Below are 71,608 nucleotides of genomic sequence, written 5' to 3'. Positions count from 1 at the left end.
GAAGGAAAGTGCGATGTTTATTGCAGGGTGCCAAGCAAGGAGTACAGGTGGCTAATGCTCAAAAGACCCAAACTCCTCAATGGCTTTCAGGGAAAGGTTTTTAAAGGTAGGGTGAGGGAGAGCGTTGTGTGGTACGTGATCAGCTCATGGACATTCTTCTGATTGGTTGGTGGTGAGGTAATCAGGAGTCAACATCATCGACCTTCTGGTTCCAACTGGTCTGGGGTTATGTGCTTGTGGTCAGCATGCAGTTAACTTCTTCCACCTGGTGGGCGTTTCAGTATCTGCAAAACAGCTCAAGGATATGGCTCAGAATATTATCAATAGCCCTTGAGGGGGAACTAAATGTCCTTGACTTTGTTCAATGGCTAAACTATTATTATTTTGTCCTGCTTGACTGTTTTCTTTGGTTTCTGCATTTTCTCACTTCTCTGATTAAATTTGTTCTTTGGAACTTGGGGAAGGTCTAGGAGGCTGAAGTTTTTCTACAAACAAGAGGCAGATGGAGAACAGGGTGTGGGGTGGGGGTGGGGAGGTCTGTCCCGGAAAGACCCTGTAGAGTCCTGCTCCATTATAATCCCCCCCTTTTCTTTGATACTCCTCAATCTGGAGGGGAAACAGGTGCAGGACAAGAAAGGGAGTAAAGTTTTGAATGGAGAGGTTAATCATAAGCTCGGCAGAGGAACTCAGTTTTAGGGGGACTCGCTTTCAATTGCTGCTCCTTTCCATCTCTGCTCTGCATTTTCCACCAGGGCCTTCCTTTCCTCCCACAGTGCCCTCTCTCCATCTCCCACTGCCCTTTCAGAGCCAGCTCAGACACCACACTTCTGAAGCCTTCCCTGGAAACAAACAGGATTGTTTGTTTCCCTCCTCTGGCTCGTGGGACCACGAGCTCCAGGGACCATGCATTTGGCTCCTGCCAGAGGCAGTCAATACATTTCTCTCCTCTTTCTCCGAGGGCCCAGGCCCATCCTCATCTCTGAGTGTGTCCCATCACAGGACTCTATTAAACTATCAGTAAGCATTGAATGAATCCATGGAGAAGATCCGTCACTGGCTCCTCCGCCTCTGTCTACCATCTTCTTTTCTTTAGAAGAGGCAGTTTGTTCATCTGGTTCTGTGTAGGAGGTTGGGGAGAGAGCCAGGAAAAAACATTCATAGCAAATCCTGCCCCCCACCCTCTGTCCCAGGATCTAGGAGGGCTGGAATCTCATCAGGGCTTGGGTCAAGGGTACCCAGGCAGGTTGACTGAGAATGACAGAGCTGTTTGCTGATCTGGGCAGGAGGAAGGGGGCAGAAATCCTCGCCAACAGGATCCGGGCTTGTGTGTGGGGGGGGGTGGGGTGAGGGAGGCAGTTTCCAGGTGAGGCCAAGGAGGTTCTACTCAGGTGTATTCCAGCTTATTCTGGCTTTCTAGGGCACAGACAGCGGGGTGAATGCAAGGAGCCAAGGTGCTGGGCAACTTCCATGGTGGCCCCCTTTGACCCCAGAACCATGTTTCCAAATGGATAAAGCTCAGGGACAGAGTTGATTCAACCACTATTCAAATTTCTTACAAGCTAATATCTATACTTCCTTCTCCTCAATCCAGGGGGAGGCCTTGGGTCCTGGGATAGGCGCTGGGTGGAGATTTAATGTGATGGGGCTTCATTGGCATCCCTGGAGTCTTTTTGTTTTGTTTTGTTTTTTTTATTTATTTATTTATTTATTTATTTATTTATCCATTCTTGGCTGTGTTGGGTCTTCGGTTCGTGCGAGGGCCTTCTCCAGCTGCGGCAAGCGGGGGCCACTCTTCATCGCGGTGCGGGGACCGCTCTTCATCGCGGTGCGCGGGCCTCTCTCCATCGCGGCCCCTCCCGTCGCGGGGCACAGGCTCCAGACGCGCAGGCTCAGCAATTGTGGCTCACGGGCCCAGCCGCTCCGCGGCATGTGGGATCCTCCCAGACCAGGGCTCGAACCCGTGTTCCCTGCATTAGCAGGCAGACTCTCAACCACTGCGCCACCAGGGAAGCCCTGTTTTGTTTTTAATTACAACACTTTATTGCAGCATCGGCAAAGGTCAGATTTCTGAAGCTGGTGAAGATCGGGCAGCATTTCCATGTGAAATGTTACAACTTTACAAGTTTTGTTTCTTATTTAATTCTACATGCAGAAACTGAAACATTGTAAAAGAAAAAATGCAAAATAGCTAGAAAAAAAAAGATGTAATCAAGTTATAGCATACAGATGTGCTCTTCAACTAAATTTACTATGCCTATTGGAAAGCAAACGAAAGACAACTATCCTAATAAATTAACAGATTGCCAGAAACAGACTAAGAATGCTCATTTCTACTTAGTGGGGGGAAAACAAAACAAAATAATAGAAAAACAAAAGCAAAATAAAAGCTCTACTGTTTCCATACTTTGTTTAGAGACAGAGGCTGTAAACCCATGAAGGTCAACAAAATCTCCGGATCCCCTTCTCACTGTCCTTCGTCCATCTTCTGTGACATCTGCCTGGCACGCTGTCTGTTTTCAATGATACTTACAATGGGCTCAACTATCCCTGTTCTTAGGCTGGTGTCAGACTCCCCTAAGCCATCTGGGTACATGCTTTGTACACTAATCGTCTTCACATTTTCTTTTTACCCTAATAGGCAATGTTACATTACTGACTCTGATGGATAAAACTGATTTTTCTCCCTCATCCCTTGTTCCTCTTGAAACAAATTCCTAAACAAAAGCCTTCCTGGTGGATTATCTGGTATCTGGATATCTTTCATCATTTTGTTGTCCTGCATGTAAGTTTTCACTAGAAGATTTTACTGCATCCCTGGAGTCTTGAAACTGGATGAACAGGCAGCATCCTGTTTAAAACTTAAACGATCTAAGGCCTTTTCTGAAGTACCACGGAGGGGTGGCTGGAGTCTGTGGTGCCTTGTGGAGGGCTGTGAGGGACGGACCGGACGCTGGGTGGATGCTTCTCCTTGGGACTGGAGAGCTGGGCCCTCACAGCTGGGAACCTGTCCTGGTGGCCTCTGTCCCTCCTTAGTCATCTGCACACACCCCCAAGGCTATAGCAAGCCGCCGCTCAGCCCAGCCTGGCAGCTGAATCTGTCTCCATCTCTTCATTTCGATGGCAGCCTGGAATTGTTATCCTTCACAGATCATCTCTTGGAAGCACACCAGCTCTTATTACATCTCCCAGCTTGCCTGGAGGCTGTTCAGCTAATCTGGCATCTTTGGCTGCTGGATTCGCTTCTGGCCTGGGTATTCTGACGCCACCTCTAGCACCAGTCGGGTGGGAAGATGGACAAAATAATTAAGCCCCATGAGTTGAAAGGAGAATTAATTCCCCTGTACAAACTTTTATTTCTTCTCTTTCTGGGTAACTTCAGATGTGTTAATCCAGGACTGTTCTTTTTTTCCTTTTGTAACAGGTCTAATTTATAGCAGCATTGTTTTGGGGTTTTTTAACAATATTTTTTTCATTAGAATGTAGTCCATGTGAACTTTATAACACTAAAGATATCTTCCTTGTTTATTATGAAAATGTTTTAACTATACGAAACCCAGTTTTGCAAAGAGAGGGATAAAAGATCACCCCTAATCTTACCACAAACCCACTGGATCCAGTTTCTGTGTTTTCCCTTCCAGTTTTTGTCTGGATGCGTATTTAATGATACATGAGTATGATCCCGATATACATTTACTTTTTAAAAACATTTATTTATTTTTGGCTGCGTTGGGTCTTCGTTGCTGCACGCGGCTTTCTCTAGTTGTGGTGAGCATGGGCTACTCTTCGTTGCGGTGCGCAGGCTTCTCATTGTGGTGGCTTCTCTTGTTGCAGAGCACGGGCTCTAGGCGTACAGGCTTCAGTAGTTGTGGCACGTGGGCTCAGTAGTTGTGGCTCGCAGGCTCTAGAGCACAGGATCAGTAGTTGTGGCACACGGGCTTAGGTGGTCCTCAGCATGTGGGATCATTCCGGACCAGGGCTCCAACCCACGTTCCCTGCATTGGCAGGCGGATTCTTAACCACTGCGCCACCAGGGAAGTCCAGCAATATACATTCACTTATTGAAAGAACCTAATCTGAGGGTGTATGTATTGCCCCATCTTGCTACTTATCCTTTCTTACCAACATTAACTCACAAAATAGCTTAAGTATCATAATTTATTTAATCAGCCTCCTCTGGCTGGAAATTTTCTGGGCTCTGTCAGTCCTTGGGGGCCAGGCAGAGAAAGTGGGCTAGCTTCAGAGCAGAGTTCAAATGACTCTAATGATCCCTTTTGTGCCGCCCCCCTTTCCTGGGCCTGACTCTTGCCAGTCTGTTCCTGCCATGCTCAGGTGCCCACAAAAAGGAGCTCCCCATCCACTGCTCTGCAGGAAAAAGGCATTTCCAGGGCACATTTTTGCAAAGTTTTTCATTCATGCAGGTGCTCACCCACTGGGCTCTGACCATTTGTATAGACATCTCCTCTACCAGACAAAAAACAAGGGAGCATGTTATGTTGGATCTTTTTTTTCTTTTTTTTTTTTTAAGATTTTCTTTTTTTTTGATGTGGACCATTTTTAAAGTCTTTATTGAATTTGTTACAATACTGCTTGTGTTTTATGTTTTGGTTTTTTGGCCTTGAGGCATGTGGGATCTTAGCTGCCCCACCAGAGATTGAACCTGCACCCACTGCCTTGGAAGCGGGAGTCTTAACCACTGGACTGCCAGGGAAGCCCATGGATCTTTATTATTAGTTCCTAAGAGGGTTCTTGGAATATAATAGATCTCAGCAGTTGTTTGCTGAGTGAATGAAAGGCAAAGGAATGGTTCACAGCTCACAGGGAAACATGTTGTGTCCAATCCCCGCCCCGCCCCCCCCCCCCCCCCCCCCCACCGCCCAGTTCTTTCCCCAGCCTGGGCTGTGGAATCTGACACATGGCTCTGCTTTACGGCTGAAGGCTTTGACTCAGGGCAAAGTGCCTCATTATTCAACAGCTTACTTCTCCCTCCTAGCTAGCCCCGGTACCTCTTAGAATCCTGGTCTGCGCTGTCCCCTCCCCATCCCCCAATTTCAACCGTAAAGTGATGATGACGATTTCATAGTGCAGGGTCCCCATCCCACCTCTACACCCAGATTTAGGTCCCCCTTTATTAAATGGGGTGGCCGTCTTGTCTCAGCTTGCCCAGGACTTTCCCAGTTTAGCCCTGAAAGCCCCCACTCAGACCCAAGTAAACGGGGGCGGGTTTTGTCCTAGTTACCCGCGTCCGGTCCTTAACAACGTCCTGTAGAGGGCGCTGGAGGCACAGCCCAGGAGACAGGTGGGTCGATGGATGGAGCATCTGTCTGCTCTCCCAGGTGGGAGGTAATACCACACAGACACCATCAGACAAAGGGTGCTGCCTCTGGCCAGAGTGCGTCAGAAAACAGCCTACTCCCTCCCCTCCCGGCAGGGCACGCCTGTGTCAGGGAACCGACCCTTGTTGGAGAAGAGGGAGTTACCTTGTCCACAAGCTCTGCTGCTCAGAGCCCTCTCCGTTTCTTGCTCCTGAGAAAGCAAATCATGAATACATCAATTGTGGTTCAGTTTCAGGCTATCAAGCTACCCAGTGTGTTCCAGCACTAATGGCCCTGATGGCAGGACACCCAGGTGGCACTGGCCTAGAACACCTTCACCACAGCAGGACAAACTGGCTTCCTTTCAAGCGTGTATATCAACTATTCACCTTCCCCTGGTTTATAGACATACCTTGGGAGATTAAGTGGGAAATCATAAAGTTTACTTTCAAAGTGAGTGGCCATAGTAAAAAAAAAAAACCTTGCTACAATTCTAGTGCGAGGGGAGACCTGTACAGATCCTACTTTGGGAATCAGCCTGGCTACAGCCATCTCACATCAGCTCTTCTGATAAGCACAGGTTTCCCGGTGCCTCATTCTCATCAGCCGCCTGCTTCTGTGCATAACGCCTATTGCTGATGTGTTGGATACAACTGGGTCGCAGAGTATTTAGGATAGATACCATCATGGTGGGATACTTAACCAGTTCTCTCACAGGCTCCCCCTTTGCTGTTAAGCTACATACTTTGGGTGATGATTATGTTTCATTAGTTATGCTGTAAGAACTGTTTTGTAAGGAGGGCCTGGCTGAAAATACCAACAAAATGATTTAAACACACAGAGCTGCTGTTTACGACTTGGAATGTCATTCGTGTGGATGTTTCCCTCTACACAAATATCTGGGAAATGACTCTAGGATACTGGTCTATACTGTTGTATAAAGAGAAGTTATTTGCTTCTAATCCTTTCTCCTTCTTAAAACATCATTTTAAGAACTGGAGGGGTTAGGTGCTTTTAAAGAGTTGCAGAAGGGAGGAGGCCAGTTGGCAGTTATTTGAGTTTGTATTTCACGGGTGGAATTTTATCTATTACCCATAGTAGTGGAGTCAGACAGATCTGGGTGGGAACCCTGTCTCCACCATAAATTAATTGTGTGATCTTGGACAAGTTATTTAACTTCTCTGAACCTCAGTTTCTCCATCTTTAAAATTAGGATGATAAAGTAGTATATCCTAGTATCCCTCATTAGACTGCTGTCAGGGATAAACGAGATGATGTGTCTGAAGCACCCAGCTCTGAGCCTGGCGCCTGGCAGGTGTTCAGCAATTTGAGTGGCTCCTTTTTTCTTAACTCCAAGCTGACTGCCTAGTCTGTTAACCCAATATTGCTCAGCTAGAATCATACTGCAGTCAATTAAGTTATGACTTTCTCTGTATTTAGACACACTCATCAAATGGATTTGGGTGTTTCCAAGTTTGCTCAGGTACTCTATCTTTTTTTTTCTTATCAATTAATTAATTTATTTATTTTTGGCTGCATTGGGTCTTCATTGCTGTGCACGGGCTTTCTCTAGTTGCAGCGAGCGGGGGCCACTCTTTGTCGCGGTGCGCGGGCTTCTCATTGCGGTGGTTTCTCTTGTTGTGGAGCACGGGCTCTAGAGCGCAGGCTCAGTAGTTGTGGCGCACGGGCTTAGTTGCTCTGCGGCATGTGGGATCTTCCCGGACCAGGGATGGAACCCATGTTCCCTGCATTGGCAGGCGGGTTCTTAACCACTGCACCACCAGGGAAGCCCCAGGTACTCTATCTTGAATTATCATCGTCATCATCATCATCATCAACACAACACCAGCTAACTTTTATTGAGTGTTTACTATGTACCTGGCATCGGGCAAAATACTTGAACCCAGAACTGCACGAAGTCTTGTGTTCTAAGCCACCCCTCCCCACTGCCTCTCTGCCATGGCTAAGTTCATCCTTTATAGGATGGATTTTAGGAGTCTGGCTAGGTTGGATTTTACAAGTTTTGCTTTTGAAGAGCATATCAAACTCTAGGTTCCTGGGTACTGGTTACAACTGGTTTTGGATTTCTGATGACACTGGCAATGATAAGACAACTAATGGTGCAGCCACTTGAGGTCTAAGTAAACTGGCATAATGGGAAACATGAAAAAGTACCACACGGTGAAGATGTCAAACTCTTGGCAATATCCAGTCCAACTGGGCTGGAATGGGTTTTTGACTCTCTTGAGGCTCTGCTCTCCCAGAAGAAGCTGCGAAGAACAATTCTCGTCCTGCTTCTGAGACAGTTGGGTCTTAGGTGAGTCATTCACTTCCCTTGGGCCTCAGTTTCCCCTTTTGGAAAATGAGGGGATTAAACCAAATTGCTCATTCTCAAAACTTTGATGTGCTAGATTCCTAGGCTCCGCCCTGGTAGACTTTAATTCAGTAGGCGTGTGTGGGACCCAGCAGCCTCCCTGGGGATATTCTAATCCCCATTAATTTCAGAAATGTCCACCTAGACTGTGACTGACATTTGATTTTAAAGGTAATATCCCAGGAAATGTGGAGTGTTTTTTGAGGAGGAGGAAGACCCATCGAAAGCACCCACACTGGAAGAGGCAAGCAAAGCTTAGAGAGTCAGGAACTCTGCATAACAGCCATCTGAGGTTGGTACTTGCTGAAATTCTGAAAGTCAACCAGGGAGGTCTTCTAGAAGGTTCCCCAAGGCTCACAGATTGACAGGAAACCACAACAGGGGTAAAATGCAAACATAACACACCCTATCAGACGTGAGGGCAGTTCTGTATACAGTACAATAACTCGTATCATGGAAAAGTTTATAACTCATTTGTTTTAAATCTGTGTCTGTGTTTTTTCATTTTGGTGGTATGGAGAGTTCTGGAGGAAAAGGGGGTGAGGATTCAAGTGGGAATAATTTTTACATGTACATCTCCCATTATAAGAATACTGATCTCGAAGTATATTCTTTTGTCTTGAGTCTTTTGCATTATTGATCCACAGTGATGAAATCCTTAGGACAAATCTTCAATTTCCATATCATTTACTACCTTGGTCTACAGCCTGAGGCTAGTTTTGTTCTCCAAGAAAAAAATATTTGTAGGAGTTGATTGAGCCCAAGATTGTAAATATAGATTTCACTGGTAAAGTGATCGACTCTCATATTGACTTCAGGGATTAGAAAATAAGACTCAAAAGTATGAAAACCACATGGACATATATAGTAAGTGCTCAACAAATGTTGGCTTTTATTATTATTAGGTGATCATGGGATTGACTTTCACTAATTTGCTCTTGAGTTATAAGCTGCTGTTGACCCAGGGATAGTTTCTAAGAAGACCAAGTTCCTGACACTCTAGGGAATATAAGGGAAATACAGCTTCCCTTTAGTGCAGTCTACCCCAAAGAGCTTTATCCAGACTACTATGTGGGATCCTTCAGGTGATTTTAGATGGTGTGTAGACCTTTTAAATATTGTTCTTTAAAATACTATGTATTTAAGAATAAACATAACTGGTAAAAATATCTGTGTTTGAATATATTTTTATGACAAAAGACAATGGTTTCGCATTTATGCTGATATAAAGTTTCCTTTTAAAATAAATTATTAAAATGGAATAAGTAAGTTGATTCAGAGAAAGCTGTTAAGTAATCATAGTACAGGTGGTACCCAGAAATGGTACAAATTGTGGCAGTGGTATGCAAATGATTGCGCCTTGAGAAGTGCTGTGTGATGAACCGAATCTGCCTGCTCCCATTTTGCTACATGTGAAAATATTAACACTCATTTGATAGGGTTTGCATATACCACACAGTTATAAAACTTTCGTACTGGATAAGACCATGAGATCGTCACAGAACCACCTTCCTTGTTATATAGTTAGGTGGATTCTGAGGTCTAGAGATGCTGTGCCTTGATTAAGTGCAGTACGTTCTGGAGGAACTGGGATTTCACCCTGTTAGAGAAAACATTCATACTTTCTGGTGGTCTAGACCTCAAGAGCAGAAAAGGGGTAGTCTTTTACCCCCAGTCTATCAAGAGAGACATTGGAAGAGAGAAATTGTGTTCTATGGCAGGATCTCAAGGGGCACCTGTCTTGAAATACTCAGAGGTCTTTTTGTATAACTGAATCCCTGAGTTGTCCACCTGAAACTAACATGATATTATAAATCAACTATACTTCAATAAAAAATAAATAAAACAACAAAAAAAAACCAAAAAGGGAAATAAGAACAAAAAAGAAATCAACCTATCAGCATGAAGAGATGCCTGAAACAGAGTGTTATCACATGCATCCGCTTCATTTTTCTTTCTCTTTTTTTTTGCACATTTATTTTCTCTTTGCTTCAGATTATTCATTGAAACCAGTGCTACCTCTCAAACACAATTGTCCACAGAAGTGTTGCTAATCATTTGAAAAGACTCAGGAAAAAAAATGTCATAAGTCATCTAGACTCAACTAACTACTTAAGCAATCCATAGGATCATATGCTTATTCAGTTATTTAGGGAGAAAAAAAAAGAAATATTCAGAGATCTTTTATTTGGAAGAGGATTATATTTATTCTATTTGACTTCAAGGTGTAGAAGCAGAACCAGGAGGGTGAGATCACGGAAAGACAGATTTTAGCTGAATGAGAGGAAATACTTTTTGTTAATTCTAGGAGTGAGCTGTCTTAAGAGAGGATGGGCTCCCCAAGACTAGAGGTGTTGATTTTAGGTGACAACCCTAGGGGACATGGGGAAGGAAATGCTCTTATCCAAGGGCTGATGGGTACATGAGGTGGCTGACACAAGGTCCTTGCCACTTCTGAATGTCAAGGACTCTGAGGTGGCCTTTCCTGCCTTTCAAATGGCTCATTATAGGGGGTCATTATCTGCAGTTACTGTCTCAGTTCTATGTAAAAAGCAATCAAGTCATTTGGGAACTCCCCCCCCCCCCCCCCACCTTTTAACCCTCTTGAATACATGCAAAACAATTATATATTTTTGGTGCTAAATAGGAAAACATGTGAATATAAGTCAGCTATCTCAACTGTTTACTGGGATATATTTTAAAAAACAGGCTGTTAAATACTTGATAGTTTAGGATTTGCATGTTAATCAGGGTTTTGTTTAACAATAATCAGTAATTTTTAGAGAAGTGTATCGATCAATCTGGAAAGTCCAAAGTTCCACCATTTGACACTCAGAAAACTGCTATTAAGAGCTTATAACTTGGACTATAATAAAATGCAGAATTATTAGGTTGAACCAGGTGAAATTGTCATCTTGTAGATAAAAACCTTACATAGGCAATTTCATATAGTTCAACCTACTACTAAGATGTTTATAAACAGTTTTATGATTACTAAGACTTGTAGAGATTTTCGACTAAACCTAGAATTTCCCCTACCATATTGATCAAAGAAACATTATCACCACAAACCAGATGATAATCCAGTATGATTTCTTCTAAAAAGGCTCCGCGTTCCTTTCAGCTCGCTATTGCCCAGTGGATTTTTCATTTGTAAAGATGCTAAGCCCTCTGACGTGCAAATCATTAAGAAGGCAGTTGTTGCTCTTCCAGCAAGGTTTGCCTGGCGGTGAAAAACAGCCAGATAAACTCCTGCCCTTGTTGAAACCAGGCAGGGAGACCACGTGTGGTAGTGCTTGGGGGTGGAGGGGAATGATTTCTGAAGTGAGGATTTAACGCAGTATAATCCCAGCTTCATTGCCCGTTCACACGAGAAAACACAGCTTCAATTTAAATGCAGGCAACAGGAGTTTCACACTGTCAGCACCAATTGTTTAAAACCCCAAACTAGTCTCTGAATGGGAAGCATCAAAACTAAAAATTTGGAGGGATTTAAACTCCGGATTCTCTTTCAAATATAGTGAATCAAGTGTTATATCTTTTCCATAGGACGTTCATACTCTCATGTTAAAATGAGCTTGCTCCTAGTAACTTTTCCTGAAAGCTCTGCTTTACAAATACAAAATTTTCATGTACTGTAGGAGAGCCACATAAAAGACATGCTTGTTGACAAATGGGGAAAGATATGACATTTGAAAATTCTGTAAGAAAACTGGGGGACTGTCGGGGATTCTCCTCTCTTCCATTTGTTGTTAAATATTAATAAAAATGGGGCTTCCCTGGTGGCGCAGTGGTTGAGAATCTGCCTGCCAATGCAGGGGACACGGGTTCGAGCCTTGGTCTGGGAAGATCCCACATGCCGCGGAACAACTAGGCCCGTGAGCCACAATTACTGAGCCTGCGCGTCTGGAGCCTGTGCTCCGCAACAAGAGAGGCCGCGATAACGAGAGGCCCGCACACCGCGATGAAGAGTGGCCCCCACTTGCCGCAACTAGAGAAAGCCCTCGCACAGAAACGAAGACCCAACACAGCCATAAATAAAAAATAAATAAATAAACTCAAAGTTAAAAAAAAATTAATAAAAATGTAAGCTCTCAAACTTTACGCATTCATACTCAAAACAAATGCATTAAAAATCATGGCTATGTGGAGGAGTAAGGGGACTGAAAGTAGTTCAGTCTATTTTACGGTTGAAACAGGCTCAGAGAGTTTAACTGACATTCCCAATGCCTATAGGGATATGGAAAACAAAGACCTTGACTATATGCCACATACTCAAAGAAACTAGGAACAACTCAAACATTGGTGGTTTCTATGTTATCACTCTGACAAGAAGGTATTTTAATTCAATTTTCCCGCCCTGAGTTAAAAGCTGCCAAATCCCATCTTAAGTTTCGATCTGTTGCCGTAGCATCATATGGGCAGGCTTGGTCTAGATATACTTGTTTTCCCTGTGCCATCTCCCGCTCAGCAAAAGAACCACTTCCATCCTCTTAAGAGACTTCAGTACCAGGGTAATAACGTGACATTTTGATCTGGTACTGTTTTCCACCCATATTAACAACTTCTCTACCCAGTTTTGACAAGGTACTGAAAAGGATATCCAGTTTGTTGGGGAGGAGATGGCTGAAGTCCTGAGCCCTATGACGCCCTACACCCAGAACTGATCAATTAGTTTTTGACTCAGAAAGAAACATCCCATGTGTTTTTAAGAAAAACAGGTACCAAGGGGTGTTTCTGCCCCACTGTTTCCTTTCCTCCTCTCACTCTCAGGAAGCTGAACAGAGTGGAGTCATAGTCAATGCGTGCCGTGAGCTCAGTAGCAGGGAATTCACTATAAATTAAGTTTTGCCCACATAGAGAAGTTATCTACATGTAAGCACAGGGCTTACCTTTATTTATTCGGCCATATTTTTTTTCTCAATGTAAAAAAAGTTTCTCATATGTGTATGTAGAAACTTACCACTTTACTTTTGGAGTCAAAGACCATATATGTGACATGACTATAATGTGAGGAAACTAATTTTCACAAGTGTCTTGTACACATGAACTTACTACTTACAGCAGTTTACATAGTTGGGTGAGACAGGGCCTTATCTGAAAAGGCAAATGCATAACAGCTGTGAGAGGCCACTCCCTACTGACACTACATTATAATAACGAAGTTACAAGCTTGTGTTGCATAAAAATATTTAGTGCATTAAAAACACTGAGACTCTTTTTTCCATTTTTTTTATTACATTTGGACCTTTAAGAAACATATACCACCAGTTATACCACTATTCAATAAAAATCTATTCTAGTTTTTGGAATGCCTATGTGTCACAAACTATCTTGCTTCTGGTCTCTAAGACTTTACTAAGAGTTTATCAAAAAGGTAGGCTCTGATCTATGGGATCCTGAGCCTTGAGGTTTTAAATGTTTTGATTATTGTAAAACAATTTCCAGTGGATGAACTTAATTCCCAGCTGTTTTTCTTCTAGAATGGGCTTATCATTTTGAAGTTACATCCTCCACTGCAAGAATATTCAATTCCTTCAGCTTTGTGATCTATTCTGTCTTTGGAAAACTTGGTAAAAAAGTAATTTTTCCCCCCTGTACAATAGGGATGAATTCACCAGAACATATCCAATATTAATTATAACAAAAGGCAGTATAGATAAGTGTATATGTGTCATGTTCACTTTAATGACTATTTCATAAGCCAGTTAACTAACTATGAAGACTATTTCTGGATCAATACAATCCAAGTGTGGCTGTAGGTACACTAAACACCTTAACACAACTCTTGGTATCTGACATTGATTCAAAATAAAAAAGGGTAAGTGAACAAATACATAGTCACACGACTATGTTTTCAAGAAGCTACTCTCTGTGGAAGTAAACAGGAAAGGGGCCCTTCAGGAAGCTGTTGATGGGGACTGGGAAGGTTTAAAGCTATGGCTTTGGTAAGCACCCAAGTGAGCTGTCGGAAGGCATTTGTAAGAGTAGATTCTGCAGCATCAAAGGATAATTCTCTAAAAGAGGTGGGCATTTTCTCAATTAATTTAAATTCTGAGGCTTTCAACAGTTGAGGGCTAGAAACAAGATCCAAACAAAAGAACCATCTTCTTCCCGCTTAAGAAAGGTGACTGTGCCATTCAGCTCATGATGCTAAATGGTCCAAAAGCCTTTGGTGGTGTGATATGGACAAGAAAAAAATTAATACACAAACTACATAACACCATTAAAACTCAAAAAACATTTTTTCATTTAAAAAAGTATTTAGAACACATAAAACAAGGCAACATTTATTCTTTTTTTCCGTCTTCTGGTACGGGGTCTGTTGGTGCTTCCTCCACGGTTGCACTGTTGCTCTCTGAGCCAGTGTTACTATCACTGGTCCCTTCCTCTGCCAGACTGTCCACCCCCTCCTGCCCGCTCTCCTTGTCCTCAGGAGTAGACGTGCCTTCTTCACCATTCTGCTGGCTTTCCGTCGTTTCTTCAAGGCGTGTCTCCTCTGTAATCACACATTTGTCATTGTTAGTTCCAAGACAAACATTCCCTCTTCTAATTATGCTGCCAGTCCAGAGCTGCGGCATCCGAGGATAAGGCAGCCACTCACCACGTATGGCTATGAAGCACTTGATATGAGCGAGTGTGACCGAGCAACTTATAGCACGTTTAAAACAATTTGGGATTTGGAAACAATCTACTTTTTAACCGTAAATTTTGAAATCTAAATACAGATCAAGTATTTCTGCTGAAAATTTAGCTTCCAAATTTCGATGTGCTCTAAGTCTAAAAATACACATCGGATTTTGAAGACTTATTAAAATTAATTTCACTTAAAAAATTTCATTTAAAAAATGCTGGTAGTAGAAAATTTACACAGTGACATATTTCATTTCTATTGGACAGTGCTGTTGTGAAGTGCTTGGATTTAATGAGTGAGAAAGCAGGTATGGAAATGGTATAAGGCTGATATTTAAAGTACTTTGTTACAAGTCACGCTGGGCTGTTTTCTGTTATTGCTCTAATAGTCTTCAGAACAATTTTCTTCAGTTTTTTTTTCTTCAGCTAGAAGGATGAAATCTGAGTAAAGACCTAGGCATGCTCTATTCATAGATGACAAAACAGAGGCAAGGCTGAGTATTCTAGCTGCAAAATGAGCCAAAGAACCATGCTCTAATTCTCAAGCTCTTGTTTTAACCACAAAATGTGTTCACGCTCCAAATCTGTTAAGATAAAAAACATGTTCACACAAAACAGAGAAAGGTTCAGATAATAAAACTTAAAATCTGACTATCTGAAATGTTAATCTGCTGAATTACGTTCTGTAGAAGTATCTGGTAAAGATACTATATTCTACTTAATGTTTTCCAGATGTCAAATCAGAAGTTGCCGGTTGAGCACCAAGTATGACTATGGTCCCTCTCACTTCTTGTAATGATGGTCCAGGGAACCTTTGATTGTGTTTCCCATACTTTCAGCTCAGTTCTGTTTATTACACAGTGCACTGGGCAGGGTCAAAACAGTGCCAGAAAGTAGAGTGATCTCAAAATTTCAAGCAATAATCGATTTAATCGGTACTTCATGTAAGCTGTGTTACTGTTTGCCTTGAGGAATGCTTTTAATCAGGAAAATCAGTAGAACAGAAGTATGAATTGTTCCAGGACGGGGTCAACAAATGCTTTCTATAAAGGCTAGATAGTAAATATTTCAGGTTTTGTGGGCCAGGTAGTCTCAGTTGCAACTACTCAACTATACTGTTGTAGCCCCAAAGCAGCCACAGACAATACGTAAATAAACGGTTCCAACAAAACTTTATTTACAAAAGCCAGGTGGCAGGCAGGATTTGGCCTGCAGGTTTTATTTGCCTAACTCCGTTCTAGGACACCAGAGACGACACTGATCTTAAGAGCAATGACCACATCTTGTTTAAACAATTTTAGCAATAAAGGTTAAAATACTGAGTGCCAATATCATGTCAAGTGCAGTAATGATGATTTTATGTACATTTATCCTTGGGAACTCACTCTCAGAGGCAGGTGCTAGAATACTTGCAAATGAGGAAACTGAAATTAAATAACTTACCCAAAGTCACAGCGCTAGCAAGTGGTGAAGCAGTATTAGACCCAGATCTGTCTGACTCCCGGGCCAGTATCCTTAACCATTAAACCATTATACTTTATATTCCCAGGAAATGACATGACTCAATCTGGGCAAATAACCAAGACCTCAAACAGCAAGACTAAAAACAACACACCACTGCTGTTTTGTACCAATACCAACATTTTAAGTGGACTCTACTATAAGAGATTAAGATTTTGAAAGAAATGGGTAGGTCATATGGAGAGTAATTCAAGAGGCAAGATCAACAAAGTGACTTCTGAAAAGCACCGAGAAAGGAAAAGCAGAACTAAAGACAGCTGTAAAAACCCTCGACATTTACTTCGGTATCAACTGAAAGGTTACCTGTCTCCATCGGAATGCTCTCGTCTTCTTTCTTTTCTTCGGTCTTATTAGCTGCTGGCTCCTCCTCAGGAACAATACTGCTCTGGCTGCGCTCAGCTTGCTCTGCTGCCTCTTTCTCCCTTTCCTCCTGCCTTTTGCGAGCCTGTTCCTCGGCCTGTGCAATTTCAGCTGCAATTTTTTCCATATCCACTTCTACTTTCAAACCACACAACTAGCAGTCAGAAAACAGAACCCAAAAAACTCTCTTAGTAATGTTCTTTTCTTACAATCTCTGAACCAGAGAAATTGGTTTAAAAGTGGGTTTTCTTGGCTAAGAACTATATACATATATATGGCAGAAAAAAACATGGTTCCACGTCCTCTCTGAAGCTCTTGTGTCTACAGGAAAGTTGCCCTAGCACGCCACATAACATCAAGTATTACAGAACAGCTGGTGAGACAATGCTGAAAGTTCTGGATTATACTCAAAAGCTTCCATTTTATATCTCAGGCGGCCAAACACTAGATTTACTTGTTTTCATACAAAGTGCAAACTGTGAACTATAGCTAATGGAGACATTTGATGAATAAACTGCAATGAAATGAAAATAATTCACAACTGCATGAGAGTTTAAATTAAAACCTCAGAGGGTTCTAGAGTCTAAGGCCTAGTACATATGTGTGTACTATATGATATTTCAAACCTATTGCAACTCTGCCAGAAAATGGAAATTATTTCATAAAGCAAAGACCTTGCCAGTTATAGCAAAGTTAACCCTGTTTCAAAGTGAACAATGTTCCATAAAAACACTATTTTGGAAAAAAGAAAGAGGAAAAAAAAAAAAAGTAACAGACACAGTGATAAAAGTATAGTTAACACATTAAATTTATACCCTTTTAAGTTCATTGTTAAATGAATCTGTGCTTTCCAGGAATTTCCTCTTCTTTTCTTGGTGTCGCTCCTCTATTTGAAGAAGTTCAGCTTCTAGTTTTCGCTATAAAACATAAGATCAGGTTTTGTTACTACTGAATTATTTTCTCTAAAGCAAATGTCAAACAGAAAATATGTCTCAATTTTTTTAATGGTCCACACATTCTCATAGTGTGATAAATGTTTTGAATTTTTCATTTAAATTATTTATTACATAATGTATCTAGCTAAGATTTTAAAAATGTAAAATGCAGCATAGAGGGAGTGACTGATTAATAAGTATATGTTGGAGAATACTGTTTCAGGCCTCAGCAATTTTTTGGCAAAAAAATATTTAGTACATCAGTAAGAGCTGACAGGATGTCTCAAAATTCTTAACGGATATATGCTTTCTGTCAAGAGGCTCTACGTTACAGTTTTAATGACAAACTTATTAAATCTCTGGGAAAGGTCTACTCCCTCCAGCCTCTTCCCTGAATCAGGAACAGGTCAGACTGAACGTAAATATTTAACAGGCACACTGATGCATGGTATAGGATCAGGTCACCTGGCAGCTGTGGCATAATAAAATGTTCTGTGACTCTACCTGATGAACCATCAAGGACTGGACCTGCCGTTTGAGGACCTGCATTCTAGCTGTTGTGACAACAGACCGAACGTCTGGCACCACACTCTCGCTAAGGATTTCACTGATGAGGCGGTGGTTTCTCTGGAAACGGGCGGTAGCTGTATGCTTCATTGAAAAGCCATCATCATAATCTGGAACAAACAAAAGGACCTGGAAATTAGGTCACCAACTACCATCCTCAGGAAGAGTGCAACAACGTTAACACTTAGTTACCAAGGAGCCGTGGCCCTCACAGGTCTAACAAAATCTAAAATAAATCTTTAAGTTATGATGTGCATCTGGGAAGATTTGGCTGAAACACAAATGAAATACAACCGTGTGTCTTTGGCCTGGAAATCCACATGAAGGCTGCACTGACAGCAAAACAGATTTTGCCAAATGTCTCACTTTTGGGGTAGTAATTTAAGGCTTTTACAACTGATGATACATACATAGGAACTGGGTGGTGTCTTTGTCACTGTAGCACTTTAAAGTAAGGAAAATGCCCACTGCAGAGAAAACATTCTCTCTAGCAATATTCAGTTTCCCAGATGGGCATATGTATTTTATAAGATTAAAATACCACTAAAGCCTTAAAAACGTTTAATTCTAAATTTCACTTTTAATTTTTATCAATTTACACACATATATATTTGTTGCCAGTGTATCAAGGTATATTACATGCTGTTTTCATCCACTCAAGTGCATATACATATAGTATGGAGCTGGTTTACAAGCTTATTCTTAATAGCTATTACCTTTGCCCTATCACTACCAGTTTTTGACATACCTGCTAACAACCTGTGCTATTATTTACTTAATATTTTTATTTAAATCAACTAAAAAAAAAAAAAAAAGAGCTTCCTCTTAAGCAATACACATTAAAACAAAAGCTCCTCTCTGAACCACCTAACCATCTTAGTGTGCCGTCAGAGGTGGGGGACCACGCTTTAGGAAACTGCTACAAAGGCTCAAATTGTGTTGCTATGTCAGTTTAGCACATCCCTTAATTTTGGTGCTTAAGTAGTTCCTAAAACTCTTATTACCAGAAACACCACCGCTACGAACTGTTGTGCAAATTGCTTTTTGTTTCAAGTAATTTCTTCAGGATATACACTTCTGAAATTAAAATTACTGGAATAAAAGATACCATTAAAAAAAACTGTGACGTTTCTACTTCTTAAGGGAGCGTTTTTCATATTCACACTTAAGATTATATACATTTGTGCTAGGTTATCCATCTAGGTTACCTTTCTTTTTCTTCTTTCATGTATATGTCCCCAGTGTTGACCACTGGACTGGTAGGGGAAATAAAAGTCTTAAAAATCTGGGCCTGTCTTTCTTTGCACTTTAGCTGTCTGATTTTTTTGTTTTTTGGGGGGGTTGTAGGTTTATATTTTCTAATTCACCAGGTATTTACTTTATCTCATGAATATTCTCTTTCTAAAATGTCAGTTAAAAAAGACTTCACCGTCTTGTGTGGATAACTACGTATGTTTTGTAGGCCTTGTAGGTCTTCTTTGTAAAAGTGAGCAGCTGTTGTACCTGTGGATGTGCTGCCTTTCTCTTGGTTTTATGTACATTTCCACCCCCCAAGTCTTCCTCTTTCTACTCAGTTCTGAGGGATAAGGAACAAGGTCTAAAGTCATTCTTATCCTGGTATCTTAACTATTACCATCCTTTCTTACTAGCAGCTCTAATATCCTATTTTAAACTTAAAAAACATAATGGGCAGAAGTCTGAGAAACAGAGAAAAGGACTCTCTTCGAAGACTGTTCCTAAGTGAAGCTCTTTCAGTCCTTCTCAGTGCTCCTGCTGTTACCTTTCACCTGTGAAAACTTCAACTGATTTCTACTTACGTCTTCTATGTTGCTAGCCTTTGTTTCCGATTATTACTGACCCCCATCCTTCCAATTATTTGTAGACTGGATCTTCTATTTTTTTTAGTTCTGTATATTTTCTTGCACTAATTATCCAATTCGAGCAACTAAAGTTTGCCTACACTAGTGTGTCTTTAGCCCTGATGATTCTGCTTAACATGCTATATTGTTTCTATTCCCTATTCTATTTTCTATATTTATTATTATATTTTGTATTTATGAGAATATTTGTCAATATCCCAGTCCTTTCTTTTAAAAACTCATTTTTGTTTTTCTCTCCTTTTAAGTATATCAGTTTATTCATGTCTTTAGGTGGTATTATTGCTTCCTTTCTTAAAGGTCTCTTCTTTAAGGTCTTACAAGCTTTTTCTTTGTTACTACTACTTCTTTAAAATGGGATCTTAAATTATTTTCTAGATGTTTTTGTTGCTTGTAGCTAGAGCTTCCAACCTTTTCCACATCATAGCAGTACACGAAGAAAATATTATTTGTATAGCATGCTTGCTATGTGCATGAGTATACTCACAGCTGGAAGTGGCTAGCTCTGAAGCTCCTTGCAGCTTCAGACCCTGCATGGCTACAGAGAACCAACCAGAGGTATAAAAGCGTACCTACAAACTCTTCATGGAATGCCAACTAGGAAGCTCTGCTCTGTGTGCTGGGGCGTGCGCATGTATAAAGTTTGTAGGTGTGTACCCTCCTAAGTGTCATCATGAGTTGTATTTATAAATTCTAGCTGGATTTCTGAATTAACTAGAAAAGAAAGTTCATAATGCCTCTTCCCGCTCATTAACTTTCTCCCTTAAGAGCCTTTAACTCAGCCAATTTAGGGAAACAATAAGAAAGTAGAATATAACTTGAAGGCATTTAACTTTTTTTTTTTTTAATTTATTTATTTAATTTATTTATTTTTGGCTGTGTTGGGTCTTCGTTTCTGTGCGAGGGCTTTCTCTAGTTGCGGCGAGTGGGGGCCACTCTTCATCGTGGTGCGCGGGCCTCTCACTGTCGCGGGCTCTCTTGTTGCGGAGCACAGGCTCCAGACGCTCAGGCTCAGTAGTTGTGGCTCACGGGCCCAGTTGCCCCGCGGCATGTGGGATCTTCCCAGACCAGGGCTCAAACCCGTGTCCCCTGCATTGGCAGGCAGATTCTCAACCACTGCGCCACCAGGGAAGCCCCATTTAACTTTTTAAAAGCAGTTGAGGTAAAATTCTGATTGTGACTAAAAAACCTTCCATGCATTCTGAGTACAAAGATTTTGATAAACGATAGGTAGTTTTTGCTATCTTCTACACTAAAAAGGGTATTTCTTTATCTTTGGGAAATTCACATACAAATATTAATCAAAATAATTATTCAATTATTCAAAATATTAAAATGGCACTTAAATTATGCTTTGTTTTCCATTTAGAATAGGAAATAAAACTTACGAGATTTCTCATATTTTAATTCTCAGAGAAAGTATAAACAAAGCCCCACTATTTTTTTTTTTTTTTTTACCATCTGGATCTTCAGCAGGCTGAATGCTCATGTAAGGTTCTCCTTTCTCCATGCGAGACTGTCTCTGTCGACTTTCTTCCTCTAAAGCAGCTTCTGCACGACTTTTTGCATTTATGTAAGCAAGGTACGCGGGGGAATTATGATAGGCCTTCATAGATTCATTGTACTCTATCTGAAATGCAAATGTTTTCAGTTTTAGAATTGACATTTTGCAGGTTACAATGAATACTTACATTACCTCATTTGAATATCAAAAGACATGATAATTATCTCCTTTTTACAGACAAGGGATCTGAAGTCTTAGAGAAATTAAGTGACTTGACCCAGGCAGACAATGCCTCAGCTGTCTGATTAGATCTTATGTTTCTTTTATAAATAATAAGACAAGTGTTCATGAATTTTATATTATACCCATCCCTACAGTCCCATTCTACCTTTTCTGCTTCGTATTCGTTTAAATATTCTTGTTTTTCTTCATCAGTGAGATCTCGCCACATGCCACCAATAATCTTGCCAATCTCCCACAACTTTAGGTCAGGGTTGGAAGCCTTTACTTGGTCCCAGACCTTGAAAAGGACAAACAGTTGAGATTTCAGTACTGATGCCTAAAAATAAAGACCTTTAAAAATACTTTTTAATATAGAAACCTTCAATCATCAACAAAGGCAGAGGCAATAGTGTCAAATCCCCGTGTTCTCTTCAGCCTGCTGCAATAATTATCGAGTCCTCTGTCAGGTTACTTTAAGGCAGATCTCGGATATCTCCAATCACTGCAGACACTTATGATGAGCTAACTCAATAACACAGTCTTATGTCTTTCTAAAAATTCACGAGAGTTTAGAAGGAATGTGGTTACTCTGCATAATAAAATATACCATATTGTCAAATACATGTATAATAATTCTGACCAAAAATTTTAAAATTTCTGAATAGTGGTGAAAATCAATAAATGCTCTTGTCTTTAATAAAGATATCAGTTATACTTGTTATTTTAAGAGTAATGAAGGTTCATACCATATGACCCAGCAATCCCTCTACTGGGCATATACCCTGAGAAAACCATAATTAAAAGAGTCATGTACCACAATGTTCACAGCAGCACTATTTACAATAACCAGGACATGGAAGCAACTTAAGTGTCCATCGACAGATGAATGGATAAAGAAGATGTGGGGGCTTCCCAGGTGGCGCAGTGGTTGAGAGTCTGCCTGCCAATGCAGGGGACATGGGTTCGAGCCCTGGTCTGGGAGGATCCCACATGCCGTGGAGCAACTGGGCCCGTGAGCCACAATTACTGAGCCTGCGCATCTGGAGCCTGTGCTCCGCAACAAGAGAGGCCACGATAGTGAGAGGCCTGCGCACTGCGATGAAGAGTGGCCCCCACTCGCCGCAACTAGAGAAAGCCCTCGCACAGAAATGAAGACCCAACACAGCCACAAATAAATAAATAAATAAATAAATTAAAAAAAAAAAAGATGTGGCACATATATACAATGGAATATTACTCAGCCATAAAAAGAAATGAAACTGAGTTATTTGTAGTGAGGTGGATGGACCTAGAGTCTGTCATACAGAGTGAAGTAAGTCAGAAAGAGAAAAACAAATACCTTATGCTAACACATATATATGGAATCTTAAAAAAAAAAAAAAAAAAAAAGGTTCTCATGAACCTAGGGGCAGGACAGGAATAAAGACGCACACATAGAGAATGGACTTGAGGAATGGGGAAGGGGAAGGGGAAGCTGGGACGAAGTGAGAGAGTAGCACTGACATATATACACTACCAAATGTAAAACAGATAGCTAGTGGGAAGCAGCAGCATAGCACAGGGAGATCAGCTTGATGCTTTGTGATCACCTAGAGGGGTGGGATAGAGAGGGTGGGAGGGAGATGCAAGAGGGAGGGGATATGGGGCTATATGTATACATATAGCTGATTCACTTTGTTATACAGCAGAAACTAACACAACATTGTAAAGCAATTATACTCCAATAAAGATGTTAAAAAAAAACAAAAAAACAAAAACAAAAAAAGAGTAATGGAGGTTCATCACCCAAAAAAAAAAGAGGAAAAATTCAAGGAAGTATGAAGAAAATAAAAATTACCATAAGCTTATTGTTTAGAGATAACCATTGTCTTCTAGGCTTTTTTAAAATTCAAACTAACATGTATTTGCTATTATTTTTATAAAAATAAGATACTAGTACATGTAGTCTTGCATTCGTTTTTTCACTAAACATGTTTCTCATGTCATTAAATATTCTCCAAAAGACTACGTAAGTAACATTGGCTACATAACTTTGCTTTAAGTATTTTAACTGTTTATTTAATCATGTTCTTGTTGGATTTTAGTTCTGGAATTCGGAAATCAGAACTGATTTCTTTAAAAACTGCAATTCTGTATCTTTTCCTTTGACTATGCACAAAAAAGCTGGCTAAGCCAATCTGAAACCTGACATAAAGCCAAGAGCAAAGACAGCAGTCTTCACTCCTTTCTGGCTCCTGAGCACCTACCTTTCTGCTGTACCGCATGTAGGGCATCAGCGGCTTATCTGGTGGCTTTGGGGGTTTTGGAATCGTAATACCAGAGGATGCCTAGGAAAGAGTTAAATACATTCATTACTCAATTGCAAGAAGTTCACCAGCAAACTGAAAAGAGAGTCCCTTAAAAAATGCTAATGCGCCTTTCTTCTACTCGTCCATGGATACAAGATTCTTATATTTTCTCCACTGAAAATAGCTATCACTGCAAATTCAGAAATGTTCACATCAGAAGAAAATAAAGAAAATGACTTTAGGCACGTAATTTTTTAATACGTTACTTAGCAGTTTATTGCCACTGCTTTGACAACCTGGCTGTAAGAACAAATAAAATATTACACAATAATTCAGACATCGAAAATATATGGTTATATATCAGATGTCCCACATTTAGGACATTACCTGGCACCCTTTTATTTTACTTAATTTACCATTACACATACAGTCAACACTTGATTACCTCACCGGAAGCTGAACCCGTTCAGCACTTACCACACCTCATACTGCCTACAGGGGACTATTTACTATTTGCACCATTTCAGGAACGCACCTCCACATGAACAACCGCCACCACCGCAAACCCTATTTCCTAGGTTCAAAAATGGAAAACGAAAAAACCCTTCTTAGCTCCTTTATTATGACTAGAGATTTTACTTTCCTGAAGGTTCTATGCCCATATCTAGTGTTTTTTTTTTTTATAAAGGAGATCAGGAAGTGTGAACTGAAGTCATGCCTTTTTTTATTCCTAATCACAGTGGAGGAGTGGACAAGTTTACCAGGAACAGAGAAATGGCAGAACCAGGGCCTGATTAAGTTACTTTTGAGACCTTATATCAAGAAACTCCATTTAATTTTTAAAAAATGCTGGTTTTGTGGGGAAGACACAGAAAGAAAGGGAAAGGAAAACAGAAGAAAAGGAGGTGAGGAGACTGAAAAATAGTTTTTAAAAAGGTAAAGAAGAAAGTGGGTGAGAGAGAGAAAAAAGGGAAAGAAAGAGGAGAGATCAGCTCTTTCTAAAAGCTAAATCTAGGCAAGATATCAAATAGCTCCCGGTGGGCACCCCACACATCTCCAATGAGGGAGCGCTGCTGCTGAACCTACTCTCATCTCTACACACATGGCTGCATTTGATCAAGGACCCAGAATCAAATCACGGCTGAATCACATTTGTTTCTCCCAAATTTCTGGGAGACTCCTGATACTGATCCTCCTTTCCAGGCTGGGGGGAAGAAGAGCCGGCTTCACTCTAATGACCAAAAGACAGGAATGAGCAAATTCTTGCAAGAAAACCAAGGTGCCATTTTGTTCCCTTGCCCTGATGTTGCTGTTGTGGTAAAACCGGAGGGAAACCCTTCCATTCTGGGCTGAGACCCCAATCAACCTTATTTTGCATGCAAGGGCTCCGGGAATAGTGTGTTGGTACCTGCTTCCACCACTTTCCAACAATGCTTCTTCTTCCTGTGAGGAGCGTCTCCCTCCCTCCCTCCATACTTGTCAATTAACTCGGCTTCCTCTCTGCTTCTTCACACATGAACTTATCAGAACGTATTTCTCCTCTGAAGCAGTATTTCCCTTCTTTCCACTCCTCCCACATATTCTTAGCACACCTCATGCTGATGCTCATGTAGATAGACTCTGTTTTTAGCCAGCAGTGGGCAACGGGGTGAAGTGAGCCATGGGGGATGGAGACTGTCAACAGTGGTGGTATGAACAGCCACTAGGAGATCTGTCTCAGGGCTGCAGGAGTTCTCTGGGCGGGGGAGGGATTTCTACAAAGCTAACCTTATGTCATGAATTCAGAGCATGAAACACATAAAAGTCTGATTCTTCATAAAGTTATTAGAAAGCACTTCCAACTTATATCCAACACAAACCTTCAGAATTCCAAGAAGTGGGTTACAAATAAAGTTGGAATTGTGCCAATAATTGAAGTTGGTAGACCACTGTTAACAATTTTTTAAAAAAGAGGTAAAGAATTCTAAAACGTCTATGCTTTAATATGTGAAATTAAAACACTTTAAAAACAAATTACAGTAATATGTTGAGGTCATATTTTCATTACACTGACCAATTTACAAACACAAGGAAAACAAAACCAAACCCCAAACAATAACAACATAGTTAAATTCTAGCTGGTTTTCAGGATATTAAAGGTTTATATCACTAAACCCCCCTAATTTATTAACCATCTCAAACAGATATCTTTCTACAATTTCTCAAACATTATTCTTTAAAAAAGAAAAAAGCAGCAGTCTGCACTGAACACAATTATAATCACTGCTTTGCTATAATCCTCTAGATTGAGGTATGAAACCGGCTGGCCCCTTTATTAAATGGCCTGGTGGTTATGCTTTTGGAGGGCATGTCTCCTTTTTTAGTGGTTTCTTTCCTTGCTGCTATCAGGAAACCTACCTCTAGCAGCAACTGTCCATCTTTCCAACTGGCAATGAGTTGGGGGAAAATGACTAATTATGCTTGTTAAAACTGTGCTTACAATAGAGTAAGGTCCTGGGAATCTCCTATGAATAAAGCCCATGATTTTGTGACATTCTGGCTACTCAGAGATTTTTGTTGTTTCTTCCCATTTTTCAGCTGTTTCTCTGGTAGGATCTTATCTGAGGTTTTCTTCTGGGATGGAATTTCCATTAAAGCACAGAAATAAGCTACTTTTAACATTTTGTCTTGATCTGTTTTCATACCTGTACTTGAGAATGTTAATCATCATCTGATGAAGAACTGACCAGAAGTGAATTCCATCTCATAGCTACCATAAGCACTCCAAAAGGTTTCAACATGCTATATATAAAGTGTTTATTGTCTGAAAACCATTCGAGTGTACTGGAGTCATCGGGAAAACCAGATGTTCTGTGGACGCTACAAGAAGCTATTCATAGGGTGTCACCGAATCATTCCTTCAAATCAATGACTTAAGGCGATTTGCAGACAGTAATACCAAAGAGGAGCCCCCTCCCCCCCAAAAAAACACATAGGTGAGGTCATCTTAAAGTAACACTTTTATAAAGGTCAAACTCAGATCTACTGAGTCCTAACAGAGCTTAAATTATACATATATAGTAGTATAAAACTTTAGGCATAACTAATTTTCATAGAGAATGATTCAATGACCTGAGAGGTCACTAGAAGTTGAAGGGGCTGGAATTAACACAGGCTAAAAGCCTCCACCTTTTCTAGGCTCTTCAAGATAAGTCTACAGAGCACTTTGATTACACTTCATTCTGGTGTTGAGAGAACAATAATACAAAGAAAACAACCACAAAGAACCAGAAGATCAATGTTTCCATGCTCAATAACCCTCCTATACTAATCTACCCTGTAGCTAGTGCCTACCCCCAAATACTGGGTTCTAACACCTGAAAGAAAGAATGGGGAGAAACAGATAACGTGCCGAGGCACCGAGACAGCAACTGCACTTTCCTATTCCTAGTAAGTCTCCATTTAATGATCTCACTTTGTTAACAAAGAATCCCACAGATACATCCAAGTTAAGAACAAAACGCTTACAGAAACTGAAATACAAATGATTCTAATATTACAGTTACCACCATTTCTTTTCCATTAACATAGATAATCAAGAGCTGACTGTATAGAGCTATTAAAATGTAATCATTCTTTTGTTTACTGCCCATGAATAATTTTCTGTATTAACATGAATGGTCCAAAATCGATTCTACTCCTTGTTTAAATTAAAATGTTCTTTACCATTTGATAACTTTGTGACCCGTTACACTTGTGAAACACATTCAGGCCAGGGAAAAACAAGTACCGATGCACATAAAAATTGTATGCATTGTGAAATGCATACATACACACACTTTGTCAGAATTCTTTTCAGATACCATGAAATATGCATGGCACATAAAACTTGATATGCTTATGAGGTACAAATTATGCAGAAACAATGAAAAATTTAGACAAACAAAACCTATCAAGCTAAGCAATGTGCTTACCAAGATAGACATATAGTTTGATAGGTACAAGCTTTCTGCTCTAGCTTGACTACAGGGTGAGAGGGCTTTTTTGAAGTCACACTAATTGAATTACTTATGAATACAGCAAACAAAAACCAGGTATTAAAAAGTTTACAGCCATTCTGGGTTGTATAAATTCTCACCAATACCACATTCCAATGTATGTAGGTATTTGGCTTTTGGATTTATTATTTATTTTTGGTAAATCATTTTTACAGTTATTTGTTTCTTTGGTACCTAAACTTCCTTAAATGGACTTTAAGATGATTGTAAAATAAAAAGTCTTCTAACGGGAGGAACAATTCTCAGAGCTTTCTGAGATGTTCTTCCCAGGTTATAATCCTCAAATTTGGCTTGAATAAAATTCTCCAATTCTTTCTTAAAAAAAATAAATAAATAAAAATAAATAAAATAAAATAGAAAAGTCTGAAGTACATCATCCAATTTTGGTATCTTAGGCTGATCATTTAAGTGAAACATCCTAAGTTTCAGAAATTATATCCTCTATCCTATGGATTATAAATGCACTTCTAGCTGTAGATATCTATAGTCTGATAGTTCAAATTAATTTCATTCAACTTTTGTTCTGCAATTCGTTGAAGTGACATTAAAATCTTTTTAATTAGAGAGAAATGAATCTCAGTTAGGTCAACTGTTAAATCCAAAAGACAAATAATTATGTGCAGCAGTTCAAACTGGTAGGGCAGCTAGGCCTGTAAGCCCAGCCTTTATTAAGAAACTAAGGTCTTGAGCCTAATGCCAATTACCTTAAATGAAAGATACTCTTCATCTCAAAAAGGGCATCTTAACCATAGGAAATTCTAGGTTTGTCTACATATAGTATTAGCATTAAGTGCCCAAGGCTCTACCTCTACCAACCACCAAACAGAATAAATTCTTTTCTTCTATATACATATCCAGATCTCACTATTTTTTCATTTTTCAGTGTAAGATTGTACAATGAATATTTAAAATAGTCTAAAAGCCAGGTTAAATTTTTTTTTTTTAAATGGCTGTGCTGATGATTCAAAGGACCTAACTCTGAAGGCATTTCTGGTGAATTCCAGTTGTTTGCTGGATGCTGTAATAGTTGATTCTCCTACCGTGACCCGGCTGTTGGTGCCCGGGTTCCCTCCCAGCCTGTAGTTGTTGTAGGCGAGATGACTGTATGGATTGTATCCCACAAACCCTGGTGTGCTGGGCATTTGCTGATGGAAACAAATGAGACAAAAACACGAATGAGAAATGAGCTCAAACGAGGAAAACACAGAAATGAAAAATGATCTGCATATGGCATGCAAAAGCAACCTGATTTTAAACAAGCAATGATGTGTTGTAACTGTTCTTTTTCTTTCAGTGAAAAACCAGTCTGTGTTTGTTTTTTTTTCCCTCTCTTTCTGTCTCTTTGCAGGGGCCAGTGGTGTTTGTGTGAGTGTGCATGTGTGTGCTTGTTTTTCGGGATAAGCAATACACTGAAGTGTCTCAAACATTCAGGGTTACTTTATGGTCAATAGTATGAAATAACAACTTAGCGACATATGTCTGAGATAGGAAAGCTTGAAATGTGATAAGCTAGGAGTCTGAGAACACTTTACATGCAAAACAAAACATGATTTATTTGACAGTTACGTGAATGCCGCCAATGTATTATCTACCAAAAACAAAAACAAGAAATGAATCACTTTCAAAGACAGCTTTAAATCATTTTATATAGTGTGAGAAATGAGAAGAGATTCAAATCAGGAAGTCAGAAGTTGTCAATAGAAAAGAACATATGTGGGATTCAACGGATGTCACATACATGATTTCAAAACAAAGACTTGTAAGAAATGCATGGATTTCATTCTGGGGGTACTGTCTGATCTTTTTAACCCATTCTTTTATAGGCTTTCTCTTCCATCTCTTCTTTGATCCATCTTCCACAGGTCAATCATGAACAATTTCTGCATTTAGTTTTAATGTGAACTACTTTTCTAGTAGACAGACTTGAACTTTCTTTTCTCACCTAGTTTCCTGACAGCCCTAGCTCTTTCAAACCACAACTGCTCGTTGGAGCAACAGAATTCTTGGCTTTTGTAAATTATGTGTTGATGTGATCACAAATGAGCTCTTATATAGCAGTGCCCTTCGTGATTAATAAAATGACATCCAATGTTCATGAGAATCAAGGTATAATGCATAAAAAGGATGTAGCAAAGAGAGACCAAAAGTAAGGTATTTTACCTAATGAACCTCAATCAAAACAAGTGACAGTAATTTCATTTTAACATGCAATTGACAATACCAATGCTGAATTGTATAATGTAAAATAAACTTAACACACCCCAACTAAACTATAGCTATTATAAACACAATTTTCTAAAACATGCCACTACACATATCCTTAGTGTCCAAAAGAACGACAGTCAAGCAGATAATACATTTGATATTCTTTAGAAGAAAACTACTGATCAATTTCTAGCCTATGTAGTTATAGAAGACGCAAATCAAGCATACATAAGTAGGCAAAACACAGATGAAGTATCAAAGGCACAAAAGAAGTTTATATTACTTGGAGTGGTACATTTGGGTGGTAGTGGTGGGTGGAGGTGGTGATGGTGGTGGCAGAAGAAATGGAAAAAAAAGAAAGGAGGATAACTCATTTAATATCCATTCTGTTGGATGTCCTAACCCCTAGTCTTCTGTAGTTTATGTGTAAATGTGAAATTATAATGGTACAGAAGTATGACTAAAGAAAGGTAAAAATATCCCTTTCTACATTTAAGAAGTCATAGGGTTAGTTTCTGAGCTATTTTTATTATCTCAAAAAATTAAGTCTATTTTCAAGGTATTATATGCTATCAGAGGCAGTATTTGCGTCAAAATGACACCTTCAAAGTTGCATAAGCAATGATAATCACTATTCAACATTATGAGGCAGTAATGTAAGAAAATAAGGGAACTAAAAAAAAAAAAAAAATCGAACTAAAATATTACAATTATACCATTTCCAAAAATGAAGTACATGGTTAGCTCTTTGAGGTCAGGAATCTCTCAATTGCTCAACTCCACCTGTATAGCCATTAGCAGAGTGCCAAGGAGATGGTCGTAAGAAATGTTCTTTGATTTAAGAAAGGAAACAAACCAAACACAGGACTTTAAGATCTACCAGAAGTAACTTTAGAAACTGTATGTTATATAAATTGAGCTGAGAAGATGTGATACAGTATCTCTTTTTAAAAGCATCTTACTATGGAAAAATAAATTGTTGATAAACATAACTAAAACATACTAGTAAATAAAACTAGTTTATCTAGTGGAGAAAACAAAATTACACAAGGACCTAATTAGTAAACTAGCCAGAAATTTAGGGGTAGGGGAGTATGGAAGGAGGGCTAACAGCTTTAAAGAACTTCTTTTGTAGGATATGGTCAATATTAACAGTGTTTTGTTTTTTGTTTTTAAATAAAAAAACAACAAGAAATCCATTTCAGCAAGGCCTGAATGGTTACTGTTAAAACTGTTTTGCGGATTGGCCAATTATTTTACATGCTGACCAAGCTGGGCCAGAGCTTGCTGGGTGAAAAAAACTAGTTCACTACTATCATTTAGGCACTTTGAAACATATCAATCCTCAATCCAATAAAACATTACTTATGGAGTAAAGTGCAATGGCAGGATCTGACCCACAGATAATGAAATCCTTACTTGAACAGCTTGAAAATAAAGATTTACAATAAGTTATTATAGAACTGGAAGCTTTATTGTTTGATTTAACATGAAAATTATGTATAGACAAGGAGAGAAAAATGTAACCAGTTGAAGGTTAGGCTTAAAAATAATAAATGCCACAACGAGCATTCATTTCATATTAACTTCCAAGACTCTTAATAGAGATTAACAAGAAAGAAATGTTAAACTTGTCACTTATTCCCAATTAAAAAAAGAACTGAGCATAGGAGGTTGGCATTTCAGTAGTATGTTTCTTTAAATGTTGGGGTTGGTTCAAGGTAAGATGCAGAGTTATTTTATTTAGTAGGAAGTGCTGTTTTTTAGCTGAATTTTTCATCCTGTTGCTGTGATGACTGAGTGACTGTCACTGGAAGACATCTGGGTTTTTGTATCAAGGCCAGACTTGGCTATTACATTAACAAGAAAATTAAAACTTACTGTTGCAGGAGCTGGGGTGGGAGGTGGGGCATAAGATGGTCTTTCTGTTTGAAAGAAAATAAATAACTTCTTGTAAACAACTGAGATATAATACTATGCAACAAAACTACCAATGGTCCTGTTTTGAAGAAAAAAAAAATGAGAGTATTTTGGAATTCCCATTTGCTAGGGCATTAGTCTCTTATTAATATAGATGGATAAATATAAAAAATGAAACTTACTTGACATTTTGGAAGATTAAGTTCTCAGTTCCTTAAGAATGAATCTGAGACACTAAAATAAAAAAAAGAAAAAAAAAGAAAAATAATCAAAACTCAGCAAGCATAAGAGAATGTTTTCCTAAAGAACAGGGTAGTTTAATTGGTATTTCTTAGTAAAATTACATTGTCTTCTAGTAATCCAGCCTTTTTAATATTTTACTAGTTCTTTAGGTCATTTGGCTGACCAGAATTAAATGACTAAAACAAATTACTGGGGATATTAAAAAGTAAAATTGAACATGTACTTGCAAGTTTTTTTGGTTTTGTTTTTTTGATACTGAGCCACCTCTTGTATGGAAGACGTTTTGCTGATGCCATGTAAACATTTAATCAGACTGATAAAAATATAGTGACAATAGAATGTGATGTACTGTCAGGGCCTACCTCAACAAGGCCTACCAGATACTGACAGCTCCCTGATCAGCCGCAGCTCTGCCTTCCTTTTAGGATAACAACTTCTACTAAATTGGAGCAGCATTTCATTCCTGGAGGCAGTGCAAAAGGTAACTGGTGTGATAATGAACTTTACATTCTCTTATAGTGGTAAACAGCTTTATAACTGCCGGGAATAAATTTTGAGAGTCTACCTGAAAAACTCTTATTACCCTTCTCAGCCCATTTCAAAATATATCTCCTCAATGGAGCTTTATTGACAAATTACCTGTGCGGAATTAATTGCTTCTTCATCTGTACTCCTATCCAATTTACACAGATCTATGCTATCGTATTATACCTGTTAATGTGGGTATATTGTGTGCTGCTTAGAAACAGGGACCATTTAATTTATTATTGTAGTCCCTGTACCTAGCTCAATTCTTTTTTTTTTTTTCTAGCTCAATTCTTACTAAGTTTTGTCCTAGTATTACTAGCTCACCACGTGACCATACACAGGTGAGCTTGGTCCTTACCTCAATATACATCACACACTGTGTGTACAAAGAGACAAACATTCATCTTTAGAAATAAGGCAAATAACTTTTATGACTACTGGAGTACTTTCATCCAACATTATGTGAAACAAACATGATTTTTTTGCTTCTGTTTTGCATTTTAAGGGAATTCCTGGAGCATTATGAATAAGAGGCCTGGTGCAGAACGAAATCGTTTATTTTCTCAATGGCCCAACCTGGGTCTCTCCCTCTCTCCTTAAGGAACAGGCAAGAAACCAGAGTCTGGTGCAGATTTCCTTCCTGCTCAAGTTCAGGTAGGCTGTCAACATCCACTAGGCCTTGCTGGGGGGAGCCCTGACATAACTGCCACAAGCTCCCTGATATGTCACACTTTATTGCTAATACTTTAAAATTACTGATCTCCTTTGCTATACTATAAATTCCAAGAGCGACCTTGTACATTTGTCCACCACCGGATGCATGCCCGGTGCCTGGCATAAAATCCTGAAGTATCTGTTGACTACCTTATACGGGACAGGCTTACTACTTACACCATCTGGTTTAACAGTCACAACTACCAACGAGATGTGTACTGCTACTCCCATTTTACAGAGAAAAAAGGGAGTCTCGGCGAGTGTAAGTAACTTGTCTAAAGACACATAGCCAGGAAGTGCCAGAGTTGGGTTTCAAACCCAGGTCAAACTGTTTCCGAGCTTCCGCTCTTCACTCTAAGCCACACCACGAGTGCTCAGGTCGCTGCCTGAACCGAGGGGAAACCACCTTCCCGGGGGTGAGGACCACGGGCTTGGCTTGCCCCAAGGGCTTCCTCTGAGGTCGTTTCCTTTAGGTTTGTGCGAAGGATGCACTTTCCCAGCGACTCTACTAAAGAGGAGTATGCAGAGGTGCTCTGACCAATTCCGCGGGGTTAGTGGAAGGGGCACATCTGGCCGCCCAGGAGGAGCCCCAGCTGGCACTCCCTCCCCACCCTCCGCTCCGCTAGGCCTCAGAGAGGCCGCAACTGGCCCCCGGCTCTGGCGCCGCGGCCAAGCCTGAACCCCAGCAACCCCCGGGGACTCGGGATCGGGCCAAGCCGGGACCCCACGCCTCGCCACCCTCCCGACCCAGTCGAGCCCAGTCGGAAACACTCACCCGCGGGCAGAAAAAACGCCCGCAGCTCCGGCCTCGCTTCCCTTTGTCCCGCGCACGCCCCGCCCCTCGCGTCCGGAGCTTCCGCGCTCGCACTTTCAACACTCTTCTTAATTCCTTTCAAGGCCCCAACCGACCCTCTTTAGAAAAGTAAGTCTTCTAGTGGGGACGCGGTGGTGCTTAGTACAATCAAGGATTTTTTCAGGCCCCATACGTTTCTCAGAACTCCCCGAATTTGGGTAATTTGCCAGCCGGGCGCCGATTCGTCACGGCGGAGAGGGCGGAGGTGGCCCGACCGCTGGGTAGGCCCAAACCCCGCGGCCGTTGAGGAGCGGGAGCAACAACGGGTGACGCGGCGGGAGGTGCGAGGCTGCGCCGAGGGGAGGTGGAAGCGCGGCCTCAGCTTCCCCGCGCGGGGCCGGAAGGCAGCGGGAAGCGCGCCGGCAGGTAGCCCCGGAACCACTGTGGCCACGAGGCCCGCGTGCCACTCCGGCCGGACTCAGGCCGCGCACTTCCCCGCCTCCGAGGGTTTTTTTTTTTTTTTTTCTTTCCTTCCGGTCTTTTTCTTTGCTCTTTCCCTGGGAGCTGGAGTGTATACTTCGGTAAGCTGAGGATGGAGGCGTGGAGCGCGCGGTTCGCAGTTTCTGCCCTCCCGCGCGCCTCCCAGGGCTTCCTGCCTTAACGGCCGGGCAGGAGCCTTGGCGAAAGCAGCACGGACCTTTCCAGTTTTCCCAAGCGCGAGGCTAGTGTAATTGCCACAGGTTTCTGAGCCAAGGGCCGGAGATGTTAATCCCCTTGCCCCAGGTTGTGTGCTCTTGCAGCGCCGGGCAACGGTCTCTGTCCCAGCGCGCCTTGGCTCATTCGGTTCTCTCCACCGGGAACGACTGTCCTTCACTTTTCAGCTTAAACTCATCTGTCCTTCCGGATCCAGCTCAAATTGTTTGTGATACCCTCCTGGAACTTTCCCCTTCTTCCCCTTAATCCTTCCTCTGAACTCCCAAGATTCTTTGATAACTTTATTATGGTCTTTACCTGATATCGGACTGTGTTTGTCATTTTCAATGCAATATGAGAGCTATAAAAGCAAAGGTTCAGTCATCTGCATTGGTCCTCTTCGTATCGCCCGTGCCCAGTAAGGGCTTGACCCGTTGTTAGATGCTCAATAAATGTGTATTGAGGCAGGTTCTGGTCTAGTCCGGGGCTCTTTCCACTAAATCATGACTACGTTGGTTTACTAGATAGTAGCTTCTCCTTGGATATATAAACACCTGACCGATGTGGGACACTGTGGAGCGAGAAGGATCTGAAATTACTTGAAAACAGTGTTGACATTTAGGGTGACTGATTGAATTCTCCTGCTGCCCTTAGCCATCATCCTGGGTGTGCCAGCAGGGGCTAGGGCATCTCTAGAAGTCAGCAAAGCTGTCCAGCTGAACCCACTGTCCAGTTCTTACACCTCCAATATTTCTATACTCATGATTAGAGATTAGTGAAGTTGAAGAGCATGTTAAAGGGAAAGACTAAAAAGGAGGTCATCAAAGGATAACGGGGCGCCTGAGTGGTGCTTGAGATAATGTACACGAAATTGCTTTTTTAAAATATATAAGCATCATGGAATTTCCTGGCAGTCCAGTGGTTAGGATTCCGTGCTTCCACTGCAGGGGGCCCGGGTTCATCCCTGGTCGGGGAACTAAGATCCTGCAAGCCACGTAGAGGATCAAAAAAAAAGGAAAAAAAAAAAAGCTATATATATATATATGCATCAGAGACATGGATTAATGTAAGATACACGAATGCCTCAGCAGGGAAGCCCAGTACCTTCTTTCTCTGGCTTTCATGGTGGGGGACTGGGCAAGTGCAGTGCCGGGGCGGGTGCTGGGTTGTGTCATCCCTAGGCAGTCTTCTGCAGAAAAGCTGAAGGTGCTGGGTGTTAGGAACAAAGCACACTGTAGTGCGAACAGAGTGGCACAAAAATGGTGGAAAAGGAAAGGAGGGGATCTCGGAGGAGCAGTGACATCGATACACATTCTCACCTCTTGGTCTTTACTCAGATGTCACCTTCTCAGTAGGTTTTTCCTGACCTATTTGAAACTGCATCTCATTCCCAACCTCCATTCTATTCAGGGTTTGTGCTTTGTTTTTTTCTACAGTACTTATCACCACCTAACATACTCTATTTGTTATGTGCTTATTTTGTTGTCTTTTTCTTCCCATCAGGATGAAAGCTCCTTGAGCGGGGGTGGGGGGGGGTGGAGGGTGGGGGTGGGGGGGCTTTCGACATCTGGCATAGTGCCCATTCAGGTGCTCATGTTTGTGGAGTGAATAAATGAATGGCTATCTCATTTTCTTCCCTTTGGCTCCTTCTGTGCTCCGAAGATTTGCAAAATTAAGAAAGGAGGAATATAGGCAAGATATAAGAGAGAAAGCCCTAGTGATTAAGACCAAAGAGTGGATTCAACTTACACTGAGTTGCTGTTGATTCTTCCCCGAGCAAACATCAGGACATATGATCTTGCATGGGCAGGGATATTTATGGGAATTGCAGAACAGACTTTTGGAATGGTGATTATTCCTGGAAAACATGGTATGCATCATTAACATGACTGTTCAGCTATATGTAACTGTGAAGTCGTTGGGAGCCCTCGCAGGCGCCTTATGGTAAAACCACAGTGATAGTCTTAGGACCAAGTAGTTTAGTTTTCTTTCTGGCAGCAAGATTCAGGAACTTGGCCTGCTTTCCTCTCTGACACTGCTCATACTTCCTTGAGATTCTTCTTCCCTCCTCCTCCAAGCAGGGAAGTCAAAACTAGTAAGTGATTAAGCTGGGATTGAAGCCCAGGTCTCTTTGATTTCTTTCTATAGTACTGTGGGAAGAAGCTGGGAGGGAGACAATTAGGGGTAGAATGAGAACCATGACTGGGAAGGAAGGAAGAAAGAGGAGAAAATGGGAGAGAACAAGGAAAAACCCATAGTCCTTGGACACCTAGTAGTCTGTGTGAATTGGTTCTAGGAGGTTTATTCCTTTATAATGCTTTAAAATTGTACACAATTTTTAGATGCTTTTTTTTTTAACCCCCAGATAGAGGGTTTGGAGTTTAACAGATTTTCAAAGAGTTCTGTGACTCAAAAAAGATTTTGAACCAAACACTGAACCATGCAATTTGTCTGTAGTTTGTTCTAATGAAGCTTTTTTTCAATGGATTTTTTCCCCCCTTAAAATAGGGAAAGGGAGAACAGAACTCTGTCTGAGCCAAATAGCTTATAAAGTCTGGATATTAAAAAAAAAAAATTCTGGCTATAGGAAAAATGGTGAAATAAGCTAGTTTTCTCAGCCGTTTCTGTGAAGGCAGAAGTTATGGCTATTCAGTTGCTATCACTAGAAATTGTGAAATATTGAAGCCCAGAAGATTTCCAGGTCTGAGTGATTCACGATGTTTTGTAGACTTCGACAAAGTATGGTTTGTTTTTACAGCCTTCTGCATTACCTTCAAAATACTTGGGGATTTGGGACATGAACTTTGACACATGGTGTGGAAAAGGATGAAAGTGTTTGAAAACAGAATGGTCCTGGAGAACCTGGGGTGTGGTCTGTCATCCACAGGCCTTATTTGAGGGTCCAGGGCAGGTGACAGCAAACTGCAGGTGCAGGCCAGAACTGGGCTGCCTCCTGTTTTTGTAGTTTTATTAGGACACAGCCATGCCCACTTATTTACATATTATTTATGTAACAGCTGCTTTCAGCTATAAGGGCAGAGTCGTATAGTTGCTACAGGGATTGTATGGCGCGAAAAACCTAAAATAATTGCTATGTGGGCTTTTACAAAGTTCGCCAATCCTGGTCTAGGGTCTAAGTGGGTGAGGGAAACTAGAAAAGGCTTGAACTGGTTTGCACATACACCTTATTTCAAAATGTTTCTTTGTAGTATGCCCGTGAATGTTGGCAATCTATGTGTACATGATGGCCATAATTTATAAATGTAGAACCAAATTCTACCCTGTGCACAGACTGTCCTCTCATTTCATGTGTTGCTAATTTGAGTAATGTGTGTATGCATATTATTTAACTGAAGTTTATTTTTTGTCCCAGGTACCATAACATGATTCCATTGGAAACTTTCAAATTATTTTAAACTTTTTTTGTTTTGTTTTTTTTACTTTGGAGAATATTTTGTACTTTAAACTATCATGGTAGAACAGTTCAAATTGGGTAACTCACTGGGAAAGAATAACTCTTCTGGCAGTAATTGAAGAATTTAAAAAATTCTCTTTACCTGTTGTGTTTGAACTATTACTTATCGTCAGCTATAATTGTCCTCACAAATTCTTCTCTCCCAGTGACCATTTTCATCCAAATAGTACTGTATATTTGAGTAGTGTTTTGCCAAATATTTTCACCTGTATATTATTTCAAACATTTCTGTGAGGTAAGCAGGGTAAGAGTTCTGATCAAGCACCATCTTTCTCTTAATGTTCAGGTGTAAAGATTGAGGCCTTGGGAATTTAAGTGATTCCTTCCTGGTTACATGGGCCATTACTGACAGTCCCAGGGCTGATATCCTGCAATTGTTGGTAACTGGAATTATTATTTACTTTTGTATTTTGTTATGGAAGGGTGCATTTGAACCATTTCAGAGAGATTGAAGAATATTAATTTCTATTCATCCATCAAGTGAGGATAATATTATTCATCTGTGGGATTGTTGTAAGAATTAGAGATTGTGTACGAAGATGCTGAGTACAGGGCCAGGAGCAGAGTCAGCACTCTGCAAGTGGTGGCTGCTGTTATTATACTTTTCCCAGGATCATGGGATTATTTTTGTTTTTTAATTAGAATATTACCGTTTATTAGAATATACTCTTCTTAATTTTTCTGTTGTTAAAAAAAGTATAAAAATTGTGCTTTTGTGCACCTTGGTTACAGTTTTCTTCATCCCCCAATTGAGCTAACAATATTGGAACAATTAAACTCAAAACAATGTATCAAACTCAAATACAATGCAGGTTTGTAGTTCATGTTTCAATTTTTTTTTTTTATTGTAGTGGTATCATTTACTTTGGTAAATTCATATCCCAATTTAAAATGCCCCAAAGCAAATAAAACTATGTTATAAATTCAAGTACTGTATTTTAAAATGTACATGTAATACACACAATAGCTGCATAGTGGAATTACTATAACAAGCAGTTACATTCATGATGCCCAGTACTAAGTTTTCGACACTGCATATAGATTACACTAGATATATTTATTTATGATACTGTTACTTAGTACAGTAACTTTAGTACAATAGCTTCTATGATGGTATTTCCAAAGCTTTAATAAAGTTAGTAGCATTTAACTAATATTGAATGAAAACATTTTTATGTGTAAGATGTATTTTAGGTCAGATGCTTATGCAAGAATAAGCACTTAACATGCTGTTGTATCCTTGACAAAACAAAATCATCCCTTTCACTAAACAGAATAAGCCAGGCTAAAAGAAATCTGAAGTAATCGAAAGAAAATTTAAATGTGATTCCCTGTATTATGTTAAAGATTATTTAACATAATTTTCTTCTGGTTAAAATATACTTTTTTTTTTTTTTTTGGTTGAAAGAAAGAAGAGAGCGAAGGAGAGAGTTGTAAAGGCTGTATTAATATGCTAACAGCTGTAGCCCTTAGATGATCCTTTAGCTGGGAAAAAAGTATGGTGAGTTGTACTCAGTGTTTTTTTCTGCTTAGAAAAAAATTGGTAACCTATAAATTTCTAATGTTTTAAAACAGGTATTTATTATTTAAGGTCTTTAAATATACCTGTATTAAACAAATTAGGTTGTTTAAAAAACTTTGCAACAATACTTGACTTATTCACAAATATATTTTCTATCCATATTTATTAGAGTTTGAACAATTTAAAAACATAAATCCTGCAAATACTCTTAGCTTAGATAACAATCCTGTTATCTTAATTCACATAAATGTTCGCAAGAAATATTTATAATACTTTATATAGTATCTTTAATGCTTGCATCGGAGACTCAAATTAATCACATTTAACTTTACAGATGGAAAAGTTGGGATGGTGAGAGGTTGGATTAACTGTTCTAGTAATTGGAGTAACTAGCTTTCATGTTCTTTTTGTGCGTCTGGACTTTTGATTTTTTTGTGGGGGAGGACACAAACTTTAAAGTTCTTAGAATAAAGTTAACTCTCTGGAAATCAGATAATGATTACAAAAAACTTTCAGATGAAGATTAATTTAATCATCAAATTAGCCCTGGGGTGTGTTCTATAGTTTGCTCAAAACATCTTGCAGAAAATAACTGTTATTTTTCTACCTGTGCAAATAATTATCTCAAAAGGAAAACATTTGGTTAAGTGAATAGTCCTCTTTAAAGGTTCATTTATAATTGCTTTCTTTTTTTAAGTAGAAAAATCTTTTTAGATATAACCAGTCATGGAATAATGATGAATAACTCAGTGTGGTTCTTAACATAATACAATCATATTTAAACACACTATTCCCTTTTCCTTAGAATGTTCAGCCACTGAGTGAAATTTCAAACGCTTAACTAAACCATCTTAATGCTTACCGTCTCTGATAAAAATTTCAAGGGAAAAAGAAGACTATTTGGAGAATAAAATAGAAACTGTACTAAATTTCTGATTTTAAGCTCCCTCTGTCCAAAAAATACACCTATAATTAGATTCAGAGACATTTTGTCCCCCCCCCCCTTTTTTTTTTCTGAAGAGTCATACATTGGTCATAACATACATACTTAGTAACTTACATTTTGGGACAGAAGGTGGTCAGCAGTCCTACCTTGGTCCAACCTAATGTAATTTTCACATCAAGTCAAATACTGTCTTTGGATTAATTAGCTGCTGATGGAGGTTTGATAGAGGGGATACTGCATGATCTTCTCATGATAAGCCTGACTTCTATATCTGGTAGATTATCCTGCTTAGTCTGTAAACACCCTTCATCAGTGGCTGCTAAATGAAGATCAAATCGAAGAGAAACAGATTTTTTCCTTAATCGAGGGTTATCTTTAAAGAAGGAACCTTCCCATTCTTTAATAACTTCATCCACTTTCTCTGTCCTGAAATGATAAAATAAATCTTTCTATATGAAGAAGTATGGCTATAGTAAAAAACATGTAATACGTATTATATATGAAAAATAAATCAAGAAATGTAATTTATATTTACATTTTAAATTATAATTTATAATTTACATTGTGGCATTTATTATTTATATTCTTTAAACATCATGAATAAAATTTCTGACTGATTCTATGGAATTCTCTTGTTTTGGTTATATTTTTGGAAAAATGGTCAATTAAGGATAGAGTACTTCATCTGAGTTTTTGTTTATGTATATTTATTCATGTCAGGTTAAAAAGTACAATATATAAAATTATGTTTGGAAACATTCAAAGATTACTGAGATTACTCAATTGAAGTTAATTTTTTCGGCATATGTTCACTGTTAGTCAAAATTTTTTACTTACTGAATAGTACCATGAGCTTCAGTGCTTTCTTTCACGACATTTCCATTTAATATTGCTTGTTTGGTCACTGTTTCCACTTTTTCGTCCTCATACTTCTGTGGGACTTTTGTTGAAAAAGATATTTCATTTATAATGGCTGTGAAAATATTATTTATGAAATATTAAATTGCAATGTTGAAGTACTATTCACAGTCAATTTGTATGTCAAACTTTATTCAAATATTGCTTGTTTTTGCTACTTTAGAGTATTTATAATCCCTATAAACGGCACTTCACTTTTTAAGTTAGTTAACTTATATCAGAAACTCACCTGAAGGTAAAACAAAACCAACTCTACTTGTGGTAGGTTTTTGTTCTTTTTTCCCACCTTGGATGCAACCATAATATCTGAAATTGGAAAGAATTATAGGAGCAACATTGTATTAGCATGTAATTGAAACAAATGCTCACAAATAAGAGAATGGATAAATTGTAGTATAGTCATACAAAGGAAATACTACTTAGCAGTGAAAATTAGTGAACTAAGGGTATACTCTATCTGTAGGGAACAAACTCCCAAGTATAACATTGAGTGGGGAAAGAAAGATACATTGTAGCTAATTTTATCAAGGTTAAAAAACATGCAAAACAATTTTACATTTTGCTTAGGGATATATAATGAGACTAATGAGACATAAGCATCAGATCTGGGAGCCAGGTTAGACTGAGGGAGGAGAATGAGATTGGTGGGGGTGTGGCTTAGGTGCTGGGGGTGGGGATTGGGGGGGACTTCAATAACACTGTAAATGTTTCACTTCTTAAACATGGGAGTTCATTATATTTTTCTTGATACTTTGTATATGTATCTTAAATAAATTTAAGATACCTGTGTATCTTAAATATAGCATAATAAAATTTTTAAAATTGTATTAAAGGAATGTTAAAGACCACTTTGTCAACATCTTGAATGATTAGGCATTAAATAAAATTTACAACCATTTTATTTCATAATGAATAAATTATATGTATATAGCTATATATATATTTACATAGCACTGTTTTAAGCACTTTACAAACATTAATTCATTTACTCCTCAGCAATTTTTAGGTAGGCAATATTATTCCCATTTTATAGATGAGAAGACTGAGGAACAGAGAGATTCAGTAACTTTCCCAGCATCACTTAGCTACTAGGTGGCATATTTTTAATTCAATTTATGTTTTTCAAAGATTTAGTAAATGTCGAGACTTATTATAGGTGAAAGTAGTTTCATCCAGTTTTACAGAGGAATCAGAATTCTGAAGTAAGCAGGAATAAAGGTTTTCTTTTTATGGGAACATGGAAAATTGTACATTGTGTTGTGCTCAAAGCCATATGACCTTATAAGTGATTGCAGATTATGAAATTTTGTGAATTAATAAGAATTCCTCTTTTGATACCTTTCATTACCAGTATATCTGGAAATCTTTCAAATCATGTACTCAGAACAACATTGCTTTCCATGGTTGTACTATAATAATAATAATAACATTATTATTATTATTATGGTTATAATAATGGTTATTATTATTATTATTTTGGTGTTTGATGTGTGTTGGGAGCGGGCCCTTGTGGGAGGGGGAATGTGGTAATGTGTGAATTTTTCAAACTTTCTTTGTGGGTGGTCCATAGAAGGCACTGACTAATTCTAAAAGGGGTGAATGGCAAGGAAAGTGAGAAAGTTAAGGAAGGTCATTTTTGTAGCGATGGAGAATTGTTTACATTTCGTTCTAGGCTTGCTGTGCTCTTTGTTGTAGCTAATGTCCCTGACTTTGGCTAGTCTGTTCATAATTTTGGGAGGCTGGAAACAGTTCTTCCGCATATTTTTTGCAGTGCCTACTAATCCTGTTTTGTGGTAGGAACTCCGTGAGCATGCCTTGGTGATGATGGGTTTTAGATTTAATTTCTCTATCTCAGTGACATAAGTGGCTCTGTATTTCTGGTCATTCACTATATGGAATTAGGTACCTGATTTCTTCCTTTTCCAGGAGGCGGCGATAAGTTGCGATTTCTTGTTCTAGCCTCATCTTCGTGTTGAGGAGCATCTCATGCTCTTGAAGCTGCTTTTCAATGCCGCGCCTTACTTCCTGTAGCTCTTTTTCTAGTCCTTCAATCACTGCCTCTAGGTCTTGCAGCTGCATCTGGTAATGTTGTTCACTGGCGTGTAGGGAGTTTTCAAGGCCCCTTTCCTGTTTTATACAGATCTTCATCAGTGAATCAGGGAAACTAACTGTGTTTCTGAAATCTGATTTGCAATGTCTTTGTTCTATGGAGTTCTCTTCTTTCTTAAAAAGGTTGCAATAATTGTATAGCCCTTATGCAAGAGGTGTTTCCTTACAGCTTTAGGTATGACCCAAATTTTAAAAAGTTGTATTTTCTACTTACAACTAGAGAGCTTACTATTTCAAACGAATCCTGTGATAATTCTTATGGCCAAAAAAAAAAAAAAAAATCTGCAGTGTGATTAGTTTATTATCACCCTAATTTATTCGATTTCTTAAATATTGAAAAATATAGAATATTAAATATCAAAGCCAGAGCAGACTGTTTATAAAAGGCATTTTCAGAAAGTGTTTAAATATTTTTCTATTAGAATTCTCAGTGGTATGGATAAAAGATTCCCCACTGTTATGACTTTGGATAATGACAAAGGCTCTATTCCCCTACTCTAACAATTAGAGAACCCCAGGGTGATACGCGAGGGTTATTTCATTTTTAAAGGTGTGAATAAACCTTGAGTGAATTGATAGTAGTTATTGCCATGATGGAGGCAGGGAGGTAGTTGAACTAGGTCCATGGATGGAAGTCAGTGGTCTGATTTTTAGTTTCTCACTGGCCAGTAATGGACATTATTCCTTTCCCTCTCTTAATCAGATAACATCTGGGGATTCAGTGGGCCAGTTGCTTTTGAGATTATTCTCACCACAGCATGGAGAGATTCAATTTCCACTTGTAGGTGATGCCACTGGCGTCGGGCTTCCTTGAGTTCTGCTTGAGCCGCCTTTAAAGCCTCTTCATCTTTGTCCATTTTTTTGCTTAGATCTTCCTCCAACTAGAAGAAAGCCAACAACAACAATAACAATAACAACAACAAAAAAAGCACTCTTGAAAATGAGACATTTAAAAGCAGTTATAGAAAAATAGTATAGGAATCGAATAGTTTTTTTCTTTAAATTTTTAATTTACCAATGTGTGTTCTGCTTGGTGCTCAGTTACTAATTAATTAAATTCATGAGTGAGTCAATTGCACTCTCAGCCTCAGTTTTCTAGGATGTAAAATGAACCTCAAAATTCTTTTCCTACCATGACAGTCTATGAAATGTAGAAAAATACATTTAATGAGAAGTAAGTTTGCAGGACCTAAGTTTGAGACCTCTGATTCTTTTTTTTTTTTTTAATTTTTTGATGTGGACAATTTTTTTAAAGTCTTTATTGAATTTGTTACAATATTGCTTCTGGTTTATGTTTTGGTTTTTTGGCCGCAAGGCATGTGGGATCTTAGCTCCCCAACCAGGGATTGAACCCGCACCCCATGAATTGGAAGGCGAAATCTTAACCACTGGACTGCCAGGGAAGTCCTGAGACCTCTGATTCTTAAGTTTCTATTGTTTATGGCATCATTAAGGAAGAAAGATAGAAAATTAGCTACTACCCACCCCCCCATATTTTCTTGTAGGCTGCTTCATAAAAGCAGATAAACAGCTATATATCCTAAATCGATCATCTCTGGGACTGGGTATATGGACAGGATATGTTACAATAATTTACAGGATAATTTACAATACTGCTAGAAAGTATATTATGAATCATGTAGAGAGTTAAGTTATCATAGGCATTAGAGATTCTATAATAGACTTCTGTATTAAGAGAACCCATTGTTGATTTACCTTTTTTAGAAGGCATGTTAATTTTAATTCTGGATATCCAAGGTGGTAGCAGAAATGACTTCTTTAAAGACTTTTCTAAATGTTCTTATATTAAATAACAAGTGGATTATTTTATATTCAGCTTTAAGTGTTCTTATGCTGATGTTGGGATTAAATGAAAGTATCTTTTGACAGAATTCTCAACATTTGGCTCCAAGTGCAGTAGGAGCAATGTATGGAATTGATTGCAGTATTTTGAAGCAAAAATTAGAACTTCTTAATGTGCATATAAAAATGCATTTTAAAATGTAAAAAATTTAATTTGGTGGTACAATAGATTTTTTTTTAAAGGAAATATTGGATTAAATGAAAGTCAATAAAGTTTAGCTCAAGGTATTAGACAACAAAATTCATTCATTTCTTTTGGTTTATGTATCACTTATTCTTAGTGTTAAGTTGGCAAAGCCAAGCAGCAACACATATCAGAGCAACTACAAAAAAGGATGACAAGAATTTTGGAAATAGAAGAGCATAAAAATGCTGGTCTCTTGGACGTTGAGTGAGGAGCTGGCAGCTAGGCTTGTGTGGTAGCTAGATTCTGAAGATGGCTCCCAATGAATCACACCTCCCCACATTCATGTCCTTGTTTGGTCCTCTTCCACACTGAATCTGGGATAACCTGTGTCTTGTTTTAGTCAGTAAAATATAGCTGAAGTGCCAGTTCTAGGCCTAAGCCTTAGGAAGCCCTGATGACTTCCACTCCTATGATTTTGGGAGCTCTGGGCCAACATGTAAGAGATCTGGATACCCTGTTGGAGAGGTCGTGTAGAGAGGCCAGATGGAGAGAAACAGGCCCAGTTGTCTCAGCTGAGCCAGCCTTCCAGAAATGCCCTGCCAAGGTGCCAGACACAGGAGTGAGCCACCTTGGATGTCCCAACCTAGTTTTGCCCCAAGATGACTGAAGTCCTAGCCAATGTCATGTGCAGCAGAAGAATAACCCCCACTGAACCCAGTCAACCCACAGCATCATGAAAGACAATACAATTGTTTTAATCCACCAAGTTCTGGAGTGGTTTGTTATACAGCAGTAAATAACTAAAATAGCTTATGTTTATTTTGTAATAATTAAGTAATCAGGCTTCCTTGAATTTATTCCAGTTGACTTTCTAAATTCTTTGAAAAAAAATCCCCTGAAGTAGTTTTATGTTAAGAAGATGGAACAAAACTTACTGTAGTCTTGCTTTTTCACTTTATTCATTTCAGCATAATGACTTGTAAACTAAATAACTTGTATTTCTATTATTACAAAATAAAATGTTTATTTGGCTTATAATTTTTAGAGATTGTCATTTGTTAATTGTTTTCTTCTCTTTGTAAAAGGTGAGTGAACTATTCCAACACTTAAATCAAATATTCCAGTGAATTTGCTTCATCTACGATGCTGATAATTCTTTATGAAGACCGAAAATGTTACCCAGAAGTTAAATGTATGTTGTTACTAAAAATGAATTGCATGCAGTAATGTCCTATGATTTCCCAGCAATATTTTTTCCCTTTTGGGTATGTTCTTAAGTAAACTCTTTGCTGTGTTTGGGTGCTTGGAATAGAACTTGTACTCAGATATGATAGGTAAACTAAAAAAAAAAAAAAAAAAAAAATCCCTGAATTTCTGAATCTTTGTTTCTAAAAGAGTTGTTTATTCATTTGTTTAGAGATGAGACCTTAATTTATTGCTAAAGGTGATTGTCACTTTAAAACAAAGTAAGTCTATGAAATTAGGATTTAGCTCTTATTTAAATTGACTCTCTTTTTAAAAAATACTTAAATATAGCATGCTTAGTATTAGAAATAAACATTTCTCATCTTTTAGTACAAAAGCAAAAACCTGTAATTGAAGTAGAAAGTCATTTTCGATTTGGGGAATTTTGATTGTCCCAATTTATATCATTGTTTCTGAATGCCATGTTCACATACTCAGATGATTTCTATTTATAACAATCTGGTACAAAATTGAACTCATTAAAAAATGATAGAAACCTTTTAGAAATATTTTACTTAGCTTTATCTTGCAAAGTGTGGAAGCTAATAAATCATCTTACTATAAAGCTTGTCATTTTAAAGATGTTATTTATATTATCTCTATAAATAACTCCATAATAGCTTCGAAGGGTATCTGAAATGTTCCTTCCTGTAGGATGTCTAAAAGAGATTAGAGTGCACCATTTTATTGTATGTTGATTACATGTTTTGTTAATGATAGTAGCCTCATGATTTATATAAAAATCAAATGTATCAATCAACATTCATTTAATGGTTATTTAACAGTAATAATCACAGCCTTTCCCCCTGTAGTCCCAGTCACTTTGCAGTAAAACCTAAATTCCTTCCCCAGTATATGCTGCATTGAAAAGGAAATACTGTACCTCAGAGAGGCCGGGACAGGAATTGGATAGACATGGATTGTCTCCTTATCCTGGAAGATGCCTGTCTGTATGAAATCATTACCTGGATCCTTGTTGAGAGCACGGTCTCTATCTGATTTCTGGTGAGGAGCTTTTCATAGTTTGCCCTGATCTCATTGAGTAGCTGGGACAGCTCCATTCTTTTCCCATCCTCCACCTTGGCTATCAGACCCTTATCGATAGGATGAGTCTCTGCCGCAGAACCTGCTCGGTCTGCATCGCGCGCAGAGACAGCTCCATGGAGCCTTAAAGATACAGAGCTCCTTTTTTTCCCGGAAGCCACGGATATCCCCGGGTTTCTAATCAATTATGCAAATATTTGATAAACCCTTTTCTCCTGTTGTTGTTGATCTAGCAGAAGTGTCAGGCTCTCTGTAAAGTAACAGAAAAATGAAAACAGTCTCAGTATTCTTGAATTGGTTCTCTAAAACTGAGCACATTTTGGGGGGAAAGTTAATTTAGCTTGTGGAAAGGAAACGGGGCATAACATAAAGAAAATTGTATTTCGTTTTCCCAAGATATTGCATGGAAATAAATCTGGGCTCAAAACATGGTAACTAAGCTTTCCTTTTATGGCTTTCCTCACCATTTGGATAGTTTACACAGAAATGCTGTGGGAGGGCATTAGAATATGTTGTAAACCTTGAATATTCTGACAGTTATTGGAAAAAGCTACCATCAGATTCAGCTGACAGTTGTCATCAGCCACAGGACTGACAGTATTTCTCTTAAATACATGCTGCGTGGCTCATGGTGGGCTGCTGTTCTGACGGCAGGCTTTGATATATTGTGGTGAATTCCTGAAGGTACATTACAGATGAAGCTACGGCTGGAAATAAGTGCTAACAGAGTATGAGAGCTGACAGTTAACATTCCCACCGTTTTAATAAGGTTGAAGAAATACAATCAGATGGTCCCTGAGCAGGATGTGTTCGTTGAAGTAAGATGTATTGTGGGGTTACTTCTTCATGAGTAAACAGAGTTAATGACAGCTCCTACTTGTAAATATAACATTTGTGCAGCTCTTCTAACTTTAAAAAGCACCTTTACAGCTGTCATTACATTCAGTAGTCACAATCCCTGTCACTTTGTAACCTGGAAAGATGACAAGCCTGAGGCAGGAGGGCTTAGGGCATCTTTCCCAAGGATGTACGGTGACGTAATGGCATCCTTGGGACTGGAACTTTGACTCCTTGGCTGTATTCCAAATATTGTCCCATCTGCCCCTGCATTATGTCTCTCCCCACCTAAATTCCTTGTTTAGCCTGGCAAGCTGGTTGTTAGATATGACTCAAAATGTTTTGAGATTAGATCTATCACTGTTGTTATTTGTAGAGTGGCTTGGCTGAAAGTGTGTCTGGAGTGTAGTTCAGGAAATAATCAATCTTTGGCTCTAGTGCTCACAGGGCCTTTGAATGTGCATCATGCTCTTTTAATTTCTGAATTGACTCACTACTGGCCAGTCCAGTCTATGCTGGGCATTCCCACAGTTGCCTCCAAAGAAAGCTGGCCGACCAGAGCCCCTGCTGAGAGGCGAGTTTCCAGGTCATTCTTGTACTCTGTTTCATTTGACCCACGCCTCCTCCACCCTCCCCACTGGTCACAATGGATTGGCCTGGGCTGGACACTTGACCTAAGGATAACCAATCTGTAGGTCAGAGACCTATGAGGTAGCCTGACCCAAAAGCACTGACTGAAGAGCATCACTTACGATTATTTAGGACCAACTGATTCTCTTTTTGGTAATTGCAGATGAGAAATAGGAAGAGAATCAGGCATTGATAGTGGGAGGAGAATCAGGAAAGAATCAAACTGTTGTTGCTTTATCTAGCTCCTGCTGATCTCGGCCTAAAATACAGAGAGCTGAACTAGATTCCCTGGAGGGCAGGCCTGGCAATCTGCATCTGAAACAAGCCTCTCGGGTATTTCTACCCTATAGCAGTGCTTTCGATGGAAATAGAATGCAAGCCACAAATGCAAACCACATATGTAATTTAAACTTTCTAGTTGTCATATCAAAAGATAGAAACAAGTGAAATGAATTTTAATATTATATTTTATATATCTGAGATATATCATGTCATCAATATAAATTTGTGTTGTTTTTGGCCACGCCGCACAGCTTGCAGGATCTTAGTTCCCCCACCAGGGATCGAACCCGGGCCCCAGCAGTGAAAGCGCTGAGTCCTAACCACTGGACCGCCAGGGAATTCCCTCAATATGAATTATTAATGAGATATTTTACATCCTTTATTTTTGATACTGTCTTTGAAATCCAGTGTGTATTTTTATGCCCATCTCAATTTGGATGAGCCACGTTTAAAATGCTCAGTAACCATGGGGCTAGTGGCTACTGTGTTAAACACTGCAGCTCTAATGTTTGGGCCCTGCTGGCCCACACAAATGAGAGTTCCATGTCTGGAACATTCCACATGAGTACTAGATTAAAGGAAATAGTGCCAGATTTTTTTTTTTTTTAATGAGGGGAGAGGGAGGAGGAGTATTTAGAAAGATATTCTACAAGCATGTGAGTAATGAAGTTAATTAATTCAAGATCTCAAATGTCACTTTTCAAGGAAAAATACTGCTAATTTACTTAAAAAAATACTGTCCTTTATTAAAGAAATCAGTAATATCCATTAAAGGCTGTGGCATAAATAAAACTGCAGGATCCATGCAATTCTCAGTGCATTAGCTATAGTTACACACTGTTCTTTATGCTTCAGAAATCATAACAGAGTGCAAATAAGCAGGGACCCCCGCACTTCTTATAGGGATCATCTTGAACCCACTCTAGTTATTAGAAAAGTAAATCATTTGAAAATGTATTTTATTAATAGAAACAAATTAATTATAACATACCTCACAATGGCTAAAATGCTGTGGTTGAGAACACAAGCTCTAGGGACATTCATGAGAGCGGGCCCCCAGACCCTTTGGAGTTAGAATTCAAGACTGAAGGCCATTCATTCATTCATTCATTCGGTTATCAGATGGCTGCTGTTTGCACAGAGGTGTGCTGGGTGCAGACAAAGTGCTGGAAGAGTTCTGAAGAGGAGAGGTGACCTTTTGGGGCATATTGTGGGGGGAAGAGATGGAGAGGCATTATAGAGGAAAGAGAAAGAAAAAAGTCGGAGGGGAGTTTCAGGGTCAGATCACAGAAAGGCAGGCTACAAAGTGTGGATTTTACTTGATAGGTAATGGAGAATCATTGCTGGTTTATGAAACGAGGAGTCACGTGGCCATATTAATTGGGGAGTAGTGCAGAAGATTTCAGAGTAAGGACACCAATAAGAGAACCAGGGTTTACGAAAAGAAACAAACGTAAAGCTATTTTTGAAGTTCTGCCTGGACGATCATTGGAAACTGGGTTTGAGTAATGCCATGGGCATAGAGGAGGGGGAGCATGCGTGAAATCAGTGAGTTTTAGCAAGTGGCAACTGATTATGAAGGGAAGGGGAGGGGAGGGCAGAGATGATACAGGTTCACAGTCTCTGCGACTAGAACGTGAGTGGTTCCGTGATCAGAAACAGGAAGAGAGGAGGGTAATTAGATTAAATTCAATCCAGACCCTTTAAAGGGAGAAGATCTGGGGTCAAGCCTCTGCCTACCAGTTACTAGCAAGGTGGGCTGATGCTCTTTGAACTTCAATTTCCTCATTTGTAAAATGAGACTAATGATACACTCCTCATACTATTACTACTATGAGCATAGGTAGGTACCATTATCATCATCCTCATTTTATAGGTGAAGATACTGAAGTCCAATAAAGTGCAGAGCCAAGATCCACAGCCAGGCAGTCTGACTCCAGAGCCTACTCTATCAAGCATAACTGCTAGGTAGCTTCTTAGTAAGTAATCAGAAGTAAAACACTTAGCACATAATAGAGGCCCTTCAATCCTTGTTACTTAGAGTGAGCGCTTGTTAGAAAGCAGACTCTCAGGCCCCGCCCCAGACCTACCAGGTTGGAATCTGCATCTTAAGAAGATCTCTAGGTGATTTGTTTGCACACTAAAGTGTAAGAAGGACCACTTTAAGTCACTGCTTCTCAAACTTGCTGCACAATGAACTCATTTGGGGAACTTTAAAAGCTACTGATGGCCGCGTCTCCCTCCCAGAGATTCTGATTTAATCAACACAGGATGTCGCCTGGGCATCCGTTTCCTCCTTGCCCCACCCCTCTTGGCCCCGCCCCATCCAGGTCCCGCCCCTCAGCCCCCATCAGAGTTTTAAAAATTCCCCAGGTGGGTCTAATGTGCAGCAAAGTTTGAGAAACACTGTTACAAATGTTAGGCTTCCTCCTGCTCATTTCCCTCTATGCTTCACCCAGAAGAAATGGGTTGTTAGTACACGTGTCTGAAATAAGGCTCCCAAAGTTAAACATTGGCAAGTCCCAGTTTTCGCCATAGTTGGTGCAAAGCTGAGTCCATAGACTCAGATAGACAGGACAGATACGTTGCTGTATTTTTCTATAACTAATTAGTCTTTATCTTGAGCTCCCATGCTGTACAGGGTATGTAATTAAATTTCATCAATTGGGCTTCCCGCCTTTTCTCCAAAACGTTGCATCTAAGTTTTGGGGAAATTCTGCAGTTGTGACTATGGGGTCCCATATCATCTTTGATGTCATCTGTCCAAGTTTGGGTTCACTGAGTCAGTCTCTATTCTTCCCACTTGTCCCATTTGCATTGTTGGGGAAAAAATTAACAACAAAATCTCCTGACCCAGAAATTCTCTCCACAAAGGTAGTAGAGAAAGAAAACACTTTTGCTATTGGATAAGCATTATATAAGAATGTGATGCGCATCCTGGGAATCACTAGGAGAGTGCAAAGACCGAAGGAAATCTTCCCCTTCTAGAGCCCATTACGTCCCAGTTCTCAAGAGAAACCATAACTAGTCCTCCTGTAAGAGGACTTGACAGCACCATTTGTCACACACAGTTCATCTGGTAACTTTACCTGGTAATTGGGGTCACCATCTGTGTTCACTAATAGGCTTCATACGAAGGAAAATTACACTTCTTGTAATAGGAGGTAGTTTTGGAGAGAGGCTCCTACCTTCCCACAGAAACTGGGAGACAGGGTGCTATTTTCCTTGGATGTTTACATTCCAAAGTATGGTTCCCAGGTCCCTGAGAAAGATATTCCTAGGTTGTAAAGCTGGCCAAAGGCTTGTTTCACTTTTAAGATTCACTTACATTTCAAAGAGACAGAGAAAGAATTTATATTTACAAGGTTTCTAAAGTAGATGCTCTAAGAAAAGGAAGCATGTGTGTGTGTGTGTGTGTGTGTGTGTGTGTGTGTGTCTCACCTTATTTCAACAGGGAAGATTTAGCCTCTTAGTTTGAATTTGTATTTGCCCTTACAGCCTCCAGCTTCTCGCTTCCATACTTCCCTGCTTGAGGGCTTAGGAACCATCCTGCTGCTTCAGTGTGCCACTGGCATGGAAATATCAGGTAGGTTGTTTGTGGCTTCATCTGCCTAGACACACTGGTCAACCATAACCTATTTGGATCTTGTCCCTTTCCTGGGGCCACAATCTAAGAAGCAGGGTGCCTTGCTCTTAAGCCATCAGGTCCCCAAACTTACTTCACGTTTTGCTGCTTTGCAGTGGCTCTGACTCAGAAGTGGGACCCGGGGCTCCTCTCTTGGGAGCCCACCCCTGCCCCTGTCTCTTCACTCCTCCTTCCTCCCCTCTCCTTTTAGTCCAGAGGAAGCTCTTCCATTCCTGAAGGTTCTATTCTAGAACATAAGCCCCAAGACCTGTCTATCATGTTCATGGCTCTCTCATCACTTTCTAGCTTTGTGCCTGGCCCTGAGATGGGAGACAATAAATATGTGTAGAATGAATGATACTTCTTCTAAAAGTTTTGTTTGGACTCTGAGTGCTCTTCCTTCTAAGACCAAGGATTTTGCTTCACTCTCCCCTGAGGCCATGAACAGAGTCACCTATTTGCTTGAAGGATGTGGGAGTGGGAGTGATGAACTACCAGGAGACAGACAAGTAGTTCAAAACCATTACACTCCCCATGTTTTTAGTGTTTATAAAGCCAAGCAAGTCAGGCACATACCCATCCTTCATCTTGATGGATTTTTACTGAGTGATATATTGGGGTTTTGGCATTAACCTTTGGGGGAAATAGCATCTCTTCTAACCTGTTTGTACTTAAGATTGGATTTTTGCTTTAAAAAGGGAAAACATTTTGAAAGGAAAATAATAGGTTAATTTATTTTTATGTAATGCACTTGCGCACATATGTATGTACTATTTATTTATTTATTTATTTATTTTATTTTTGGCTGTGTTGGGTCTTCGTTGCTGCACGTGGCGTTCTCTAGTTGTGGTGAACAGGGGCTACTCTTCATTGAGGTGCACGGGCTTCTCATTGCGGTGGTTTCTCTTGTTGTGGAGCACGAGGTCTAGGTGTGCAGGCTTCAGTAGTTGTGGCACGCGGGCTCAGTAGTTGTGGCACACAGGCTTAGTGGCTCCGCAGCATGTGGGATCTTCCCAGACCAGGGCTCGAACCCGTGTCCCCTGCATTGGCAGGCGGATTCTCAACCACTGCGCCAACAGGGAAGTCCCTGTATGTACTTGTAATGTAATGCACTTGGGCACCCATTCAAGTACCTAATTTTGTTGTATACGAGGGTCCCGAATCTTAATCCATTTAGTGTTTTGCCTGTCTTACACATAAATGTTGTGATCAGGTTTTATTCTAAGAAGTGTACCAGAGGGACTTCTCTGGTGGTGCAGTGGTTAAGAATCCTCCTGCCAATGCAGGCGACACAGGTTAGAGCCCTGGTCCGGGAAGATCCTACATGCAGCGGAGCAACCCGCGAGACACAACTACTGAAGCCCGTGCGCCTAGAGCTTGTGCTCCGCAACAAGAGAAGCCACCGCAGAGAAGCCGGCGCTCCGCAACGAAGAGTAGCCCCCGCTCCCTGCAACTAGAGAAAGCCCTCGCGCAGCAATGAGGACCCAACGCACCCCCCCCCCCAAAAAAAAAAAGTGTACCAGATAGAACTGATGGTGACACAAGTTTCTATCAAGTGGATTTCTCCTCCAGGCATTTGTAAATACAAATCTCTTTTCTTTAGACAGACATATCAGTCTAACTGATCTTTTAATTTGGGGGATAATCTCATAGAGCTTGGGTATTATTTTGCTTATTAAGTGTAATTTCTTTAGCAGCTTAAATATTGTGAATTTCTTTTTTAATCAATCACGCCATTTAATAGGATTATAGATGCATAATTCATCAGCAAATAAAGATGTATTTTTTTGTACTTTAAAAAAATTGTTATAGTGACAGGACTTTACTTTGGTAGTTTGTCCCCTTTTTGTTATATTGCTGGTTTTTCTCACAGGAACATATCTCCACACGATCTGGTTTAATCTTGTGTTTCATGCATCAATTAAGAATATAATTAGACAGATCTGTGTTGGAACGTGTTTGTCAGCATTTTCCAGCATGTTTCAAGGTGCGTGAGCGAAGCTGACATGCATTTCCGTATGTCCTGCATATGCATTTCGTGTTGAGTGATTAATCAAGGCATGGTACACACACCAGTGTGTTCTTGGCAGATACTGAATTCATTCTTTGCTGTTGAAACTCAAGAGTAAAACCCAGGGCTATTTCTCTAACCAAAGATTTGGCTTTTGGGTCCTATTTTCTCTGGCATTTTCCACAGCACTCCCCTTCCTACCTTGTTCATTGCAGCCCAACACACGGATGTTTCATGCTCCAAAAATGAGCATTACTAGAGAGTGAGGCCAGTTTAGGCTACCAATTATAAACAGTTTCAGTGTATTACAAATACAATTCATGTTATATTGTTAGCATTGCAGACCATAAGCGCTAAATAAAACTATTCAGGAATAGTTCAATTTTCTTTTCTCCACCCCTTTTTCATCTGGAGGTCCCAACCTTTGAAGATACAGTTCTTAGGCTAAAACTGTGCACCCATCCACTGGTCCCCCTTGAGCCACAATATTGGCCTTTCTTTTCTGGTCCATGAAAGAGAGATCTTTGTTGGGTCCCAAGTACATCTTCTTCACCAATTTGACAGGTGTTCCCTTAGCTTCCCTTCCTGCCATTGAAATACTGATTTTTCTAAACCTCCTTCCTCTAACTGATGACATTGGCCCTGCTGTCTTCTAGTAAGTGTCCTGGAGAGTCTAGTCTTAGTTAATTTCCCCTTATCTTAGTTTATTCTAGACAATTTAATCCCTTTTACTTGCATTCATTCTTTCTTGGATTTTATCTTTTTGTCTTCTTTTTGTCTCTCTTTAAACATTTAAAGAAATTTATTTTATTGAAATATAGTTGATTTACAATGTTGTGTTAATTTCTGCTGTACAGCAAAGTGATTCAGTAATACATATATATACATTCTTTTTCATATTCTTTTCCATTATGATTTATCACAGGATATTGAATAGAGTTCCCTGTGCTATACAGTAGGACCTTGTTGTTTATCCATTCTGTATATAAGAGTTTGCCTCTGCTAATCCCAAACTCCCAGCCCATCCCTCCCCCACCTCACTGCCTTGGCAACCACATGTCTGTTCTCTATGTCTGTGAGTCTGTTTCTGTTTCGTAGCTAGGTTCATTTATGTCATATTTTAGATCCCACATATAAGTGCTAGCATATGGTATTTGTCTTTTTCTTTCCGACTCGCTTCACTTAGTATGATAATCTCTAGGTCCACCCATGTTGCTAAACATTTTAATTTTGTTAATCTTTTTTTCTTTTTTAACCTAGTCCATTCTCATAGCTTCCTGCCCTGCACAGCAGTTTTTAGCATCCTGGTTGATAGTCCCCAGAGTTTCCTAAAGGCATCGCTTAATTCTGCTCAACTCTTCCCCTGAATGCAGCTGTGAGTTTTCTTCTCTTCAGCCTGGTCTGTATTTCTCTTGATAGTATTCTGTAACTATTACTTGACAGTTAATAATTCACGTGTGTTCATTCATTCAAGGACATTTAAAATTTTAAATGAAACCTCTGAGGTAATTGTAGATTCAGCTGTGAGGAAGAGTAGAGAGAAATCCCACATGCCCTTTACTGAGCACCTCCAATAGTAACATCTTATGAACAATGGGACAAAATGACAACCAGGATATTGACACTGATGCAGTCAAGATACAGGACATTTCCATCGCCACAAGGCTGTCTCCTGTCGTCCAGGGCCTTTTCTGAGTGTTAGCTCTGGGCAGTGTGCTGGGCACCAGGAGGGGTGCAGAAAGGAAACAGATACTGATCCTGTTGAAACTGCTTCAGTTCAAGATAGAAAGTGGGAAGTGCCACAGAAAGGCACCTCTGAGGAGGGAGTAATTACTTACTGCTGAGGCGATCAGAGAAGGCTTGTAAGGGCAAATACAAATGAACAATAAGAGGCTTAATTCTCTTTACCGAAAATAAGGGAAGAGACACCCCCCCGCCCCCCCCCCCTCTTTTCTTAGAGCAGTTACTTTAGAAACCTTGTAAATCCTTTCTCTGTCTCTTTGAAAGGTAAGTGAATCTTTTTCAAACCTAAGTAAGCCTTTGGCCAGGTTTATGACCCAGGAATCTCTTTCTCAAGGGACCTGGAACCGTACTTTGGAATGTGAACATCCAAGGAAAATAGCACCCCTGTCTCCCAGTTCTTGTGGGAAGGTAGGCGCTCTCTCCAAAACTACCTCTTGTTACAAGAAGTGTACTTTTCTTTCATATGAAGCCATTAGTGAACACAGATGGTAGCCCCAATCACCAGGTAAAGTTGCCCCAATTACCAGATGAACGATGTGACAAATGATGATGTCAAGCCCTCTTACTTGAGGACTGGTTATCATTTGTCTTGAGAACAGGGATGTAATGGGTTTTACCTGCTTGGCTATAAAAGGGTAAGATTTCCTTCTGTCTGTGGTCTCAGTGGATTGAATTTGATGTCCATCACATTCTGGTTTAATGCTTATTCAATAGCAAACTGTTTTCTTTCTCTAATACCCTTGTGGAGAGGTTTTCTGGATGAGAAGATTTTGTTTTTAATTATATTTCCCCAACAAGTTTAACGGAGTAAGCAGTATCTGATCTTGGCTATGAAGGATAGCCTACGTGTTATAGGCAATCTATTTTAAAATATCTAACATTTCCTATTTGAAGTTTAGTCCACACTTAGAACCCTATTTTAGGCAGGTGGCAATGGAGGCTTTGCCTTGCAATTAAAAAAAATTAGTTGAGGTGAAAGTCACATAACATAAAATTAACCATTAAAAAATGTACAGTTCATTTAGTACATTCACAAGGTTAGGTAACCAACACATCTATCTAGTTCCAAACCATTTTCATCACCTCAAAAGAAACCCATATTCATTAAGCAGTCACTTGTCATTCGTCTGATCCCCCAGCCTATGTAGCCATCAATTTGCTTTGTGTCTTTATGGATAGCAGCACTAATCATAATACCCCAAATGTGGAAATAACTCAAGTTTCCATCAACAGGTGAATGAACAAACAAACCGTGGTATATCCATACACTGGAATATTATTCAGCCATAATAAGGGATGAAGTACTGATACATGCTACAACATGCATGAACCTTGAAAACATCACACTGCGTGAAAGAAGCCAGACACACAAGGACACATTTTGCATGCTTCTGTCTGTATGAAATATCCAGAATCAGTTAAAAAAAACATCTTTTTTTTGGAGGGAACTTTCTAGCACATATGGGTAGACATTATATGCTAGACTTTGAACCCTTATCACAGATGGTGTGGTCTTCATGTAAAGTGTTTTCTGGTAAAGAGTAGCAGTAAAGAGGGATTGGTGGGAAGTAGAAAAATCAGAGGGTGGCTGATGGTGAGGGACACAGGAGTTTACAGAAATTCCCCTGCTTGGCTTTGAACATCCATCTTAGCTAAGCAAGCTGTGTCTCTGTGTGAAACTTCTCTGACGTTAGTGCTGGTTGCTTCCTAGTTCTGGATACATGCTGGATACACAACTGTGCTTCCTAGTTCTGGATACATGCTGGATACACAGCTGTTATAGTAACGATTGTCTAGTCCTCAGGATTGAGCATGTATGTGTTTCAAATGCCTTGAATGCAGGACTCAGCTTTAGTTTTCCTCTTTTGTTTTCTCCAGTAGCTTCCCCAGGACAGATTGTGTGGACACTGGGAAAAGAACAGTGTGGATCACATTCAAATGCATGACATAGTACTTATTTGTAACCCAAGTTCATATATCTTTGGATATTATTTTTGCTTATTGGTCTTCACATAATGGCTTGAATGACTGAGTTCTATTTTCAGGTTTAAAAGCTCTCCCACTGCACAAACTGGCTAGATGAACGTGTCTATTCTAGAAGCAAACTCTCCACATCCTGTGTCTCCTTCTGCCTTCTTACTTCCCCATGGTGATTATCACCTCCTTAGTTTTCTGCTGCCATTGCAGCATCCTCTAACTTCTTCTGGGCTGGACTCTGCTCCCTGACAGCTGCTACCAGATGCATCTGTTTTTGTCTCCCCATCCTTCTCTTCTTCCCTTGCTTTCAACTTTGCAGTCAGTCTCTGAGTATCCAAGCACCCTCAGCTGCTCAGCACTGTTGTATGGCTTTGAAGGACGCAACGTGTATAGCTGGTAGTACGGCAGCTGGTATTTACACGTGGATCCTTTTCTAAGTAAGCTTTATATATAAAAACAGGAAATCTCAGAAGTGGTACATTTAGGCTCTTTATAAAAAGACATTTTACAAAAGAAATTTTAGCTGTACTGTTTTTAAAAAAATGATATTTCCCCACAGGTTTGGAGGAGGTAGACTCTGACTTTGGCTATTAAATAAATGGTGTTTAAAATATATATAGATTAACAAAAATTTCATTTGTTCACAACCTTTAAGTGAGATTCAAAATGCTTGGTAATTGTTTTCTCCTTAACTAGATTTTGAACTTCTCAAGGGCAAAGAGTGCATGTCTTGTTTCTTTGGAAACTGCCCCAACTCCCACTAATTTAGTGGGTTTTCCTACTAACCCCTTAGACTTAATGCTTGCTTTTGAACAAACGAATGAATACCAGAGTAGATGATCTTTTATTGATGTTATATCTTGTCTTGAAAATGAGTGGTTATTGTCAAACTTCTCTTAAAATATGTTTTGAGTTCTGGAATGTTCATGGCAAAGCTCTGGTTTGTTTTGACTTTCTTATTGTATAACCAGGAGAGGAGTTGCTCTCTTAGGGATTACTCTTGTATATTTAGGATTGAATGATAATCTTTTCCTCTTGCGCATGGGGCTGTGTTCAGATTAAAGACACTAATACAGCATACTGGCAATTTTCGTGTAATGCAACTTAATTACACCTATAGATCATATCATTTTACATGAATGTAATACTTCTACCTCCGTGAACAATTTTGAGCATTTGGAGGAAATGCTGGAGTCTGTAGATTTTAACCTTGAAAAATCATTATCTTTGAAACCTCTCCAAGCAGCCACAAGACTAGCTACTCATGTCTTGAAAGAGCTGTTCACTGAAGTCAGCACTGTTTGAGAATTAGGAAAACATTTTCTATTCTCTTTGACAAATTCTCAATATTAATCTCAAAGATTGAGTAAAACAGAACCCACTCTTTTTTCAACTGTATGATCCTATATGATACCGTTGATGGTTTAGCTATGCTACCTTTTTACTTTTAACTATAACTTTGTGTAGTTAACAGTAACTTCTGAGCTATCGTTGAAAGAATCTGGTACTAAGGTTAAAATGTGCAAGATTCATTTTCTGATTTTGTGCTTAACACAGTTGTTGATTTCTTGAAGGCTGTAGTCTGCAATACTATTTGCGGTATAAAATGTTCTGAAATTTGTGAACATTTAAAAATTTCCTTTTCATTTTTTTTTGCCTCTCAATTTGACTTTTATTTCTCTTCTGCTTCTTACACCACTGGTGCGTTCAGTAAAAAAAAAAAAAAGTTTTAATACATTTTAAGATGTCTTTTGGCTTAAAATACAAATGATTACATTGGGAAATTAATACACTTTCTGAAATTTAGTCCAGCCTATATGAAAAACAAAGCTGTCGGTAGGGCAAGAATAGTTGCCGTTTAGTGATTCCATGTTCTGCTGCACCTTTTACAAATATTTCCACACTGTTGCCTTCAGAAAAAATCATTATACTAAGCCATTAAGCTTCAACTCCTTCATAATCACTTTTGTCAAATGGCTCATCTCCCCAGCGGCTCACACCATCTATGATTTCTGACTCCAGAAGTGAAATTGGGTGATATGTGGTACCACAGGTACCACAAGCTCAGTTACCCTCAAAAATCATTATCTTTGAAACTTCTCCAAGTGGTTAGAAAACCAGTGACTCTTACCTTGAAAGAGCTTTTCACTGAAGTCAGCACTGATTGAGAATTAGGGAAACATTTTCAGTTCTCTTTGAGAATCCTAAATGTTAACCTTTTAGGATTAACTTTGACCTTTTTTCAACTGTATGATGCTATATGATACCTTTGATAGTTCAGCTATATTACCTTATTACTGTACTTGCCTATTCTAAACAATCAATAACTATCTTTGAAGTTGAGCTGAGTACCTACAAGACAGACTTTGCATGATATCGTTCTGAAAATGTGTGTTTTTGTGTGTGACTCACTTCTGGAAAGGACCTCTCTGTTGTGCTTCTTGAGATAATTCATACCTCAAAATATATTTAGTTCTGAATTTCTAGAGTTGTATTAGTTGTAAAGTCATTTTTAAAGTGTACTCCAGAAGTCCGACTGTTTACCAGTTGGTTAGGATTTTGGCTGTGTATAATAAATTTTACATACCAATTAAGACTGCTGTGTTTTTCATGCTCTGCATACTTATCTTAGTGAAACTTGTAGGCAATTGTCCATTGTATCTCTGGTTGTCTACTGGATATTTCCAGTTGGGTATTCCATTGTTACATCAAACTCAATATACGTACAACTTGCTCTATTATCTTTTCTCCTAATTCTGCTTTCCCTCCCAACTTTCCAATTTTTATTGTGCTTTAAAATTGAAAAATTTTTGTTTACCCTGTCTTAGCTCTTTAAAGTCTAGTAATTGACCAGATCCTGTCTCCAGATTCTTTATTTCTCCCAGGATTATCTCAATCCAGAAAAATTTCAATTTATCCTTGAGTTGCTACAGTAAGCTAATCACTTCGTCTCTAGTCTCTATCCCCACCACTCCAATCCATCTTGTGTGCGGAGGTCGTATTAATTTCCTTAATCAACCCTTGATAGGTTACTCCTAAGCCTAAAGCTTCCAAGAGTTCTCTGTGGAACTTAACATTAGTTTCTACTCCTCAGAGAAGCTAAGACCCTCCATGGTTTGACCCTATTCCATGTATTTAGTCTTATCCCTGTCATTCTCCAAAGGTGAATTCTTTATTCTGCCAGATTCAACCTCATAGTTCCATGTAAATCATGGTCAATCCTATCACTTTTCCTTCATTCATATTGGCTTCATGTCTGCCTATTCAAATCCTTCCTTCAAAATTCAAGCCTTTTTACTTTATTGAAACTAAAAGCATTATTGAATAGATGCAAAGTAATAATTATAAACTGTGTACAAAGTATTGAGAAAAACAATGCAGCAGATGCCCATGAACCACACTCAGGTTAGAAATGAAACGTTGTCATTACCAGTACAATTGAGTCACTTGTATGCCCTCTTCCTGCCCCTGAATTTTGTGTTTATATTTTATTTGCTGTTCTTTTTAGTTTAACCTTTTTTGTTTGCATCACTAAACCATACATCATTTCATAATGGTACAGTACACTTTTTTCAACTTTACATAAATGGAATTATTCTTACTTATGAAACATAAATTAGGTAGTGATTATTTGAACACAAAACATTGTTGTAAATAATGGCCTTCTATAGTGTATTCAGCTAAAATATTTTTTTTCATTTTTAGGATTTCATTTATTTCTAAAAAGAAAAATACTCTTTTCATAACTTGTGATTCCAGTATAAAAATAAGCATGACTTCACATAGTGTTTCTCTCCTTGGCTTATGTCTTCCATTGTGCCATTGAAGGTAACCACGTCTTAACTTTGTCTGAAGCTGTTGGCTACTAGTTTTATATTGTCAGTCTGCAGCATGAAGCTGGTGTTGTTAATGGTTGCATCTGATATCTGGGAAAGCAGGACACAAAAAAGTTGTGTTTGTTACACTCACATTTGTAACTTCTGTGCACTGGTATTTAGCAATGACAATTTCAGGGTCTTCAAAGAAATTTTAGATGTGTATGATTCTCTAATGACAAATACATTAAATAATTGCCTAAATATTTCTTTATAGAATTTATCTCTTCTTTTGAGAATAAAATAACTGTAGGCAATTTACTTAGTTTAATTTCACTTAAGTATTTTGGATACATTTCTACAACTCCTTCCATAAAATGAACTATATAAAAGTGAGCTAATTAGAAAAAAAACGAATATTGCTAAGAGGTATATTTTGTTGCTTGTTAAATTCCTTAATCTGGTTAAATTGAGAAAAGTACAGGTATATGTGTAAGATGTTCCTAATCTTTTAATATTTTGTCATTTTTAATGTAGTTCTTTCATCCAGCAGTAGCAAAGTTTCTTACCTTGTTTTGAAGTTCCTCAATTATCTTGTAATATTTCTTGTAGTTCTGCTTTTCTTCTTGACCATTAGCTCCAGGTCCAAAATTTCTTATACGATGCTTTGATTTTATATTCAAGTGTACTGTTTGCCTGCTCCAGAGCCCCACCTGGTCCAGGTAAACTGTGAAACGGTCATTTAGATTTCTTATCATATTCTTCCGTCACCTGCTCCCAAGTTGGCACTCCCGAAGTTGGTGGAAAAAGCTCCCCAGAAGCCACTTAAACCACATTTCCCCCCTACAAGTCTTCCTTTCCCTTGACCAGAGACTAATTGCCATAGACTTGATTTTTGGGCAAAGTGTGACGTGAAAGGCTTCAACCCTGCAAAACCCAGTGCCTCCAGGAGAGTATTGAGAGGAATCAATTAGTAACTCCTTTTAGAGCTGATAAAGTGGATGTTTCATCTCTGATAGAATCACTTTAAGGATTTTTAATGACATCTGTAATACTAAATAATTGTTTTGGTAATTATTTGTTAAATTCCACAGTTTATTTACTTAAAGGCACAGAAAATGCTTTCAGGTATCTATTTTCTAACATTGGAGAAATGGAGCCGAGAATATTTACATGGTATCAGCCTAGTTAAACCTGTATTTTCCCATATGGAATTTCTGCCCTCATATGTTTTTTTATGACTTTGATTATTACACTTTATTTTCCTTTGGAATTGTATGATAAGTATGCCATCTTTTCAGATGAAGCTATTTGAAATCAACTTTAGGGATTTCTGGTGAAGTAATAGAAAGTGGCTGATCCTTAGCCTATATACCCTGTACAGTAAGTAACAATAAAACGTAGGAAGAGAAAAGGGTCTGGTTCATTTTAATAGTCTCTTGTTATATTTTTCTTGAATTTCGTCAATTGTAGAAAAATAAAATGTTAAGTTTTAAAATTTTCTTAAAGCTTGCCTTGGACTTTCAAAGTGATCAATGCTATCTAATTTTATATTCTTTTTTAATTTTTTGGCCATGCTGCATGGCTTGTGGGATCTTAGTTCCCTGACCAGGGATTGAACCTGGGCCCTCGGCAGTGAAAGCACCAAGTCCTAACCAGTGGATCGCCAGGGAATTCCCTAATTTTATATTCTTAATTTATGAAAGTGTAGGACCCTCAAAAAGTTAAAGTGAAATGGAGGAACTGATACAATATAGTGTTAAAGAGCAAACTTGTAAGTTTCTCCAGGTTCTTATAAACCTCTGCAGTGGCTGCTTCTTGTTGTGTTTGCAGTTAAATTGACACATGCAGATCCTGAATTGTAGCAGAAATACTCATCTTGGAGATAATAACCATGACATGCTGCACTTCCCCTCCCCCAGTTCCTTACTAACATGGAGAAGTCCCTTACCCCCATGATTTCCATATTACAAAGTGTATTTTTCTTCATCTATCTATCCATCTATCTATCTATGTCTGTCTATCTATCCATCGATCTATCATCATCTTTTTTTCAGTTTTTTTAAATTGAAGTCAAGTTGATTTACAACGTTGTGTTAATTTCTGCTGTACAGCAAACTGATTCAATTATATATATATATATATGTATATATACACACACATATATATATATATTCTTTTTTATATTCTTTTCCATTATGGTTTATCACAGGATATTGAATATTGTTCCCTGTGCTATACAGTAGGACTTTGTTGTGTATCCATTCTGTATATAATAGTTTGCATCTGCTAATCCCAAATTCCCAATTCATCCCTCCCCCACCCCCTCCCCCTTGGCAACCACAAGTCTGTTCTCTATGTCTGTGAGTCTGTTTCTGCTTCGTAGTCTATCTATCTTTAATGAAAGCTGTCCCACTAGAAGGACAATATTTTTGGTCAATAAACTTGGTGTCACTTGATGTTCTCTCTCTCATGGCCTTGGCTTCATTGCACTTAAGGGGAAGTCTGAGCCTGTTCCTGTCTTCAAACACCCTAGTCATCAAATAAACATTCCTTAAAACTTCTGTTAAAGTTGAAACAATTCCACAAAGAATAAAATTTTCAAATGACATATTTAGGAAACATAAATGTCAAGCTGATATCTGCTATTGGCAAGTGTGGGGCTGCGAGTGTGATAATATCTGCATTTTTAGGTTTTGTGGTTGTTGCTTTTCTTCTAAATGACCCCAAATATATGTAATATGTTGAATAGAGAGTTGAACATATATTATAAAATCTTTCAGGCTGAAAGGATGACCCCCCAATAAATAAGATTTTGTAAAATAAGTAAAATTTTAAAAGTGAAGTTCTCTGAGTTAAAAACACAAAAGAGAACAACACATCAGGTGAATGATAAAGTGCCTCTGCAGAAGTCCCCCTCAGCAGAGTTGTGGCTGCCAGCTAGACTGCAGTAAAAGAATTACAAAGTCCAGGGACCATCCTCCCTCTGCTCTTGAACCTGGTGTTTAGTTCTGGGTACCATATTTTAGGAGACTATTTAACTACAAATATGTCCGTTATATCAGCATGTGGTCCAGATAATGAAGAGTATGGAAACAATGTCACATGAGGCATGGCTAAAGAAATTGGGATTTTTGTTTAGAAAAGAGAAGATGCATGGCCATTTAAAAACAGCTCCCAAGGCCTGAACCAGGATCAAATTGCTGAAAGTTACACAAGGAGACAGAGCTGGCTCTACATAAAGAAAACTTTTTTAACATTACATCTGTTCTTAAATTGGATGTCCTGAGTTACCAAGTCAGGAACTTTCCAAGCTCTGGTCACCTTCAACCGGAGACTTGAGGCCTAGAATCATCCTTCAGGAAGAATTTCTGTTCTGGGTGGGAGGTTGGAATAAAAGTCACCACCTAACTCTTTAAAATTGTGTGATTTTTTTTTTTAATTGAAGTATAGTTGATTTACAATGTTGTGTTAGATTCTGGTGTATAGCAAAGTGATTCAGTTATACTATATATATTCGTTTTCATTATAATTTATTATAAGATATTGAATATAGTTCCCTGTGCTATACAGAAGGACATTGTTGTTTATTTATTTTATGTATAGTAGTTTGTATATGCTAATCCCCAACTCCTAATTTATCTCTCTACCTGCCTCCCCCACTGCCCTTCCCCTTTGGTAACTATAAGTTTGTTTTCTATGTCTGTGAGTCTGTTTCTGTTTTGTAACTAAGTTCATTTGTATCATTAAAATTGTGTGATTTTTTTAAGCTGCTATGATTGTGATAGAAATCACAGGCACTAATATTGGATCTTCAGGGAAACTTTTGGGTGTGGCGCGCCCAGTGGGGAAAGCAAAATGACCTCATTTTGAAATGGTGCAATGGAGCCCTTGTTTGCATAAAAAAATGGAGATTTAACAATCTGACTTCTTGATCTTAGGCAAACTAAGAAAACATTATTTGAAGTAATTTATTTCACAGATAGCTGCCAGCAACGAGTAAAGCTAAAAACGATGTGTATGTCTCTAAAGATGAGGGTGTAAAACTTAATTGACAGAGGTTGTGAGAGCATGAAAAGCTGTTTCCACAAGGTCAGTAAATTCCAGGCACTAATAATCTCAGTTATGCATTGTACCAATAGAGGTTTTTCAAGGATAAGAGGGGGATGCTTGGACTATGCTTACATTTCTCAAAACACATGTGTCAGTTCTTTACAAAGTTCCTTGTACACTTTCCTCACCATCTTATTATAAAAATTTAAGAATGGCTCTTGCTAGGGGCAAGGCGGGAATAAAGACACAGACCTACTAGAGAATGGAGTTGAGGATATGGGGAGGGGGAAGGGTAAGCTGTGACAAAGTGAGAGAGTGGCATGGACATATATACACTACCAAACGTAAAATAGATAGCTAGTGGAAAGCAGCCGCATAGCACAGGGAGATCAGCTCGGTGCTTTGTGACCACCTAGAGGAGTGGGATACAGAGGGTGGGAGGGAGGGAGACGCAAGAGGGAAGAGATATGGGAACATAGGTATATGTATAACTGATTCACTTTGTTATAAAGCAGAAACTAACACACCATTGTAAAGCAATTATACTCCAATAAAGATGTTAAAAAAAAAGAGAAAAGAATGGCTCTTGCTTAGGTTGCATATCATCTGTACTTTTTGTGCATAAAAATTTAGTTTTCCATGAAATATGTGCCTCACCTGTCTCATCCCCCACCTTCGCTGCCAGGGTGAGATTATGAAGCTCCCTTGGAGATGCTGCACTTGACTTTGCCAGGACCCAGCTCCTGTCCTACTTTGAAAGCTGGTCTTCCCCTGGTTTTGCCCGCTATGAGAAATCCAGCTTCAGTTTTAATGGCCAAAGGGGCATTTAGTATCCTGCTTTCTATTCTGAACTCAGGCTGAGCGCCACCTTTGTTAGTACTTCCGGTCTCCAGCTTTGAAAATTTCCTCCTCTCATCACAATGGAGAAGTGTTCTGGGAATTTTAAAGCCTGCTTGTTTACTTTAGGTGGGGGAGAAACAGTTCTGGAAAAAATGGAAATATACACAGTCCTTTTTTGGGTACCTTTCACAGGATGAGGCTACTTTGTGAGTTTAATATAGGAAAAGGTAGACCTTCATTTATGTTGGTGGAGTGGAAAGAACACAGCTTTGGGGATTAGGGAGACAGGCCTTCAGTTTCTAATTCTTCCCCTTGCTTGCTGTGTGACTTTGAATAAATGATTTGACCTCTCCAAGCTAGATTTTCTTCATCAGTTAAACAGGAACAGTAATATCTACATCATAGGGTTTGAGGATTAAGTGAATAAAGGATATAGATACAAGGTATTTATATACATAATAAGTGCTTATGAAATGCAGATTCCTTTTTTCCTCTGAATTCATCTTATTCTCCTCTTTTTTGGTTGGCTCGAAAAGTTATTATGCTTGACATCACTTATAACAATGCCAATTTACACTAATTACAGACTTACTAGTTCATTGTAATGCTTTTACATCGTGAGTGGAACCACAAACAGTTGCACTTTTTTCTAAGTTACTTTTAAATACAAAAGCAATGCCTACACCATAGACTAAGTCAAGCAGTTAGCAGATGTATTAAGAGAAATTGCACATTCTTCTTCCCTTCCCACAAGTTCCTCACCAGGCCCGATCAGGGAATCACCGCTAACCTTTTGGTGTGGGCACATTTTTCTATGCTCATACAAACACATACAAATACATAAGGTTTACTTTCTCCTGTCTCCCTTTAGTATTTTTTTTTTTTTACACAAATGTATTATATGTACTGACTGAGCATTTTGCTTTTTTACTTAAGGAAATATCATAGATATATTACCAGGTTACTACACAAAGATTTAATGCATTCTTTTAAAAATTTTTAAATTTTTTATTGAAGTATAGTTGATTTACAATGTTGTGTTAATTTCTGCTGTACAGCAAAGTGACTCTGTTATACGTATATATACATTCTTTTTTTATATTCTTTTCCATTATGGTTTATCACAGGATATTGAATATAGTTCCCTGTGTTATACAGTAGGACCTTGTTGTTTATTTATTTTATATATAATAGTTTGTATATGCTAATCCCAAACTCCCACTTGATCCCTGCCCCTTGGCAACCACAAGTCTGTTCTCTATGTCTGTGAGTCTGTTTCTGTTTAATGCATTATTTTTAATGGCTATGTTGTATTCCATTGTCTGAATGCACATAGTTTATTCTTTATTGATGGCCATTCAGGCTGTTTCCATGTTTTACTTTTTTAGAAAACAATGCAACAAACACCCTTGCACATACCAGATCTCTGGGTCTAAGGGTATTAAGGAATCTGACAGGTCTTTTTTTTTTAATATTTATTTTATTTATTTATTTGGTTGCACCAGGTCTTAGTTGCGGCCAGTGGGCTCCTTAATTGTGGCTTGCAGGCTCCTTAGTTGCGCCATGTGAACTCTTAGTCGTGGCATGCACATGGGATCTAGTTCCCTGACCAGGGATGGAACCTGGGCCCTGTGCATTGGGAGCGTGGAGTCTTAACCACTGTGCCACCAGGGAAGTTCCTGACAGGTCTTAATTGTTGTCAGATTATGAGAAATGGTCAATCTCTGAGAGAATTCTCAAAGGAATATGTATTAGCTTCCCAAAGGAAGTGGCCTTGTTTTCTTAATTTCTTAGGATACTCCATATCATAACTCTATATTATATTATAACATATTATCCTTGACTGCTGCAGTTTCCTGAAAACAGCTTCCAGATCTTTGGACAAGTTCTGCGGTGGGTAGGCTGGAATACAATACCTGTCTTTGAAACGTCACTGGTCCTTCCCAGCTGACAGCCAACCAGTGTTTCTGGACTGAGTTTGATATTTTTCCTGCTCTTCCACTTCTGGGTGGTTCCTTCCTCCGTTTCAAGAAAGATAATGAAATTCTCCTAAAAGCTGTGAATGATTTCCTGACAAATCGATGTGGAAGTCAATGTAAATTTTTCTATTGTAACTTATAGACATACATTAGTAGGATATTATAACAATACTTTTTGGGGGGTAGTTTTTTTTTCCTTTTAAAAGATGGCTATGGCAATATGACTTATTTTATTAAAAAATTTTTTTTAAATTTATTATTTATTTATTATTTATTTTTGGCTGTATTGGGTCTTCGTTTCTGTGCAAGGGCTTTCTCTAGTTGCTGCAAGCGGGGGCCACTCTTCATCGCGATGTGCGGGCCTCTCACTATCGCGGCCTCTCTTGTTGCGGAGCACAGGCTCCAGACGCGCAGGCTCAGTAGTTGTGGCTCACGGGCCTAGTTGCTCCGTGGCATGTGGGATCTTCCCAGACCAGGGCTCGAACCTGTGTCCCCTGCATTGGCAGGCAGATTCTTAACCACTGCGCCACCAGGGAAGCCCCCATGACTTTTATTTTTGTAATTTGTTTTGCTTCTCTGTAGATCTTTTGAACACTACCCAGTGCTGTTGCATCACGGAGAAGCAAGCAGAAGTCATGTAATGAACATCCTCTTGTAGTTTTGTAATGAGCACTCATGTGCTTTCCTGTTCCTTGTGGTTCAGTCAGCAAAATAAACACTTTCTCATGCCTCTCTCTGTCTCTAGGAGTCTATGCATTTTACACATGCTAGATCTGTGATGCACTTTGGGCTTGTCCTTTATATGCCATTTGAATACTAACGTTAAAAAAAAAAGTGGTTGAAAACTAGTGGTTACCAGTGGGGAGGAGGGGCAATAGAGGGGTGGGGGAGTGGGAGGTACAAACTATTGGCTGTAAGATAGGCTCAAGGATGTATATTGTACAACACGGGGAATAGAGCCAATATTTTGTAGTAACTGTGAATGGAAAGTAACCTTTAAAAATTGTATAAAAATAACCTAAAAAAAAAGAGATGGTAATTATGTGACATGATGGAGGTGTTAGCTAAGGCTATGGGGGTCATCATTTTGCAATGGTAAGTGTATCAAATTTATACATTGTACACCTTAAACTTACACAAGGTTGTATGTCAATTATGTCTCAATAAAGCTGGGGGAAAAAAAGAAAAAAAAGTGTGGCCAATACATGCCACGATATCAATAGTGATTATGTTAGATAGTGGGGTTATGAGGGATTTTAATTTTCTTCTTTTAATTTGCATTTTCCAAACTGTCTTCAATAAATATAAATTACTTTTATAATAAGAAAAAAGTGTTATCTCAATGTTTGCTTCTTTCCACTGGATAATTTTATATTGACATTGATATTACAAATGAGTAAATGTTTTTAAAAGAGCTTGACCAGTATTTCCTGTTCTTCAGGTGTCATATTTGAGCTACTGATAATTTTTTTAAGTGATTTATTACTTGCAGTATTTTGTTACTTGAGGAGATTGTTTGGAGGCTATTACTTGAGCTATGTTCTGGGTGATTTATATTCATCACTCTGTCTTCTCTTGTAGGTCTTTTGAACACTGTCTAATTCTGTGACTTCATGAAGCAAGTTTAGGCTACTTTCTACAGAGTCTCAAATCCTTTGGATGTTTCCTCTTCTCTTCCTACTATAAACCTTGTCTCTTCTTTCTTTCTTTCTTTTTTTTTTTAATAAATTTATACATTTATTTATTTATTTAGTTTTAGCTGCATTGGTTCTTTGTTGCTGCGTGCGGGCTTTCTCTAGCTGCGGTGATCGGGGGCTACTCTTCATTGCAGTGCGCGGGCT

At 39.1% G+C, this 71,608-nt stretch overlaps 2 protein-coding genes and 1 long non-coding RNA gene across 11 annotated transcripts; 1 reads left to right on the top strand and 2 right to left on the bottom strand.

Moving 5' to 3' along the window:
• Window positions 1–13,912: 13,912 nt before the first annotated feature.
• Window positions 13,913–35,079, bottom strand: SMARCE1 (SWI/SNF related, matrix associated, actin dependent regulator of chromatin, subfamily e, member 1). 5 transcript variants are annotated; one of them, XM_057536754.1, is made up of 11 exons: window positions 34,016–35,079; window positions 31,938–31,989; window positions 31,717–31,760; window positions 28,608–28,775; window positions 23,552–23,632; window positions 21,472–21,603; window positions 21,038–21,209; window positions 17,640–17,812; window positions 17,016–17,117; window positions 16,144–16,354; window positions 13,913–14,185 (listed from the first exon to the last, which is right to left on the bottom strand). In XM_057536754.1, exons 2-11 carry the CDS (start codon window positions 31,942–31,944, stop codon window positions 13,977–13,979), a joined length of 1,299 nt encoding a protein of 432 aa, XP_057392737.1. In that variant the 5' UTR covers window positions 31,945–31,989; window positions 34,016–35,079; the 3' UTR covers window positions 13,913–13,976. The 5 variants fall into 5 exon arrangements, with proteins under 5 accessions (XP_057392737.1, XP_007177662.1, XP_007177663.1 ...); XM_007177600.3 differs by having other exon boundaries at window positions 28,671–28,775; window positions 34,016–35,076; XM_007177601.3 differs by lacking the exon at window positions 28,608–28,775 and having other exon boundaries at window positions 34,016–35,073.
• Window positions 34,065–53,310, top strand: LOC103012871 (uncharacterized). Of its 3 annotated transcripts, none has more exons than XR_009006406.1 (5): window positions 34,065–34,162; window positions 39,610–39,702; window positions 46,772–46,878; window positions 47,784–47,936; window positions 53,223–53,310. It is a non-coding gene; the product is annotated as an uncharacterized LOC103012871 (long non-coding RNA). The 3 variants fall into 3 exon arrangements; XR_009006407.1 differs by lacking the exon at window positions 34,065–34,162 and adding an exon at window positions 34,595–34,614; XR_450590.3 differs by lacking the exon at window positions 47,784–47,936 and having other exon boundaries at window positions 53,223–53,308.
• Window positions 40,522–48,042, bottom strand: KRT222 (keratin 222). Of its 3 annotated transcripts, none has more exons than XM_007177604.2 (6): window positions 47,897–48,042; window positions 44,449–44,577; window positions 43,494–43,714; window positions 41,817–41,893; window positions 41,507–41,642; window positions 40,522–41,095 (listed from the first exon to the last, which is right to left on the bottom strand). In XM_007177604.2, the coding sequence occupies exons 1-6, from the start codon at window positions 47,990–47,992 to the stop codon at window positions 40,867–40,869; spliced, it is 888 nt and encodes a 295-aa protein (XP_007177666.2). In that variant the 5' UTR covers window positions 47,993–48,042; the 3' UTR covers window positions 40,522–40,866. The 3 variants fall into 3 exon arrangements, with proteins under 3 accessions (XP_007177666.2, XP_057392740.1, XP_057392741.1); XM_057536757.1 differs by having other exon boundaries at window positions 41,507–41,609; XM_057536758.1 differs by lacking the exon at window positions 47,897–48,042 and adding an exon at window positions 47,815–47,892.
• Window positions 53,311–71,608: the final 18,298 nt, after the last annotated feature.

Source organism: Balaenoptera acutorostrata, chromosome 20 (genome assembly GCF_949987535.1).
Source record: "Balaenoptera acutorostrata chromosome 20, mBalAcu1.1, whole genome shotgun sequence".
NCBI classification, from domain to species: domain Eukaryota; kingdom Metazoa; phylum Chordata; class Mammalia; order Artiodactyla; family Balaenopteridae; genus Balaenoptera; species Balaenoptera acutorostrata.
The sequence above is the reverse complement of the archived record's forward strand: the minus strand, read 5'-3'. Positions and strand labels throughout refer to the sequence as shown.

Coding starts and splice junctions, on each gene's coding strand:
- KRT222 (XM_007177604.2), bottom strand. CDS start 47,992: ATGGAGCTGTCCCAGCTACTCAATGAGATCAGGGCAAACTATGAAAAG. Junction 44,578..47,896: donor TGCTCTCAACAAGGATCCAG/GTAATGATTTCA, acceptor GCTTTCTTCTAG/TTGGAGGAAGATCTAAGCAA. Junction 41,096..41,506: donor GAAGCTCATGGTACTATTCA/GTAAGTAAAAAA, acceptor TTATCATTTCAG/GACAGAGAAAGTGGATGAAG.
- SMARCE1 (XM_057536754.1), bottom strand. Junction 28,776..31,716: donor CCACCCCAGCTCCTGCAACA/GTAAGTTTTAAT, acceptor TGTTTCCATCAG/CAAATGCCCAGCACACCAGG. Junction 23,633..28,607: donor TCACCAGAAATGCCTTCAGA/GTTAGGTCCTTT, acceptor ACTCTTTCCTAG/GCATCCTCTGGTATTACGAT.